We start from the raw sequence: 72089 nt of genomic DNA on the forward strand, positions 1-72089 counted from the left end.
TTATGGGATGGAAAACATTGCATTATGAGAAGTTGATCCCATCCCCCCATCATGCATTGCCAAAACTACCCAAAAGACAGTGCTCTGGATGGTGGTGAGGTGCATACTGAGATACTTACCCATGGTGCACCATACTATGCCTCAATACAAGCACTCCTGTTACAAACGTGCTGCACCAATGCAAGGAGCCAAGTATGCACCTGCACAAGTGATATACTAACTGCAGCAGCTGTAGGCCCATGTAACTTGCATTGACAAAACTTTGTAATGTAGATATGGCCTCAGTTCCAAGTTTGCTTTTAAATAAACTTTCTCTGTCTCTTTTTTGTTTGCTTAGGTAAACCATGAAATTCCAAACATTACAAGCATTCATAAAATACCATACTTAACGTACTTTTAAAGTACAGTAATACAGCATGCAATCAGGTGGTTTAACTGCTTATTTCAGGGGTGGTTCAAGCTTTTGTTCGCCTAGGGTTGCCAACTTTCAAATTTCTTAAAACTGGACACTACAGGCCCTCCCACCCATCACTTACTTGCCACCCGTCCCCCTCCCCGGTCACTCACTCCCACTCTCCCCCTTGCTTGCTCCCCTCCACGCTCCTGTCAGATGTACGTACGGGCAGTGTATACCGAGTTATAGATGGGTGCTGGAAATGTTAGTAAAATGTGTTTTGCAAGCAGTGCACAGACCCAGCCTGCCTTGACAAAGGAATGGTGTAGTGCTCATCTTCCTGTGACTCCTATGTATACTGAGCCAGGTAACATGGCAGAGGACAATGAAAAGTAAATCTACAGGAGAGGAAACAAAGCCATCCCGCTGAATGAGCTGGGGGAAGGCTGTTTATGGATCACCCTGTGGAATGGACCCTGCAGCCCAGGAAGCCTTGCAGCTTCATGAAACAGCGCCAACAAACTTTGGGAAGATATAAGCAGAGGCAATAAAACCATTTGTCATCCATCACTGAAGGAATGGTAGGGTACAGCAGCACCCTTGGAACCTCTCAAAGCTGGGTCCTCTTAGCCTGACCAGACTCTCAGCTGGTCTGGCTGAGTTGACAAGAGTTGCTGGATACTTAATTTTAGTGAGACACCAGCTTAAACAAAGAGAGAAAATTGCTGAATGCAAGTTTTAGTTCCCAAAAAACCTCGATCTGCTTTGTTTTACTTGTAACCACATCTATGCCTTGTGTTCTTACTATCACTTACATCTCTGTTCTCTGATAATAAACTCACTTATTTTACTGCAGAATAATCTCATTGCTGAATATTAAACTGAAGGGCAAAATCCTCATCTGATTGAGCAGGTATGGGCATGCTCTGTCTCTTAGAAGGTGTTGTGTTCACTGCCTCCAGTGAGGATCCAGTGCCAGGAACCGGACACTGCAGGGAGATGGGTTTCAGGAGACTCAGGACTGGAAGAGCTACTGCTGTCACCCTGCGAGGAGTAACCAGCTGGTGGCAGCCAGGGTGAGGCCACTGTGCCATGAGCAAGCTGCTGGTTGCCAGGGCTTTGAGCTAAAGCCGCACAGCACAGAATCACCCAGGGTCACAGGGCAGGGGGTGACACAAGCCCTAATGGGCCTGGGTGAACCCCCAAGCCCAGTCAGAGAACTTCACTCAGGCAGTGCAAGCCACACTGTGCCAATGGACTATTTCAATACTGAAACCGATCATTCAGATCTGCCTACAACCTCAACCCCAATTAAAGCTTCCTCCTTAGAGTTCATGCCTGTGTGGCTAACCGTTCCCCTTCCCCCTCCAACACCGACACAGCCCTGGTTGTTTAGCAGCTCTCAGTGAACAGTTCACAGCTGATAGCTGAGTTTCATTAGTTGTTTTCACAGAATGTGGAGCACATGTTCAGTGATTTCACAGGGTGGAGTTTTAGGGCTGTTTAGATGTGGTCAGTGATTCTCTCTAGTACCTCTCCTGGGTGGCTCTTACAGATGATAACTCAGATACACTCACTGAGCCACATTGTCACACCCTAGTGTAATAAAGATGTCCGGGACATCTCCCAGTTAGTTCAAACGAAACATGAACAATATGATACTAAAATGACAAGGGGTTGGAACTCTCCTGCACTCTCAGCCTGTGGGCTTCTGCGTAGTAGGCAATGTAGCTGCAGTCGAGGAACCAGGCAGTTCCAGACTGAGAGTTGATGAGGAAGGTGAAGGATCTTTGTGGTTGACAGTTAAGCTCACCATGCTTTATGCTGCCTCCCCAGAGGTCTCCAGGCAAATCAGGTGAGAAGTAGGCCTTAGGTGCAGACAGCATGGCCCACTCCAGTTGGAATGAGGCAGATTGTGGGTCACTCCCCCTTAACCCAGCAGTTTTCTTAAAAGAGCAGCTGTTGAAAACCACATCCAGGGTGCATGTGCAAACCCCAAGTATATCAGAACTTAAAGAAAAACAAGATCAGTTCTGAAGCGGTTTCTATGGCCTGGCCTGAGGGTTTAATGGCCACGCTCTAACAGCTGCCCTCCTGAAAAGGAAATGGGTCTCAGCACCCATACCCCCACAAAAAAAATGGTTGCAAAAGTTGTTAACTGAAAAACTACCCACTGCATCATGCATCCATCACTAGTCTTAAAAATATATGTGGCCATCCCATGACAGATTTCATAACTTTCCTTTGCAAACAAGAGAAGTGGAGAACCTAGTGATTCTTACAGTTAAACTGGGTAAAAGGTGACAATTTTTTTCTGAACTAGTTTTTTTCTTAACAGAAATTTACTTTAAAGCTTATCAAAATAAATTCCATCTGAAATAGAAATATCACACTGGTTCAGTATTCTCATGTACATTATTTCTCTCACATATTCCACAACTCCAATTTTTGGTGTGTGGTTTTACTTCAGAACTCCTTAGTCCAAAGAGGAAAAATGACATCAAAGAAGATTTTCAGTGTTAGCCGCCATTTCGTATAATACTAACAAAAACAATGTAACTCTGTTTTCTGATGTAATTTGGGTTATCACATTAGACTCTTATTCTTCAACTAATAATTAACTTCCTGTTTACTTTAATTTTCATTGGTACCAGTAACATTCAAAAATGATAAAATATTATCACGTTAGTTTTCTTTTAATCCCCATTTCCACATGGTGAAAGCTTCTCTAAAGTTGTGATTTACCCCACCATAGGTGCCTTCCACTTCAGTGAGTTCTAGGTTTTCTCCCATAAGTGTTGGTGGAAGGGGTTTCACATTATGTGGGAAAGTTTGCACCATGAAAATAGCACCTCTATTTTATTCTCATATTTTTAAAACCTTTCAAAGTAGTAGGAGGTAGAGAAGTGATGCAAATACATAATACACAAGAGCAAACCTAAGAAATTAAAGCATAGACTCAGGACTCAACATTCAAGTACCTTGCAATTTGTACTTGGAGCCTGATACTCCCTCATTGGTTACCATCACTTGCACAAAGTGAAAATCTTTGTTGTCAAACAAGGCACACAGACTGTGATCCAGGGGGAAGGAATGTCCCCTGAAGGCATCAACAGTTTCTCTCTTTGCATCCAAATGGAAAGGGACAATTGTTCCCAATCTAACTTTGGCATCCTTTGGGACTGTAATCAATGCCACTGAAATAGAGAATGTTGTTCTAAAAATAGTTGGACATAGTTCTTCATAGCTTCCTTCTCTGGTGTGAAAACCAACCATTGGATGCCTGCTACTTCTACCTGAATTCTTCCCAAATCTTTTACCTTTGTCAGGGTAAATTCACACTTTTCTGGAGTAGAAACCTCTACCAACCCACCCAAAATCTCAGCAGTGTTAATGAGGAATAGCTTCCCTAAACATGCCCAGTTAATTTATTTTTAATCAGGTGGTACAGGCCTCAATTAGAAACTTGATACAGACCTGGATCAGAATTTCTGTCAGTTAACATTCAATACTGATTTCATGTTATACACATTTGCAGCGATGAGAACAGATGAGTTCAGCAAAAACACTTCTATTTCCTCCTTATCTGCACAGTTCAGGGCAGCATTTCCCAAATCAGAGGATGAACTAGGAGATATTTTCAGGAGTAACCTCCTATAGGGCATGGGTCACAACTCATTGGGAACCAAATACATGTGCATTTTGCCTATTTTCAAGTTACTTACTATGGAAGTCTCTCTCCAGATCATTGAAACAATATTGACCTAAATAGTTAAATACAGTTGTGATCATATCCATTTACTTCAGTTAGTTACACAATTTGAGTTGTGCTGTGGTTCAGTTTGAAAGCTGAGATTTAAACACAACTGTTTCCTTGATAGCGTATCCAATAACTTGGACTATTCTCTCTGATTGACTGAGCTACACTTAAACTTTCTCCATGTGATCATGAAGAGATGGGGGGAAGAACAAAAAGAAAGTAAAAAACAATTTTAGCAAATGGTTATAAGTCCCCCATAATTCTGAGCTACATTCTGTCAAACAAAATTAATATCTAGTGATATGACCAAACGGCCTCCAGGAAAGAGAAAAACCCACATCACAAAGAGGAATGCAACACTTCCAGTTTTATATTAAGTGAAATTTCAGAGCAGCTTATATCTGATGACTCAGAATCAGGACCACAGATTCTCCCATCTCATTCTCCTCTGATCCGTTCAAACCTGCTTCACTCAGCACTGTCTCATTATTATTGAGTCATGTTATTTATGAAAGTTTTAGCCTCGTAATGGGGAAAAAATAGCCAATCTTCCCATCTGGAAACAATTCCAACTCAGCCCTAAAAGTGGCTTTGCTAATAAAGGAAAAGTGGGATTTAAATTCCGAATGATCACACCGAATTTCAGATCAATTTAAAGTCTCCTTTAAAGTCTGTGACACTTTCATCTCCAGCTCCAGAGAGTCTGATTTAGGATCAAAGAAATCATAGCACAGAGAGTGGAGAATATTGCATCAACTGACACTCTGCAGAATGTGAAGAAGATAAACTCCACAAGGATCAGACAGAAGGTAACACTGCTGGGGTGATGGGGAAGGAGGGAATTCCTTTGACTCACCCCATTTCCTTCTGGTGTCACAGAGCCTGAAATGACATATTTTCCATGCCCCTGCCCTGTGTTATATTTACATCTATTTTAAACGAGAAAAATGGTACTAAAAATAACAGCTGTTCAACAACCAACAGGGCAACATGAGGACAACTGAGAATGAGACAATTTTTGCCCAAAAGGGGAACTTGGTGACTTTAATAGACTGCTTTGCAGTGGGAAGAAGAGTAGAAATATGTGCTCCAGGTCTGTTTAGACTAGGAAAAATGATGGAAGTTAGGTCAGGTCATGAGGAAATGTGCTACATAATCCTGGGCACTATATATGGGGCTATATCTTTACTGCAAGAATAGTTGTGGTTTTACATCAGGACAGCTAACCCAACTGAGCTAACGCAATGGAAAATCCTAGTAGAGATGAGGCCAGGTACATTTTAACTTGATGTGGCTAGACAAGGTCACCCATCTCTCCCAGCTGGGGTTGGTGGGGATTCCTGATACAAGGTACACAACTCACTGCGGGACCACAGTGAATCAAATGGTGCCAACAGCCTTAAAATTCACTATGTGGAAATTAGGAAAATGATTAAAGAAAACATTTTTTTAGCCCTAGACAAGATTTTGATGGTGTTTATCCCTCTTGCAGATTCTCTGATGATAAATAAGGGCTGAGCGCTGATGGAAGCCTTTCCCACATTCAGAACATCTATACGGTCTCTCTTCTGTGTGGATCCTTTGATGTCTAATAAGGGCCAAGCTCACACTGAAGTTTTTCCCACACTTGCAGCATTCATAGGGTCTTTCGTTCATGTGCATTCTCTGATGTTTCATAAAGGCCGAGCCATCAATGAAGTTTTTCCCACACTCAAAGCATTTATAGGGTCTCTCTCCTGTGTGAATTCTCTGATGATTAGTAAGGGCTGAACTGTCAGCAAAGCTTTTGCCGCACTCACAGCATTTATAGGGTTTCTCTGCTGTGTGGATTCTCTGATGTCGAATGCGGTGTGAGCTCTGTGTGAAGGTTTTCCCGCACTCACAGCATTCATAGGGTCTCTCTCCCATGTGCATTCTCTGATGTGTAATAAGATCTGAGCGATTACTGAAGGTTTTCCCGCACTCACTGCATTCATGCGGTCGCTCTCCCGTATGCATTCTCTGATGTCTTATAAGGTGTGAGCTCTGACTAAAGCTTTTCCCGCACTCATCACATTCATAAAGTCTCTCCCCTGTGTGGATTCTCTCATGATTAATAAGGCCTGAGCGGTTACTGAAGTTTTCCCCACACTCAATATATGAGTTTTTTCTCTCTTCCATGAGGTTTCTCTGCTGGGCTGGGGTTTCATGGAGGTCTTTTTGAGTTTCCCAACAACTGATGGATTTACCCACTCTCTCACCTTGTTGGTTTTCCTGCTGCATCTCTGGCTTGTGCTGACGCTCACTGGCGTTTTCCTACTCATGACTCATGAACACATTCCCTTTGGATCCTTGCAATAACGTTACATGCGTTTCCACTTGCTTAACATCCTTCTGCTGAGGATTCTGGTTCTCATTCTGAATCACCATCCCAACATCTGCTGGGATAGAAAGGGAAACCTCAGAAACAGGAATGGAAAAGAGAGCTCCCAAGATCTTTGTAGGGAATCGCAGCTGTTCCTTCAGGCACTTACAGTTTTTGACTTGGATTAATGATTCCTCACCTATGCAGGCAAATTCCATGAACTGTCTTTCTTCTGGATCCTGAGATCTCTGATCCATGGCTCCGCTCCTCATTCTAGCTTTGTAGCTGGAAGATCACATCAGATTTGGAAACTCTACTTGGGGAAAGAAAACATGGGATATTGGGTGAATTCATGAGATATTTGTCACACAGAATGTTCCATTGTTTTAACCCCAGCCCATTTTAAAGCAATAAAAATGCTCAAATTGAGGATCCCCCGGATACCCAAATGTGCCACACACTGTGCTTATGAGGGATGTAACTATCCACATTTCTGCTGAAAACACACAAAGCCAGGCATTCTTTATCAAAGGGGCTCCGAAAAATAGAGTAGGTAACTGACAGAATATACAACTGTATTCATACCCTACACCCTAACAACCTTTGTACAAAGTGTGCCTTGTAAAGTATCATTTAAAAACTCAATTAATATCCTGGCAAAATGCACATAGCAGCATTGTATATGAAGTTATAAACACAAGCTGAGATCACAACTAAAAACTTTTGTATTGTTTTACCTAATCCAGTGTGTTTAAACTGAAGTGTCTGGGAAACTCCATTTAGGGTGACAAGTTGTGTGCACATTATTCTTTTAAAGAAATAATGGACCTAATATAACTTGTATTGTCCAGGAGAGGGCATACATTTCTGGAGGGAAATCTGAGACTGGCAGTGTGTTGGAGTCACCCTGCAGTATAACCAAGACTGGTGAAAGCCAGACTGTAACCCAAAGGTGGCTGGCTGGTTGCAATTACACACACTCAGGATGTGGTTTGCATGCTGGGAGGCTGTTTGTGAGCAGCCCAGAGGGAGCTACTTCTGCAGGACATTGTAAGGCACCCACAGATACAGCGCAGGGGTGACAGCTGCTCATTAGCCTAGATTGTACCCTGGTAGGTCACAGTAACTCCACCTCCCAGAAAATTAAGTCTCCAGCCCTAAGGAAAATCCCTCTGGAACTGCTTCTTACAGACAGAGAGAGGCCCAAAGACAATGAGAGAGTCCTAGGGAAGGTGGGACAGATAAGCAGGAACTCAGCATTGCAAGGAATAAGAAGGGGCAGGAATATCACTGAATGCAGTATGCCAGAGTTATTAGATGTCAGGAAAGCACGTTTTGAGGAATTAGGTTATCTAGCAAATCTGATGTAGTTGGAGGGAGTATGAAAATCCCCCGGTATGTGGAGACTGATGGGGAATAGATGCTGTAATTCAGGATCAAAAGACTAACTCCTCTGCAAAAGGAGAATGTGAAAAATATTACTTGTACCATGTGATCTTGGTAGGGGCTCACTCAAAAAATCAAAGGAGCCTTCAGTATAAGCTTGAGATTTAATAAAATGTAAAAAACTTAAGCAAACAAAACAAAAAAAAACCCCACACACAAATACCAGCGCGTAATTAAAATTTTTGTTATTTAAAAATATAAAATATAATTTAATAATTTTTAAAAAAAGCTAGTTTCACCTATATAATATAAACAAAAAACAATGCTCTTTAAAAACCATTTCTGAACTGCAGTTCAACATCCCACAGCTGAAACTCTAACCCCTCTGCACAACCATGATGTGCAAAGGCATCGCCAAAAACCCCTAAATAAATAAATCCTAACTAGCCATCAAGCAAAATGTGTCTGTATATTAAAAATAGTAAGCATAAAAAATTTGCTTCATATATATTCTGTATATATTACTAATAAATAAATATTTAAAACAGCTGTGTAAAGCTCTTTCACTAAAAAAAGATTCCACAAACCCGTAAAGCCCCCCGCACCCCAAGCAAATACTTAAATTAACCAAGTTTCTTCCTAAGCCCCAGGGGTAAAAATAGGTGCCCAAGCCTTCGAAAAAAATGCCTAAATGAATTGAGTCATGCCTTAAGCCGTCAATAGGATATAAGAGAGGTGTCCTAAATTAACCAGGTCACACCTTAAAGCCTCGGTAACATATAGGCGGGATGCCCTAAATTAAGCGGGTAACAGCAGGAAAGAGAGATTGTGGCTGCTGCATAAGGGGAAGGGAAAGCAAGACCCTACGAATCTGCAGAAATTTTGTTACTTACCTATGACATCTCTAAGATAGTACACATTTGTCCCAGGAAAGGGGTTGTCTTGTGACTAGAAAGATTGTAAGGACTCAGGAACAGCGGCTGGGGTCCACATGGATATGGAACAGGGGTGTGTGTGGTGGGAAGTGAGGTAGGCATTGGGCAGTGGCAAGAAGGGAAGAGTACAAATATTTGAGAAAAGTAAGGAAAATAGAGTGAAACTGGGCTAGAGGAAGAATGGAGTGCAGGCGCTAACTCAGTAGGGTCTGGGCAGGAATTGTGTGTGAATGGGTTGGGATCCCCCACAGCTCCACATCCCTCAAAGCTCCCAGCCCCTTCCGCCCACCCTGTCCACTTCCCAGGTATCCCGTAGTCATATTTCTCCAAACCCCTGTGACGGAGACGGAGCTGCTCTGTAATATTGATGACTGCTGTATGTTGCCCTGGTTCCTGCAATATTTACTGTCTGAATCATTTGGATTCATTTCATAGGAGATCTGTGAGGAAAACAAGCAGGAACAGAAGAAGAAGGTCTCAAGATGAGCCACCCTTGGCAAAAATAATGAATGGTTCTTAAGAGATAATGCCTGAACTTTGGATATTCTACTGGCTGGCAGTAGCCAGCTTGCAAACTGGGTTAAATGAGCAGGACTGGAGCAGTTTACAAAGGGACTCCCTACTCCAGAGGGGATAGTTGTTCACACAAAGGTATTTTCGCCCAAGGTCTAGGAATGGGAGAATTGCAGCATTTCATTCCAGGAGAGGCAAAAGCACAAGGTCTGGCTGCTGGGGTGGCAGTGGACCACTCAGACATAAAGGAAAGGGAAAGGGTTGCAGCGAGCCCTGTCTCTCATTATGACACATGTGCCTCTCCCTCACCACCTCCTTGGACCTGATGAGCACCTGCTGGAACTCACTGCAGGGGCTACCCAGAGCTCTGAGCCACTGTTTCCTCTCTACCTCAGCAAGAGTGACTAGACCAGGGGTTCTCAAACTGGGGGTCAGGACCCCTCAGGGGGTCGCGAGGTTATTACATGGGGGGAGTGGCGAGCTGTCAGCCTCCACCCCAAACCCCGCTTTGCCTCCAGCATTTATAATGGTGTTAAATATAGAAAAAAGTGGTTTTACTTTATAAGGGGGGTCGCATTCAGAGGCTTGCTGTGTGAAAGGGGTCACCAGGACAAAAGTTTGAGAACCACTGGACTAGATTGTGCCAGCTTCCTGCTACACCAGCCTGTCTTCCTCACCAGCAAACTAGCAAGTAACAACCAGTGAACTCAGAGATGTTTCTCTGCAGTGCACAGCTCTTACCATGGCTCATCCTCAGACTGCTCTGTGAAAGAGCCTTGTTAATATAACTGGGGTAAATACATCCATCCCTTCAAGCACAGCACTGAATTGGTTTATGATCAACAGAAGTTGGTCCAATAAAAGACATTACCTCACCCATCTAGTCTCTCTAAAAATAAATTTATTAACAGAAGAGCATTAATTAAGTGATCCCATGTAAAAGGGAGAAGTAGACCCATACAAAATGGGCAATAACTACCTAGGAAGGAGTACCAAGGAAAGGGATCTGGGGGTCAGAGTGGACCACAAGCTAAATATGAGTCAATAGTCTAACACTGTTGCAAAAAAAAAAAAGCAAAACATAATTTGGGATGTATTAGCAGTTCTCTAAGCAAGACACAAGAATAAATTCTTCTACTCTACTCTGCACTGATTAGGCCTCATCTGGAGTATTCTGTCCAGTTCTGGGCACCACATTTCAGGAAAGATGTGGACAAATTGGAGAAAGTCCAGAGAAGAGCAACAAAATGATTAAAGGTCTAGAAAACATGACCTATGAGGGAAGAATGAAAAAATTGTGTTTGTTTAGTCTGGAAAAGAGAAGACTGAGAGGGGACATGAGAACAGTTTTCAAGTACATACAAGAAAGAAGGAGAAAAATTGTTCTTCTTAACCTCTGAGGATAGAACAAGAAGCAATGGGCTTAAATTGCAGCAAGGGAGGTTTAGATTGGACATTAGGAAAAACTTCCTAACTGTCAGGGTGGCTAAACACTGGCATAAATTGCCAAGGGAGGTTGTGGAATCTCTATCATTGGAGATTTTTTAAGAGCAGGTTGAACAAACACCTGTCAGGGATGATCTAGATAATACTTAGTCCTGCCATGCATGCAGGGGACTGGACTAGATGACCTCTTGAGGTCCCTTCCAGGCCTATGATTCTGTGGTTACAAAAACAATGAAAACACACATCTAAAACTTAATCTAGCAAAATACCATCTTTATGCAAGATGGTTTCTTTCACCCTCCCCATCTCCTTTCCAGCTTTTTATGGGCCAGCCTGGTGAGAGATCAGAGCGCCTGCTTTCTTCATCTCGGTAAGGTCAAGGATAAAGATAGTCTCTCTCTGTTCCTTTCCCACAGGGATCTCTGCATCTCAAGTCAGCAAAGCCACCTGGAGATTCAGTCTCCTGTATCTCTCTGGGTGCAGGAGCTATGTTAGTTCTCCATCTCCTGAGTTCAGGCTCAGGAGAACCCGTTGGTCTAGCTTCAAGCTTTAAGTAAGCAGAGCAAACCCCCATTCCTTTGTCTAGGACACGCCTGTGTGTCACTGTTCCCTAGGGAGGCTGTCTTTGTGTTAAACATGTTCTGGTGACAGCATACAGAGGAAATTCAGAATGTCACATCTAAGGTTAGCACATGCATTTTACAGTGACATTAATAACCAGCATGTTGTTAGCTTCCACATGATACCTCACGGGCATATTTTATACAAACAATATTGCAGTAATTGTAGTAGGAAGAGAACGTGAGACTTAAGCCCTTGTATCAGAGGCCTGAGCTAATGTAGTAGTCAAAACTGTGCTAATATAAAGCAAAGTTAAGGTGTGAGCAAGAGGCAGGCCCTGCTCACAGAATCTGGCAAGAACAGGGTTGATATTGCAGAAACACACATTCCTAAGTAGTAACAGGCACAAGAATATACAGACAAACCCATTCCAGAAAGGTGGTACCAGAACACACCGATACCAGCACATTCACCAGACATAACAGGAACACGCTGACGCATCTTAAGGTTAAGGTCAGGATGACAGCATGATGGATAGAGAGGTTTTGATCAAACCAACAGGTACTAGGCAATGGGTGGCACCCAGATATGTCAAAGGCAACACGGAAATTGTTTGTATTGGCGTATAAAGATTTATCTCAGAGAGTGTGTCTTTGGCCAGCCGAGGGGGCAATCGAAAGTCCTGCCACTGACTGAGCTGCATCCATTTTCACCAGTATAACCGTAGGCATTGATCTGGGGAGCTAGGATCGTGCTTCATTGACAATAAACCTGACCAAGTGCCTTCACACGTGAACAGATTTTGTGGTCATTGGGTGGTTCGCTCAAGATCGGCTGTGCCAGCTGTCTGAGCAGAGCTGGGGCACCACACAGGGAGAAAACACACATGCAGCCAAATATCTGACCATATTGGTGACCCCAATCGCTAATCTGATATGTGTTAGAGAAACCCCCTAACCTCTCCTGGAAAATCCCCACAAACTTTTAGAAGGTATGGATGTGCTGGGTTGCTAGCAAAAGAGGTCCATGTGAATTTAAAAAAATATAGCGGGGAAGAAACATGCAATGGAATTTGTAAGGCTAGGGCAGAGACTGTAGCCTTGAAATGTAGAAAACTGCAAACTATAACCATGGCTGTTAAATGGTTAAGACAATATACCACAAGTAACAGAAACAAAGGAAGAATTAAAAGAAGCAGGAGAAGCCACAGAGCTCTGGAATGCTCCTGGTCTCCTAGCAGGGCTGCAAGCAGTCCAGAGATAGCAAGCACAGGAACAAATAAAACATTGGAAACAGCTGTAAATAAACCTACAAAAAAGAGATGTGCCGTGCCATGTTATAAATATTGATGACCAACAGCAGGCTTCAGGTAGCTACCCTGTGCCTGAAGAATGGGGACAGAAATGGAAAAAGGTGACCATAGTAAAATTAAAAAATGAAACAGGAATCACTGCATAATAACCACCACCTTATAGTAAAAGCCAGATTCCAGAAAAACTTAAGCAAAGACCTAGACTGGTGCCTATCGGAGTGGGAGTGCACAGGAGGGAGAAGTAGCAAACAATACTTTCACTTGATTGGTAAATCAGATGAAGGGGAAAAATGGAACAGTTCACAGAGCACTTTAGAAGACAAGAGCTGCAACTTAATTGCAGGGGAGTAAATAAAGAATTTCAAAGTGAAAAACCAAAATTGAGCCAGTGAATACCGAGAATTAACGCATTAACACATGGAGTTGCCCAAAAACAGTTAACTGCAGCAAAAAAGGGCACTCCTGCAATCCATTTGGCGTGCACACAAAAGCAACATACACTGGGGGAACAAACTTCAGGTTCTGCGGGAGCAGGTAATGACCCCCACTCTCCTCTCAGAGCCAGGATAAAAATCCGGGATGTGGGTTCCCAACTGCTTTAACCAACTGATCCACACTCCTCACTCAGAGCTAAAAATATAACCTTCTTTCTCAAATATTTTTACATACTGGTTAAGTTTTCCTTTATATCCTTGCTCAGTTTGCTAAACTCACTGCTGCTGCTACTGTACTTTAAGATACCTTGATAGAGTTAATCTCTCTTGACTCAGGTGCTTTTTCGACAATAAACCTGCCTGGGTGCCTTCGTACCTTACCAGATTTTGTGGTCACTGGGCAGTTTGCTTGAGGTCTGCTGTGCCAGCTGTCTCTGCAGAGCTGGGACGACATATGGAGGGAACACACACACACAGCCAAACATCTGACCACAGTAGTGTGCAGGTGAATACAGGGATGCTAGGATCACACCCACTCCTTGTGTTTTCTACCCCACCCCCCACTGCCCGCAACCTGTCTCGCTACCCCTTCCCCCAGATTTCCTGTTCCCCAACCACCTTCTACCCCCCACTCCCACTGTTCCTTGTTCCTGACTCCCAGCAGCTCCAGCCAAAAAGTGTCCCTTCCCTCCCTCCCATTGCTAGCACCCCCACTTTCTGGAGCACCTGCTGCCCGACACCCACCTCCCTTTACTCCCACCCCCACTACCAACCCAGCCTGACCCAGACCCTACCATTGCTCTCAGCCCTGCATAGCAAACCACCTTCCGAGAGACCCTGCTCCAGGGAATCCCTCTTCCCCCAGTCCCTAGCCCCCTCAGCTCACAGAATATTTTTGTCCCAAACCTTCCACACCACAGCCTGCCATCACCCATCCCCTCCCAGCTCTCTGACTCCCTCCCTTCCATTGCCCACATTCAGGGGTCAGCACCATCATGTTGCATGACAGACAATTGTCAAAATTACTGTACTTAGTGACAGACATTGGGGGGGTTATGTCATTCAATTTTTTAAAAATTACCACGGACCTCACAATTTTTACCACATTGCTGACCGCTGACCACATCCTGCCCATTATTTATTATTTCAATCACTGTTGCATTTAGTAACCCCAGTCATGGATTGGGATCCCAATGTGCTGCACAATCTACAAACGGAGGACAAAAAGAAAAGGAGTACTTGTGGCACCTTAGAGACTAAGAAATTTATTTGAGCATAAGCTTTCGTGAGCTACAGCTTTTTGCTGTAAAAAAAATTTCTTTTTGCAAATACAGACTAACACGACTGCTACTCTGAAACCAAGGACAAAAGCACAGTCCCTGCCCCAAAGAGCTGACACCATAAAACTAAGACAACCGACCCCTGGATACAGACAGACACAGGGAGGAGTAAAAGGAGACAATGTTGGTCACTATGATAGGCAGTGGTTTCAGCAACACCAGTGGCCTAGAGCAGTGGTTCTCAAAGCCAGTCTGCCGCTTGTTCAGGGAAAGCGCTTGGCGGGCCGGACTGGTTTGTTTACCTGCCGTGTCCGCAGGTTTAGCCTATCGTGGCTCCCATTAGCCGCGGTTTGCTGCTCCAGGCCAATGGGGGCTGCAGGAAGTGGCGTGGGCCAAGGGACACGCGGGCCAAGGGACGTGCTGGCCGCCCTTCCCGCAGCCCCCATTGGCCTGGAGCGGCAAACCACGGCCAGTGGGAGCCACGATCGGTCGAACCTACAAACGTGGCAGGTAAACAAACCGTTCCGGCCCCCCGGGGGCTTTCTCTGAACAAGCGGCAGACCGGCTTTGAGAACCACTGGCCTAGAGAGGTAGGAGGAGAACCAGGAGAGGTCAGGAGAAGACAAGATTTCAAGAAGAGGCGTATGGTCAGAAGAATCAAAGGCGGCTGACAGGCCGAGGAGGGGAAGGATGGAGGGCGGATTCTGAGCTGTGCCTAGGGACAGGACATTAGAGAGTTTGGCAAAAGCAGCCTCAGTGGAGTGCTCCAAATCTTTGCCTCCCTGAATCTGTCCCTTCCCACCCCACCAGACCCCCCCCCCGGCTCCTGAGAGTAATCACTCCCCTCCCAAACCCTTCCTTGCATCTCCCACTACCCCCAAGGTTCCCCACTTCCAGGTAACCCAGATCTCCTACCCAGTTCTCCCTGACCAACAGCACCACTGCTGGGTCCTCCATCCCCTTTTCCGCATTCCCAGTCTCCCGTCCCGCTTGCCCACCCCACTACCAGTTGCCAGGTGCTCCTGTCCCTGACTCCCTCCCTCTTCTTCCTTCCACCTAACCTTATCCTCCCTGATTCCCTTTCGTCCTAATCCTCGTGTACACACACCCCTCCTCCCACTGCTCTCAACCCTCCCTGCTTCGCAGCACTGTACGAGCACCAGCTACTAGTCATCTTCCCCCCTCCCATTGCTCCCTGTTCTCCCTTCTCCCCAGGACTCCTGGAGAGGAACCTCACACTGTCTCCTGTCAGCAGCTGGGCCCACCTGACTGTCACACCCTGTCTGAATTTAGGACTTCATTATGGTGAAGCACCAGCTCTACATAGTGACAGGTTTCAGAGTGGTAGCCATGTTAGTCTGTATCAGCAGAAAGAACAAGGAGTTTGACTGTTGACATCAAGAATTATAACATTAAAAAACCAGTTGGAGAACACTTCAACCTCCCTGGAGACTCAATTACACACCTAAAAGTCGCAATTATTCAACAAAAAAACTTCAAAAACAGACTCCAATGAAAAACAGCAGAACTGGAATTAATCTGCAAACTGGACACCATTAAATTAGGCTTGAATAAAGACTGGGAGTGGATGACTCATTACACTAACTAAAAACTATTTCCCCGTGCTAATTTCCCCCTACTGTTACTCACACCTTCTTGTCAACTGTTTGAAATGGGCCATCCTGATTATCACTACAAAAGTTGTATTTTGTTTTGTTTTCCCCCTGCTGATAATAGCCCACCTTAATTGATTGGTCTCGTTAAGAACTGGTATGACAACCTCCATTTTTTCATGTTCTCTGTGTGAGTGTGTGTGTGTGTGTATATATATATATATTTATTTTTCCTACTGTATTTTCCACTGCATGCATCTGATGAAGTGGAATAAATTTGTTAGTCTCTAAGGTGCCACAAGTACTCCTTGTTCTTTCAGCTCTACCATAGTTAAGGTTCAGCATGAATTTCTCTTTCTAGACCAAGTATTTTAATTGCTCTAAAATCCACAAACTTACTTGAGTTGTCTTGAAATTTGCTGCTCTTTATGGGGGGGTGCAGGGCAGAGTGAGTGGTCTAAATTTGGGGTTAGTTGATCAAGGGGTTCCTGAGATACAAATATACCCTCCCAAGAAAAGCAGCTTGTTACAAAAATCACTTTGCTCTTTTAACATAGTTTGCACATATCTGGGACTGATACGATGGTTCTAAATGTTCCCTGAACTGATCTCAGTCACTTGACTTTTATCTCAGCTAGCATGTTCACTGCCTGTTCGGGGAAGCACTACTGAGAAAGTTAGTAAACTGCACAGTTTGGAATTTCAGACTGGCATGAGTCAACCTGATGAGTCAAGGAGACTGAAATGCACATCTAGACTACAGCCTGGGATGCATGGAAAAGTTTTGCTAGCCCACATCTTTGCCAGTTAGGGGTGTGAAAAAATAACATCCCTAAATTACATAGCTATGCAGGATAAAGCTCTAGAGTAGACACAGTTACAATGGCAAAAAGTCCATTAAAAATCAAGGAAAAGTAATGCCCATAAACTACATTAATGAAGTGTTAAGGTTGCCTTTCCAGCATGTGGACAGTGGCTAAACTTAAACCTCTGAAAAAGGTGTTGTAATTTAACACGATTACTATTAACAACAAGGGAGGGCATGCAAGCCACAAAAGCGAAAGAACTGGCTAAAGAATATTTAGGTAAGTACGATACCTTCAAGACAGCATGGCCTGATGAAATTCATTCTAGGGCACTTAAGGAACTAGCAAAAGTGATCTTGGAACCATTAGCAATTATCTTTGAGAACTCCTGGTGAAAGGGTGAGGTCTCAGAAGGCAGAAGAACAGCAAACATAGTATCTATCTTTAAACAAAAACAATGAGGAGTCAAAAGCTTATGCCCAAATAAAATTTGTTAGTCTCAAAGGTGCCACAATGACTCCTCATTGTTTTTGCTGATACAGACTAACACAGCTACCACTCTGAAACCTACCTTTAAACAGAGGAACAAAAAGGACCTGAGGAATTATAAACCACTCAGCCTACATTTGATACCTGAAAAGATATTGAAACAAATTCTTAAACTATCAGTTGGTAAGCACCTACAGGAAAATAGGGGTAGAAGTTATAGTCAGCATGGCTTTTTCAAGAACAAATTGTGCCAAACCAACCTAACTTCCTTCTTTGACAGTCTTACTGGCCTAGTGGATGCGGGGAAGGAGTAGAAATGATAGATCTTCATTTCACTAAGATGGTTCAATGGTAGAATTTGCACCTGCCATGCAAACCTGGGTTTCATTCTTGGCCTGTGAAAATTGGAGCTTTATTACCTAAATAAATTCTGATATTAGAGTGTGTCAGAGAGGAGAGTTTCTGTTTGTGTATACTATACTTAGGAAGACAAACTCAAATGCACAAGTTTCAGAGTAGCAGCCGTGTTAGTCTGTATTCGCAAAAAGAAAAGGAGTACTTGTGGCACCTTAGAGACTAACAAATTTATTCTTTGCTCAAATAAATTTGTTAGTCTCTAAGGTGCCTCAAATGCACAAGTACACAATGGGAAATAACCGCCCATAGTTTTGCTGAAAAGGATCTGCGGTTGCAGAAGATCACAAATTGAATCTGAGTCAAATATATGATCCAGTTGTAAAGAAAGCTAATATCATCCTGGGGTGTATAACGGGAGTGTTGTATGTAAGGCATAAGAGAGAACTGTCCCATTTGATTTAGCACTGGTGAGGCCTCAGCTGGAGTACTGTGTCCAGTTCGGGATGCCACATTTAAAAAATATGTGGTCAAATTGGAGAGAGTCTGGAGGAGAGCAACAAAAGTGATAAAAGGCTCAAAAAACCTGAGCTATGAGGAAAAGTTAAAAAACTGGACATGTTCAGTCTTAAGAAAAGATGACTGATGGTGCGGGGGAGGAGGGGAACCGGATAGCAATCTTTAAATATGTGAAGGGCTGCTATAAAGAGGATGGTGATCAATTGTTCATCATGTCCACCAGGGTAGGGCAGGAATTAATTGGCTTACTCTGCAGCAAGGGAGATTTAGGTTGGATATCAGTCAAAGCTGTCTAAGGCCATACCTACGCTGCACTTTCATTGTTAAAACTTTTGTTGCTCAGAGGTGTGAAAAATACACCCCCTGACTGACAAAAGTTTTAATGACAAAGAGCACCAGTGTGGACAGTGCTTTGTCGGCGGGAGCCACTCTCCCGCCAACGCAGCTACCGCCCCTCATTGGGGGTGGTTTTATTTTGTAGTGAGGAGAGCTCTCTCCCGGCAACAAAGAGCAGCTACACTGCGTGCCTTACAACAGCACGGCTGTAGCGGCACAGCTGCACCGTTGTAAGGTGTGCAGTATAGACGTAGCCTAAATCTGGGGACATGTAGGTACTGGAAGTGTTTAAGAACAGGGTAAACAAATACCTGTCAGTGATGGCCTAGTTTTACCTGGTCCTACCTCAGCAAAGGTGCTGATGACCTCTTAAGGTCCCTTCCAGCCATATGTTTCTATGAATCCATATTGGGAAATCATTTGCTTTCTTAATTTTAGCACAGACCTGGCCACTCCCACCAGGACTAAACCCTTTGAGACATTTATTAACCCTCCCAGTAGCAAAGTCTGTGAATCAAATGCTATAAAAGAGCACAATCATAGGAGTCCCTTTGGGGGATTCCCATGGCAATGTCCCCAGGGCAGCACGCTCCCTCAGCAGTACAGGGGCAGGCAGAGGCAGGAACTGGCTTTTGCTCTCTCTGCTCCTCAGCTTGTTCCCAAGAAAGACAATCTGCCCAGAGATGCTGCATTCAGTGTGTCTGGGCAGGTCAGAGATCTGGGAATCTTTTCCGACTTAGGTCTTCCACTGCCCCATTCAATCTCTCTCCTCTTTCACCTTCCTTCTCCTTTCCCCACCCCCGCTATGGCTGGGACAGTCCCATTCCTTGATCATTCACTCGTCCATGACTGGATCAGCTCCTGCAATTGCTAACAGGAGGATACAATGAGGAGGGGCTGTCTGTGCAGAGAGTGACTTTCATGCCTGTCTGCAACACCTGAGGTCTCTCTCAATTACCTGGAGTGTCTGGCTCAGGAGTTGATGTTGGCTGAACCAAGGGCTGCCTTACAGAGCTAGTTCCAACTGGAGAAATTCCCCACCTCAGCTGGGCTCAGAGGAAGCTTTAATTAAGGTCAATCCCCAGCACAGACTCTGTTAGAGGAGCAGCAGCTGCTCAACCCCCCCAGGCTCCCAGATCACAATGGAGGCAGCAGCTTCTGACCCAGGAAGCTCAACCCCAATATCCTGGTGACAGCTGCTAATGAACCCACTTCCCCATAGGGACAGCTGCTGATCTCATTCACCCCCATGTTAATCTAGAATCACTCCTTGTTCCTCCTTTCAGTGACTCTGGATCAACACTGGTCTCAATGAAACCAGAAACACGGGTCAGGAGGGATGAGGCCAGAGTCCTTTTAAACAAATCAGACCCCTTCCCGCCTCACTCCCTGTATCCACAATAAGGACTCTGGGGAACATTTTTCCATCCACAACCTCAAGTTGCTGCAGTTTGGAAGGGGGGTGAGAAGCACCATCTGGGGTCAGCACATAGCAGTATTTGATTAAAGGATAGAACATTACCGCCACCCCCCGTCGGTTGACATAGGCTGGGGGAGCCCTGGGCGACGCTTCTTTTCTAAATTGCAGCAAGGGAGGTTTAGGCTGGACATTAGGAAAAACTTCCTGTCAGGGTGGTTAAGCACTGGAATAAATTGCGTAGGGAAGTTGTAGAATCTCCATCATTGGGGATTTTTAAGAGCAGGTTGGACTAACACCTGTCAGGGATGGTCTAGATAATACTTAGTCCTGCCTTGAGTGCAGGGGACTGGACTAGATGACCTCTCAAGGTCCTTTCCAGTTCTATGACTCTTTAACAAGACAATGGAGGACATGAAGGAGCCCAAATATCAAGGAATTTTAATGCCTTGTCATCGGCTAATAATGACCATCAAGGACCACCCCAGAGATGGCTACATCTCAGAGCTGGGGAAAGCAACTCTTCTGGAGACTGTGACACCCCAAAGCAACACACTAACACCCCCATATTCACCACTGTCATATAATTATATGTTGTGTACAAAGTATGCCTTATGAGGTATCAGTCTAAAAGTCTTGATCTGTTTAACATTAATATCCTGTTAGAGTGTATGTGCTGTCATTGTATGTGATGTTATGAAGTTTTGCTGCATGTGTGTTACTGAAAGATGTTATGAAGTTGGAAACAACCACAATTGTTTGTACCTTTCAGGTACAATAATTAAGAAGCTAGACAATGCTAATAGCCCCATTAAAGGGAATTCACACACCCTGGGACTATCTCAAGAATTGATTACAATGGAGGCTTCCGAGAGGGAGCACGTAGGCAATGAGGGAGGGGCAGACTAGGTAATAAACTTATACCGGTCAGGCTTTTGACCGGGGTAAACTATACTGCTCTGGGGTCCTAGGCCAGGGGTTCACAACAAATTTTTTGGTGGCCTCAGAGTGCAGCCACCAACTCTCACTGGTGGCCACGCTGACACTTTTTCCTAAAATACTTGATTAACTTTAGGGAAAACAATTAAATAGGCAAAGATTCACATCCAAGTCACTGTAATTTATAATTGTAGGGTTTTTGGCAGACTCAATAATAAAAATAATCATAGAATTATAAACTTTAAGGTCAGAAAGGACCATTATGATTGTCTAGTCTGACCTCCTGCACAACGCAGGCTACAGAATCTCACCCACCCACTCCTGTAACAAACCCCTAACGTATGTCTGAGCTATTGAAGTCCTCAAATCATGGTTTAAAGACTTCAAGGTGCAGAGAATCCTCCAGCAAGTGACCCAGGCCGCACGCTGCAGAGGAAGACGAAAAACCCCGAGGGCCTCTGCCAATCTGCCCTGGAGGAAAATTCCTTCCCAACCCCAAATATGGCGATCAGCTAAACCCTGAGCATGTGGGCAAGACTCACTAGCCAGACACCCAGGAAAGAATTCTCTGTAGTAACTCAGATCCCACCCATCTAACATCCCATCACAGGCCACTGGGCATATTTACCACTAATAGTCAAAGATCAATTAATTGCCAAAATTAGGTTATCCCATCATACCATCCCCTCCATAAACTTATCAAGCTTAGTCTTGAAGCCAGATATGCCTTTTGCCCCCACTGCTCCCCTTGGAACGCTGTTCCAGAACTTCACTCCTCTAATGGTTAGAAACCTTCATCTAATTTCAAGTCTAAACTTCCTGGTGGCCAGTTTATATCCATATGTTCTTGTGTCCACATTGGTACTGAGCTTAAACAATTCCTCTCCCTCCCTGATATATTTATAGAGAGCAATTGTATCTCCACTCAGCCCTCTTTTGGTTAGGCTAAATAAGCCAAGCTCCTTGAGTCTCCTTTCATAAGACAGGTTTCAGAGTAGCAGCCGTGTTAGTCTGTATCCGCAAAAAGAAAAGGAGGACTTGTGGCACCTTAGAGACTAAAATTTATTTGAGCATAAGTTTTCGTGAGCTACAGCTCACTTGCTGCCTCCCCCTTCAGCACCCCCATCCAGGACTTAATGGGTGCTTGGGCTTGCTGTGAAAAGTGATATTTGTTAATCTCACAGCACACTTTAGCTACCTGGGAGGCTATGAAAAGGGATAAGTGATATTAACAAACATACAAGTATCACTTTTCACAGATAGGTAGTAAGTCTGCTGTTAAACATGATATTTGCATGTTTGTTAATATCATTTTTCTCAGGCAGCCCCAGAATGCATTAAGCCCTGGATGGGGAAGGGGGGGGGGGTGAAGAAGAGACAGCAGGGGCCAGAGGTGATGGTGGGATGGATGTGAGGCCAGGAAAGCAGCACGGTCTGGGGCAGGGCGGGGTGGGGGGCACGCAGTAGATACAGGGCCCTGGGAGGCAGTGGCAGCCACAGGCGATGGGGGTGGGTGATGAGCCCCACTATTGCATGGCCAAAGCCAGGGCCTGGTGTCTGCTGCCATGTGGCCAGGACCAGGGGTCGGTGCCAGCAGCCAGAACCTGGAGCCAGGGACAGAAACAGCATGGCTGGAGCCAGCGATTGGAGCCTGCAGCCGGAGTTGTGGGTCAGAGCCTGGGGCTAGTGCCTGCAACCGCACGGCCAGATCCCGGAGCTGGGTACCGGAGGCCAGGGGTGCGAGGCTGGAGCCTCGCTGCTGCGCAGCCAGGGCCAGGGGTCAGCACCCAAGACCAGCTCCCACCACCGCATGGCTGGAGCCTGGGAACTGAGCTGTGAGTTGGTACTTGCTGCCAGGCAGCTGGGGCAGGAGATCAGCGCCAGGGGGTGGGGCCACGTGGCCAGAGACCAGGGTCAGCACCTGCCACCGCACAGCCGAAACTGGGGGGCCACAGGCCAACTGAAGCTCCATGGCCAGAGCCAGGGGTTGGCGCCCAAAGCCCTGTGGTTGGAGCCCATGGCTATGCACTGTGGCCAGGGGCCATCGACGCCTGTGACCAGCACTTGCCACTGCGCAGCCAGAGCCTGGGACTGGAGGTGGGAGCCAGCACCTGCTGCTGCACAGCTGGAACCAGGGGCCAGAGGCTGAAGCCCCACAGCAGGATGGCCAGAGCCGCGTGGCCAGAGTCAGGGGGCGGTCAGTACCCGCTGCCCTGCGGTCAGGGCCTGGGGCCGCCCGGCCAGGTTCTTGAGGTTGTCATGGCCGCAGGAAAAGCCCTAGGTGGCTGCATTTGAGAAACATTGTCCTAGGCTCGGGAGCTGGGGAGAGCTGGCTGGAGCCTCTCTATTGTTCGCAAAAAGAAAAGGAATACCGGTGGCACCTTAGAGACTAACAAATTTATTAGAGCATAAGCTTTCGTGAGCTACAGCTCACTTCATCGGATGCATGCATCCGATGAAGTGAGCTGTAGCTCACGAAAGCTTATGCTCTAATAAATTTGTTAGTCTCTAAGGTGCCACCGGTACTCCTTTTCTTTTTGCGAATACAGACTAACACGGCTGCTACTCTGAAATCTCTATTGTTCGTTCATGAGTGGCTGAGGAGAAGTCTTCATGTAACTGCAGCTGGGTGTGTCCCTGCCTGTGTAAAGGTCTGGGAGAGCACAGGACCGGGAGCAGTCTGCAGATTGTCACAGCCTCACAGTGTGAGAAGGGGCCCGGATGGGTATGTTAGAGGGCTCAGCAGTATCCCAGTTCCAAGTAGTTACACCCTGGGGAAGACCGTCACAGAGACCATTCATCATGGGGTTTGGGATACTTCTGTTCATAGTCACAGAGTTTAAAGCCAGAAGGTGCCCCCAGATCATCTGGTCTGACTTCCTCCATCTCACAGGCACCCGCACACTAAACCCAACCACTGAGCATGCGAACAAGTACCTAAGAGGGAGAGTGCTCACTGACCCACTCCATCCCCTGTCCCATCTCCAGCCATGGAGATGCTTCAGGGGAAAAAGAGAAAAAAAATGCAGAACACAGGGATGGTGTCCCTAGCCTCTGTTTGCCAGAAGCTGCGAATAGGCAACAGGGGATGGATCGCTTCCTGATTACCTGTTCTGTTCATTCCCTCTGGAGCACCAGGAATTGGTCACTGTCAGAGGACAGGATACTGGGCTGGATGGACCTTTGGTCTGACCCAGTGTGGCCATTCTTATGTTCTTATTGGGGAGGGAGGAAAATCCTTTCTTGACCCAACACATGGCTGGCTGAGGTAGCTGATAAGAGCCCCCTGGGCGGGGAGACCCAGCTCTGTGGTTGGCAGACCCCTCTGGGAACAGGGACCGCAGGGGAGAGCACACAGCCCCTAATGCCACTCTCCCTGCACCCTGAGCTACCCCCTCCCCCTGCACACAGCCTCAGCTACCCACCTCCTTGCACCCTGAGCTACCCCGCTGCCTGCACACAGCCCCTAACGACCCTGCTCCCTGCACCCTAAACTGTTTTCAAATTTTTTGAGCTAAGCTCCCCACCTTTGAGTTATCATTTTTAGTTGCATCCCCCCCCCCCCGGGAAGGCTGCCAGGAAGGGGGCAGCAGCAGGAAATGGGCAGGTGACTGGCAGCTTGTGGGTCTTGCACTGGGCAGATTGGAAGACAAGAGCTGGGACTGGTTACTCCACTGGTGACACTTGCTCCTGCCTTCCACTGCTCTGCCCCTTCCAGGCCCTGTTGCTGGCAGAGAACGGCCACCCCATCCGCATCCCAGAGACGGCAGTGTCTCAAAGCTCTCCCACGGTGCACCCATTGACCAGATCCCCATCTGGGGAATGACTCAGGGCAACAATTGCCCACCTACACAAGGACAAACTGCTGTAGATAAAATGGGTGGGAAAACACCCCAAAACTGAGGAGATTTTAAATTGATATTTGAGAATGGAACAGAAGACAGGATAAAATCTCAGGAGGAGAGAAAGGTGGGCAAAACAACATGGATTTTAGACCCCATTTGGTCATTAGAGATAAAAACAAAGATTTTTATCAATATTTGAGAGCAAAGCAGCAAAATCAGACAGCAGGTCCTTGCTCCCCTCCCCCCTGCCCCTGCCCCTGCCCCTGCAATCTCCTACCTGCCCGGGGACAGTTCAATTGCCCCCAGTTCACACGATCTGTCCCCTCCCTCCATCTCTGGCTCATTTTTCATCCCTCCCTTCTTGACCTCTCCACCCCCAGATACATGCAGGGGAACCCCACTAGGGCCCGGTCTCTTGCCCCATCTGACAAACCCCGCCCCCCCGTGCCGCGGTGCAGGCCCTGGCTGGAGCCGGGGGCGGGGAGGGAGGGAGGGGCAGCGGGGTCACTGGTGTGAACGCAGCTCGGGGCCTGCCCCAGGTGCGGGAACAACCCGGGGGCCGGTTCCCAGGGGCGGCGGGGGATCTGGGCCCCCTTGTACAGAGGCGCTTCCGTGCCTGTCCCTGCGCCCAGAACCCCCCCCAGCCCCCCTTACCTGCAGGCTCCGGCCCGGGGCTGCTCCCAATTGGGAATCGTCCCCCACGGCCAGGCAGGGAGGGGTTAATGACGCCCCCCCAGCACAGACCCCCTGCGGGGAGCAGCGCCTTGTATTGCACAGCCCGGAGCTGCTGGAGGATTTTCTTGCCTCCGCCCCCAGCTGCTCCAGCCCCTTCCTGGGTCTCCTACAAACACCAGCCCGGACTGCAGCGCTGGCTGGGCTCGCACTGAGCATGCGCAGTATCAGCTGCTAAAGGCACTGCCCTAGACCCTGCCCTTCCTTAGCAGCAGAGTCTGGGGCCAGATTTCAGAGCAGCAGCCGTGTTAGTCTGTATCCGCAAAAAGAAAAGGAGGACTTGTGGCACCTTAGAGACTAACAAATTTATTTGAGCATAAGCTTTCGTGAGCTACAGCTCACTTCATCGAACAGTTTTTTACAGGGGTTAAAAAGGGGCCAAATCAGAGCAGGAGGCGGAAATTGACTGGTCAGGAGGGTCAAGTAGCTAGAGGCAGGGTTAGGAGAGGGGCTGAGGGGCAAAATCAGGGATGGGGGTGGAGGAGCTGGGGTTAAGCCCAGTGGTGAGGCAGTACCAGAGGGTAAAACCCTGGCCCAGGCAGGAGCAGAGGGGGTAACTGTTACCCCAGTGGCCTGAGACACTTGTGTTTGTAAAAATAGGGCAAGGGGATTTTTTTATTTCCCCTCCCGCAGCATTGGCTTCCCAGGGCTGGGTTCTTAAAGGCCCAGACATCCCAATGCCTAGTCACTGCAGGTCCTCTGTCTGATATAACCTACTGAGGTGCTGCAGGAGACTTAATTCAGAGAAACAGAGACTTCCCTACACCTCTCCACCCCTGAATTTCTCCAACAACCCCCCCCCCCCCAAAGTGGTCAACTAGTTACATGCAGTGTTGCCAATTTAGTGATTGGTTGGAAATTTGAATTGAAATTGAAAGATTAATACACACTTTAAAAGCATATACAGTGTATGATAAAATACTTGTACCTGAAAACATATAACAGGTTTGAAAAGTATGAACGAAGACTAGTTTCCTCACACAGCTGTTGTTTTTTCTGACAATGTTGGTGCATTGGTTTCTGCAATGTTGACCAACCTTATAACTTAAAATTATGATTTGTAAGCAAGATCTGAATGAACTCTCCCCTGAGAGCTAGTGATGAGGGGGAAGGCTTCAGTACCAGACTGTATTTACATGAACTCATCTACTCTGCCTAGGTATCCAGCGGACAGAGCTGTGTTGCCAAGTGATCAATTTTGGCTGGTGTTGGGAGTTTCTGTACTAAACATTTTTATTTCAGAGTAGCAGCCGTGTTAGTCTGTATTCGCAAAAAGAAAAGGAGTACTTGTGGCACCTTAGAGACTAACAAATTTATTAGAGCATAAGCTTTCGTGAGCTACAGCTCACTTCATCGGATGCACTCCTTTTCTTTTTGGAAACATTTTTATTATAATCAATTTTTACATAAGAATGGCCATATTGGTGTTACCAGAAGAAACTAGGGAAGGATATTTTAATAAGGACCCCCGCTTCTAAAATAAGCCTGAGTCCCTAAATTAGGATCTATCACCTATTGGTCGCAATGGGGAAATTAAAGAAAAACACTCTTAAAGGGATGAACTAAGAGGAATATATTAAGTGGGCAGGATAAAGGATAGACAGGGTGGTAAATGTAAAACAGAATGAAACAGCTCGGTGGTTTACAGAGTACAAGCAGGCTTAACGCCTAGACCCAACTAAGACAAAATGGACTTAAACGAATAAACTTGCAACGTTACTCAGTTTGTTGCTGTAAATGGCTATAGATTGGATGGAGTCAGCTCATGTTTCCCCTCTCTCTCGTTCAAGGGAATCAGGATCAGGACCTCGAGGACCACATCAACAGGGATCAGGACTAAATGGACACAAATCAGATGTCAAGAATTATAACATTCAAAAACCAGTCGGAGAACACTTCAATCTCTCCGGTCACTCCATTACAGACCTAAGAGTGGCTATACTTCAACAAAAAAAACTTCAAAAACAGACTCCAGCGAGAGACTGCTGAATTGGAATTAATTTGCAAACTGGATACAATTAACTTAGGCTTGAATAGAGACTGGGAGTGGATGAGTCATTACACAAAGTAAAACTATTTCCCCATGTTATTTCTCCTCCCACCCCACCCCCAACTGTTCCTCAGACATTCTTGTTAACTGCTGGAAATGGCCCACCTTGCTTTTCACCATGAAAGGTTTTCCTCCTCCCCACCCCCTTGCTGGTGATGGCTCATCTTAAGTGATCACTCTCCTTACAGTGTGTATGATAAAACCCATTGTTTCATGTTCTCTGTGTGTGTATATAAATCTCCCCACTGTATTTTCCACCAAATGCATCCGATGAAGTGAGCTGTAGCTCACGAAAGCTTATGCTCGAATAAATTTGTTAGTCTCTAAAGTACTCCTTTTCTTTTTGCGAATACAAACTAACACGGCTGCTACTCTGAAGCAAGCCTAACATATTGTAACATGATTATTTAACCAATTATATCCCACCACCTTAATTAGTTTACACCCAGCAAAATTAATTATACAGCAAACAGAAACAATTGCAGAACCGGACAGAGATTATACAGACAAACAATAGGGAAATGGGGACTACAATGATAGAACAACACAGAAATGAGGATTTCACATCCCAGCTATTGATAAGTGAGTTCTTGCCGGACAGGATGCTATCAAACTAAGTTTCCCTTTACATCTTCTAGGCACTTCCCTTTCTCTGGAGGTGAGAGGCACTATCAGGACAGGATTATATCCTAACAGCCCCATAGCACCTTCTTTCAATGTGACTAGTTTGGAATGTAAAGATGTGACCTGTTGCTTCCCAGCTTATGGCTGCCTCTGCTGCTTAGCCAGAGGCCGTAGCCTAAGAACAGGGCCTCAGACTGTCACACTGAGAAAAGACCTTATACAGTCAGACAGCGATTTTGATTCTCTCTTTATACCTTTATAAATAGCTAAATGATAAACATATACCTAAATTCTTAAAGCATAGGCCTTTGCAGACAGGCCTGAATATCTATATCCTAACAGATGGCATGGCATGGAGCAGCCCTAGGGGTGCACCGCGGCCCCCAGCCTCCCTGCCCCAGGGAACAGCAGGCTGGGGGTGGAACCTTGGCGGGGGGTCTTCGTCAGGCTGTTTGGGAAGGCAGACAGAAGAGGTGTTTTCTCTGTTTCTTTCCTCTCCATTTTCTGTCCCTTCCTTTCCTTCCAGGGTCCCCCCTGGCATTGCAGGTTGTGCAGTGATCCCCTCCCTCTACCCAGGACTCTGGAGCCTTTTCAGCAAAAGAATCCCATGAGATCAGCAGTGAACAAGGGACTTTCCCACCACACAGGAGACCCCAGCCTGAGACTAAAGGCAGCTCTGGGCTTTGCCTCTCTCCCTTCCTGGGAATCAAGGTCACGTTTTTACAAAGAGCTAAAGAAGCCTCAGCCCTGCCCTCCCCCGGTCTGAATTAATGTCCCATTTCCAACTATGTGCTCAACATAAACAAATGTTTCTAAATCATGCAAGTGGAGTTAATTCAGTTCTCAGCCAAAGTCCTTCACTCTCATGCCTTAGGGCATTGCGCCATCATGTGGGTGTTTCATTTCCCACAGATCTATGAACAGCATCCGATGAAGTGAGCTGTAGCTCACGAAAGCTTATGCTCAAATAAATTTGTTAGTCTCTAAGGTGCCACAAGTACTGCTTTTCTTTTTGCGAAAACAGACTTGCACGGCTGCTACTCTAAAACCTTCCTGTGTCTTTTGTCTGAGCCAGGGCATTCAGTTCCATTGAAACCTTCCATCCTGCAATGGCAGTGGTCAAACAGAGGGCATGTAGCCACCTGCATCCTTGACAACGAGACCTTCGCTCTCTTCTTTCTTCATGCTGCTGCTGTTATTTTGTGATATGTCAAGGATGGAACAAAAGGCTGAGTTCACTCCAGGGTGGAGAAAGGAAGGAGCCTCCAACCTCTTGAAAAAGCTCAGTGCCCCTGAGAAAACCTGACCCCTGCCCTTGGAATCAGTGATGTGCTGACAATATGATGGGGAAAGGGACTGTCTAAATTGTCAAGGTAGGGAATGAACAACAATCTACAGTAATATCATTAACCACAGACACACTCTCATCATACTCCAGCCAGAAGGGAAACTGGCAGGAATTCCTGCTGGTCAGCCCTGGACCCACTTACACACCCGCCCAGCAGTGAGGGTGCTGGGGAAGCTGGTCTGAGCAAACAATTGGAAATGATCATTCAGTGAGAACAGAGCCATAGCGTAGTGAGACAAACAAGGAAGTCAAGTAGTTGTGGCCAAGTGGGTAAGGTGATAGCCTAGAAATCCATTGGGGGTCTCCCAACACAGGTTTGAATCCTGTCACCCAGGGAAGAGCTAAAGTTGTGGTTACTGCGGTTCTACTGCCGGTGCATCCTTGGTGCCAACTGAAGCTCGGGCTGGTGTCAGGCTAAGGCGATGTCTACATTAGCACTTATGTCAGCAAAACACTTGTCACTCAGGGAATTTGCCAGCATAAGTGCTCATGTGCACAGTGTTGTGTCGATGGGAGGTGATTTCCTGCCGACCTAGCTACCACCACTCATTGAGTTGGTTTTATTTTGTTGATGGGAGAGCTGGCTGCTGGCATAATGCGGCTCCACGTGTGCAGACAGCAGCACAGTGTCGGTACAGCTGTGCCACTTGTAAGTGTAGCAAGGGCCTAAGTCTACACATAAAACATTACAGTATTTCCACACTTCACAGTAGCCACTCATTGCAGTAATGAGAGGGGTGATCCTGTCATTGTAGCTAATCCACCTCCCCATGAAGTGGTAGTGAGGTTAACAGAGGAATTCTTCCATCCACCTAGCGCTGTCTACACCAGAGCTTAAGTCAGTTTAATTACGTTGCTCAGGAGTGTGGATTTTTCCACCCCGAGAGACAAAGCTTTGCCAGTGTAAGTTCTCAGTAGAGACCAGCCCTTAGATCTGTCTATTTCAGTGTGTGCATGGAACTGTGAGAGTAAAACATCGATTCACAAATACAGAGCCTGAATTCCCCAAATTTAATCTCTGTGTACTTTCCAGAAAGCCACAAAATTCAGTTCATTATTGCAAGAGAGGAAAATAAAAGCGACGCTATTGTTATGATTGATTAAATAAAGTTTAGATATTATAAAATATTAGATATTTAGATAGATATATAGATAATTCGATATTTTATATATATAAAAATTGATTACTGATTCCTCTAAACACAATACAATGAAATAAAAACAGAGACAAACCTTGTCACTAAAGGTGAATTTCCCATATGATCTGCAAAATATTATTAATTTCCAATGCACCACCATAGGAAATCGGGACATCTCCAGTTTAACCGCTCTGCATCCACCTTCCCATTATAAATGCTCTTCTTGGATATTCCCAGACTTGGAAAACTGAAATTCAGACTATGAGCAGCAAACCTGGCTCCCTGCACCAGGAAGGATTTGGGAATTTTGTTCCTTTCACTTAGTCCCTTCCAATAACACAGAGACAGTTTTATAAAAAGCCAAACCCTCCCTTCCTCAGCCAGCCAATGAGCTGGGGGAAACGTTACGGGTTGCGGAGACCACGGAAACAATTAAATAACAGCAAACCCATCAGCAAGGTGCCTGAGTAGTTAAAGCAACGGGCTGCGCTGCTAATGTGGTGCAATCCTTGCTGGCCTCTTTTATCCTCCTCCCATCTCTCCTCAACAACCATTTTCTCCTTCAGTTCAGTAACAGCCCCACACACATTACCTCCATCTCACAAAGTGCAGGTCCGCACATAAGCACTGCACCAGTGCAGCTGCACCATCCTAGTGCTTCAGTGGAGACTATCTACGTTGATGTGAGGGCTTCTCCCCTCCACCATCTCAAGCTATGTTGACGTTAGAAGTCCTCCTGTTGACAGTGCTGTCTACCCCAGGGGTTAGATTGATATAACTGCATTGATCAAGGGGATGGATTTCTTACACCCCTGTATAATGTAATTATACCGACCTAATTTTGTAGCATAGACCTGGCCCCAAGTGAAGCTTGTTGGGCCCAAGTAGGGGCTGGGAGGGAGTTAGGTGTGGGAGGGCTTAAATTATACTGCCAGGCACTAATAATAAAGGTGCTGAAAGTGTGGGAGTTGTACGTGGATAGGCTAGTGTTCCAGTCCCTTACCAGACAACCCCATCACTCTGGGACAGGGGCACATCTCAGCTCTCAAACGGCATATTGTGGCTGCAAGAATCTGTGAGCAGCTCTTTCATTTACACTGAGGTTTGAATCCTGTTTTGTGAACCATGTTTGAGAATGAAAATCATAAACCACCTTTTGAATGAATGCAGCAGAACATGTTATTGTCCCTGCCCCAAAGCAGACAGACCAATGGAGAAATGCCGTAAGGTTTAGGGTAATACTTCACTGCGCTTTTACCATTTACACCTGCTAAACTCCCTCCCCACCTTGTGGGGTCCTGGAGCCCAGTATCAATCCTGAGACAAGATGCCTACACTGCAACTTTATAGCCCGACTGCCAAAGCCAGGCGTGGGTGTTTAATTGCAGTGTGAATATACCCTCACATTATGTCTACACTGCAATGAGAACACCCGGTGCACCTGTCTCAGGCTTGTGGGGCTGGGGCTGCAGCTGCAGGGCTATAAAATGACAGTGGAGACGTAGGGGCTTGAGCCCAGCCTCCCAGCCCCCACGAGGGGTGAGGGTCTCCAGCCTGAGCCCAAATGACCACACTGCAGCTTTTAGCCCCACAACCGGAGCCCAAGTCAAAGCAATTGAAAGGGTGCGATGAGATGGCCTAACTCCCCCGGCGCGGCGCTGCCCCCGCGCCGCGGCGCCATCGCTGCCCAGGCCCCGCCCGGGAGCAGGTCCCCCGGGGCCGCCACCTCCCTGCAGTTCCCGCAGCCTTGGCGCAGGGTCTTTGTCCTGCCCGCCTCGCGCTGACCCTCATCTCTCCACCAATCAGGGAGCGGGGGGGTGCCCACGCACCCTCCGCCAATAGAAAGCCGAGCGTGAGGGCGCGCCAGAGAACTACGCTTCCCAGTGCGCACCGGGATAGGCCACTTCCGCTTCCTGCAGAATGGGTGGCTGTTGCCAGGGCAACCAAACCTCACTTCCGCTCCGAGGAGAATCCGGAACTCCGGATCTCAGCCTGTCCCGCGGTACTTCCGCCCTCTCGAGCCCAGGTAAGGCAGGGCCCCGGGGTCAGCCTGACCCTCCCCCCCATCGAGACACCTCCCCCCCCCACCGCCACCTTGGCCCTGCGCCCCTCCCACAGCCGGCGCCTCTCAGACCTGCCCGGAGCCCCCCGGCGCCTTCCCGCTTCTAACGCGAACTCTCGTGTCCCGGGGGCGGGGCCGCTGCGCTGCGTGGGGAACCTCAGCCCCGGGGTCTCCGGGCCCCGCCCTGCTGCTCCCCGAGGTCCCGGGAGCGCCCCTAGGAACGCGCTTCCCCCCCGCTCGACCGGCCCCGCGTCCCATGCCAGGGGCTCCAGAGGGAGCAACTGGCCCCGCCCGGCTCCTGGCAGTCGGGGGCCAGGTATCGTGCTGTCGGCGGGGTCTCCTGCCTGAGGGGGCGAGGTAGGGGGCTGTGGCTCACTTTCCAGGTGACTGCTCCCTTTCAGGAGTCGGATGTGTCTCCTGTACCCCAAGTGTCAGATACAGAAATACCAACGTGTCGCAGCCCACTGGCTGATTTGCTCATTTGTACCATATAATTATAGAATAAATCCACTGGAATGTAAATATTGTACTTACGTTTCAGTGTGTGGTATATAGGGCGGCATACACACGTTGGATTGTGCAAAATTTAGTTTGGACTGACTTCACTAGTGCTTTTTATGTAGCCTGTTATAAAACTAGGGAAATATCTAGATGAGTTGACATACCCTCTGGAAGACCTCTGTGTACCCCCAGGGGTACCTGTACCCCTGGTTGAGAACCACTGATGTTGGGGGAACCCAGTCCCACCCACCGTACCGACTTCCAAACCAGTACCCTAGGAGGCTGGTTCGGCTTTGCTTACCTTGTGTCAGTCTCAAGTCAGCTTCTGTGGGTCACCACTTCCTACCATGTGCCCCATGGACAGGAGTCAGAGAAAGGAAGTCTCCTTTCAGGTGTAAAGGCAGCAAGCAATTACTGACACTTTCTCTAGTCTCCTTTTCAGATTTTGCCCCATTTTCTCTCTAATTTTTTGGACCCCGCTCCCCGGCAGGAGTTTGAGGGCCAGATTACGAGATTAACATGTGGGCAAATGAGATCAGGATGCCTCCCTGTGGGGTGGGTATTTCAGTTATCACTAAAGGTGGGGAAACCACTCACTCTCTCTCTCTCTCTCTCTCTCTCTCTCTGCTCAGGATACTGGAGTTGAGCTTCCTTGGTCAGATGCTGCTGCCTCCGTTCCAATCTGGGAATCAAGACTGAGCAGCTCCTGTTCCCCTGGCGTAATCAAGGCTAGGGAGTGACCTTAAGTAAAGTCTCCTCTGTGCCCAGACAAGGTGAGGACTTTCTCCAGCTGTAATTAGCCAATAAGGCAGCCCTAGACTTTGCTAACACCAACAGCTGAGCCAGAAACTCCAGGTGATTAATAGATAACTTCAGGGAAAATGCTTGTGCACAAACAGCCCTCCCCTTCATCCCACAGATTTCTTCCCCTTAGCAATTGTAGGAGCTGATCCAGCCATAGGAGACTGAACATCTAGGAATGGCTGCCCCTCAACCAGAGGGGGAGGGACAGGGGAAGGAAGACATAAGGGGAAAAAAGAGAGAGACTGAAAGGGGTAGGGGGAGAAATAACTGAGGAGAGATTCCCAGATGTCTGACCTGCCCACTCACACTTATTGCAGCATCCTTGGGCAGATTCACTTTCCTGTGAGAAGGTGAGGTGCAGGGAGAAGAAAAAAAAACAATTCCTATACCACTAGCTGAGGGAGTGTGCTGCCCTGGGGACAATGTTGGGGCGGGGGGGAATCCCCCAAAGTCACTCCTTTTGTTCTACTCTTGTCTCACAGTTGCTTCTCAGACTTCGTTACTGGGACAGTTTTAAAATGTCCTGGTGGTTTAGTGCTGATGGAAGGGGCTGAATCAGTGCTGTAATAAAGTGACCAAACATTTCCTCAGAATAGAATTATGGAAATGTAGGGCTGGAATGAATCTTGAGAGCTCATCTAGTCCAGCCCCCTACACTGAGGCATTTGTCCAACCTGTCCTTATAAACCTCCAGTGATGGCGATTCCACAACCTTCCTTGGTAACTACTCCAGTACTTAACTAGCCTTTTTCACAACTTTGTCACATGGCTGACTCAGATTCAATTTGTGATCCACTATAACCTCCAGACTCTCTTCAGTAGTACTAGCCAGTTAGTTCCCATTTTGTAGTTGTGCATTGGATTTTCCTTGCTTAAAATGTAGTACTTTGCAGTTTTCTTTATTGAATTTCATCTTGTTCTTTTAGATCAATTCTCTAATTTATAAAGGTCATTTTAAATTCTAGTTTTGTTCTTCTACGTGCTTTCAACTCTTCCCAGTTTGGTGTTATCTACAAATTTTATAAGCATACCCTCCACTCCATTATCCATGCCGTTCATAAAAATATTAAATAGTACCAGATCCAGGACTGGCTCCTGTGGGACCCCATTAGGTAAATGCTCCCAGTTTAACAGCAAACCATTAATACATATGCTCTAAGTGCAGCCTTTCAAGAAATTGTGCACTCATAGTACTTTCATGTACATTACATTTCCCTAGTTTGCTTATGAGAATGCCATGGTGGCCTGGGTCAAAAGCCTTACTAAAATAAAGATATATCATGTCTACAGTGTCCCCCGCATCCGTAAAGGCATTACCCCTGTGAAAGCAGGAAATCAGATTGGTTTGGCATGATTTGTATTTGATAATCCATGCTGCCTATTACTTTTTACTTTACTGTTCTCTAGGTACTTATAAATTGATTGTTTTAATAAAATTTTCTTTCCAGTTATCTAAGTAAGGCTTGACTGGCCTTTATTCCCAGGTCTTCATTGTTCCCCTTTTTAAAGACCGGTTTTATGTTTGCCCTTCTCCTGTCCTGTGGGACCTCACCATCTTCCAGGAGTTGTCAAAGATAATTGTTAACTGTTCCAAGATTGCTTCAGCTAATTCCTCAATTACCCTGGGATGAGCTTCATTAGGCCCTGCTGACTTTAATACATCTAACTTATCTAAATATATTTTAGCCTGTTAGTTCCCCATTGTGGTTTCTGTTCCTCCCACTCTCGATTAAGAATAATTGTTTTAGTATCTGGTCACAATTACACTTTTTTAGTGAATATAAAAAGGCATTAAACACCTTAAGTCATCTTGATGTCATCTGTTACGAACTCTTCGTCCCTGGTAAGTAGAGCACCTACATATTCCTTCACCTGTTTCTTGCTCCCAATATATTTATAGAACCCTTATCTTGGTGCCATTTATATAACTTGCTAGGCCTAACTCATTTTGTGAGTTAATCTTTCTGTTTTTTCCCCACACATGCTTGTGCTATTCTTTTGTACTCATTCATAGCAATTCATAGAATCATAGAATCATAGAATATCAGGGTTGGAAGGGACCCCAGAAGGTCATCTAGTCCAACCCCCTGCTCAAAGCAGGACCAAGTCCCAGTTAAATCATCCCAGCCAGGGCTTTGTCAAGCCTGACCTTAAAAACCTCTAAGGAAGGAGATTCTACCACCTCCCTAGGTAACGCATTCCAGTGTTTCACCACCCTCTTAGTGAAAAAGTTTTTCCTAATATCCAATCTAAACCTCCCCCATTGCAACTTGAGACCATTACTCCTCGTTCTGTCATCTGCTACCATTGAGAACAGTCTAGAGCCATCCTCTTTGAAACCCCCTTTCAGGTAGTTGAAAGCAGCTATCAAATCCCCCCTCATTCTTCTCTTCTGCAGACTAAACAATCCCAGCTCCCTCAGCCTCTCCTCATAAGTCATGTGCTCTAGACCCCTAATCATTTTGTTGCCCTTCGTTGTACTCTTTCCAATTTATCCACATCCTTCCTGTAGTGTGGGGCCCAAAACTGGACACAGTACTCCAGATGAGGCCTCACCAGTGTCGAATAGAGGGGAACGATCACGTCCCTCGATCTGCTCGCTATGCCCCTACTTATACATCCCAAAATGCCATTGGCCTTCTTGGCAACAAGGGCACACTGCTGACTCATATCCAGCTTCTCGTCCACTGTCACCCCTAGGTCCTTTTCCGCAGAACTGCTGCCGAGCCATTCGGTCCCTAGTCTGTAGCGGTGCATTGGATTCTTCCATCCTAAGTGCAGGACCCTGCACTTATCCTTATTGAACCTCATTAGATTTCTTTTGGCCCAATCCTCCAATTTGTCTAGGTCCTTCTGTATCCTATCCCTCCCCTCCAGCGTATCTACCACTCCTCCCAGTTTAGTATCATCCGCAAATTTGCTGAGAGTGCAATCCACACCATCCTCCAGATCATTTATGAAGATATTGAACAAAACGGGCCCCAGGACCGACCCCTGGGGCACTCCACTTGACACCGGCTGCCAACTAGACATGGAGCCATTGATCACTACCCGTTGAGCCCGACAATCTAGCCAGCTTTCTACCCACCTTATAGTGCATTCATCCAGCCCATACTTCCTTAACTTGCTGACAAGAATGCTGTGGGAGACCGTGTCAAAAGCTTTGCTAAAGTCAAGAAACAATACATCCACTGCTTTCCCTTCATCCACAGAACCAGTAATCTCATCATAAAAGGCGATTAGATTAGTCAGGCATGACCTTCCCTTGGTGAATCCATGCTGACTGTTCCTGATCACTTTCCTCTCCTCTAAGTGCTTCAGGATTGATTCTTTGAGGACCTGCTCCATGATTTTTCCAGGGACTGAGGTGAGGCTGACTGGCCTGTAGTTCCCAGGATCCTCCTTCTTCCCTTTTTTAAAGATGGGCACTACATTAGCCTTTTTCCAGTCATCCGGGACTTCCCCTGTTCGCCACGAGTTTTCAAAGATAATGGCCAAGGGCTCTGCAATCACAGCCGCCAATTCCCTCAGCACTCTCGGATGCAATTCGTCCGGCCCCATGGACTTGTGCACGTCCAGCTTTTCTAAATAGTCCCTAACCACCTCTATCTCTACAGAGGGCTGGCCATCTCTTCCCCATTTTGTGATGCCCAGCACAGCAGTCTGGGAGCTGACCTTGTTAGTGAAAACAGAGGCAAAAAAAGCATTGAGTACATTAGCTTTTTCCACATCCTCTGTCACTAGCTTGCCTCCCTCATTCAGTAAGGGGCCCACACTTTCCTTGGCTTTCTTCTTGTTGCCAACATACCTGAAGAAACCCTTCTTGTTACTCTTGACATCTCTTGCTAGCTGCAGCTCCAGGTGCGATTTGGCCCTCCTGATATCTTTCCTACATGCCGAGCAATATTTTTATACTCTTCCCTGGTCATATGTCCAACCTTCCACTTCTTGTAAGCTTCTTTTTTATGTTTAAGATCCGCTAGGATTTCACCATTAAGCCAAGCTGGTCGCCTGCCATATTTACTATTCTTTCGACTCATCGGGATGGTTTGTCCCTGTAACCTCAACAGGGATTCCTTGAAATACAGCCAGCTCTCCTGGACTCCCTTCCCTTTCATGTTAGTCCCCCAGGGGATCCTGGCCATCTGTTCCCTGAGGGAGTCAAAGTCTGCTTTCCTGAAGTCCAGGGTCCGTATCCTGCTGCTTACCTTTCTTCCCTGCGTCAGGATCCTGAACTCAACCAACTCATGGTCACTGCCTCCCAGATTCCCATCCACTTTTGCTTCCCCCACTAATTCTACCCGGTTTGTGAGCAGCAGGTCAAGAAAAGCGCTCCCCCTAGTTGGCTCCCCTAGCACTTGCACCAGGAAATTGTCCCCTACGCTTTCCAAAAACTTCCTGGATTGTCTATGCAATTGGTCCATGATACCACTTTTTGTAGGATTCCTTTTTATTTTCTGATCATTAAAGAACTCCTAATAGGGCTATTTTGCCCACTTACAATTCTTTCTATCTTTCCTTCACATTATGATAGTTTGCTGTTGCTCCTTTAATATTGTCTCTGAGAAATCACCATCTCTCCTGAACTCTTATTTTCAGCTCAGATTTCATTCCATGGGACCTCATCTACCAGATCTCCGGGTTTGTTGAAGTCTGCCTTTTTGAAGTCCATTGTCCTTATTTTGACAAGTTTCAGAGTAGCAGCCGTGTTAGTCTGTATTCGCAAAAAGAAAAGGAGTACTTGTGGCACCTTAGAGACTAACAAATTTATTTATCAAATAAATTTGTTAGTCTCTAAGGTGCCACAAGTACTCCTTTTCTTTTTGTCCTTATTTTGTTACTCTTATGCCTGCCTTCTCATAGAATCTTTAAATCATCATTTCATGATCACTTTTACCCATATTGCTTTCCACCTTCAGTTTCCTAACTAATTCCTTCTTGTTAGCCAGAATCAAGTCTAAAAGGCTCTCCTCCGGTTACTACTACTTCAGTCCTCTGAAACAAACAGGTGTCCCTAGTACATTCCAAGAACTTACAGGTTTTTTTCAATTCCTTTTCTAACAGAGGTCTGGGTAAGTAAAGTCCCCCCATTACTAATTGTATTTTGAATTTCTCTGTTATTTGCACAACAGTGTGCAGGGAAAGAGCCTGGGGGGTAATTTTGATGTGAAATTATTTGCTGTTCTGACATATCCCCAATTTCCCTTTTTGCCTTAACAGGCTACAGCGTAACATCCCTGTTTTGCTCCAGATCATTCCATCCTTTCAGGGAAGGGAAATGGCTGCAGTGGAGCCAGTTGAGGTAGGATTTATCAGGGAGTTGCTGGTGGGTTCCTGTTGGAGAGAGAAGGGCAGTAAATACATAGGAGGTGGGCACTTGGGGGGGCGGGAGTTGGTCTGAAGGTGGGAGGGGTCAGGAATTACACAGGGTGGAGAAAGGGAAGGGGGCAAGGTGTGGAAAAACGTTCTGGGATTTGTTTACAGTGAGGCCTAGATGGTAGGAACAGACCCCTGGGGTTTGTGGGTGGGAATTTCCTAATTTGTGGAACAGGAAACTACCCCCCTGGAGTGGGCTGGGAAAACTTACCAAAGTCCAATACTAGAGCCTGAACCTTCTAGGCAGAGGCTATTGTGAGATATAAAGGGGAACCCACCAGCACTGTTCCTCTAATTTTTTATGTGCATGTGTGGAATGAATTTTATGTGCCCCAATATGGAGGTGATGTGTGACTATGTGGGCTCTGGGGTGGGGCTGGGGATGAGGGGTTTGGGGATACAGGCTGCCCCAGGGCTGCGGTGGGGAGAGAGGACCCCCACCAGCCCTCTCTCAACACAGTAGCTTGGGGCAGGGGGAGAGGCGCCTCAGGGAGGGGCTCCTCTCCTACAGCAGCGGCAAGTCCGGGGCAGGTCTGTGCTTGGGCCGGGGGAGGGACGCCTTTCCCCCAACCGTGGTAAGTCTGGAGCAGGTCCACACCGGGGCAGATGGGGAGGGGTGTCTTTCCCTGCCGCAGCCCTGAGTCCCTGCGCGGGGCTTAATAGGCAGCTGTGCGGCCGCACACCTTAGAGGGAACTTAGCACTTCAGGGAGGCCGAGGGAAGACGCCCCCATCCCCTCCCATCTAGTTGCTATCAATGGGGAGGATGTTGCAATTCCCACCATGGTGTTCCTTCTGGACTCTCCTGGAAGCCTCATCTCCTGTATGAGCCTATGACTAGTACACGAGTGATGAATGTGAAGACCCCTGCCCCCTCTCTCTGCTCGGAAGGGTGAAGGGCTCTCTTTTTCTCCCCTCACCTTAATGCTTCCTGTCTGTTCCGATGGGATAGGTGTGGGATTATGCTGTCTGCCTGCCTCCCAGAGTTTCCATGGGATTGACACTCCTCTCCTGTGAATTGTGGGGTTGTCAGTAGGCAGCAGGTACTGAGTGGGGGCTCTTTTTCTTTCAGGGGCCAGTGACCTTCGAGGAGGTGGTTGTGTATTTCACCAAGGAAGAGTGGGCTTTGCTGGACCCCACTCAGAGAGCTCTGTACAGAGATGTCATGCAGGAGAACTATGAGAATGTGAACTCACTGGGTAAGGATTCCTGTCCCCTTGGTTATTAGAAGGGGAAGTGAAGAGTTTAGTTTCACAATACCCCACATTGCAACCTCATCTCTGCCCTGTTTCAGCAACACCCCAACAGCAAAATGACACACACTAGCACTCTACCCTCCCCGCTCTGGAGCAGTTTGGGAACAGAGCACAGGAGAAGTACAGCACAAAGTCTAACTCCTTCTCTTTGCTAAGGCAAAACTTGGAATTAGGTTTCATGTAGGGAACAGAAGGTACCTACGCCTGGCCTGCACTTAGATATTGAGCCTACTACACACAATCCATCTCAGACTTTCATAATGTTACCACCTCTTTACCCTTGCACCAAGGATTCCTTCTGAGTAATTGCCTTCACTTACCCTCTCTGAGCATTAGAGATGACTAGCATGTATGCCACCAGACTTCTGACAAACCTTGTGACAAGAACATGCTCTTAAATACATCTGTGGTGGGCTTCTTTGGTATTTTACCCCTCACAGGCATATTACATTTAATTACATTATGGTCTATGTTACAAAGTGATTAAGCTGTATTCACCTCTTGAACCAGATCCTGTGTGCCATTTAGGGGTAAATCTAGACTTGCCTCTCCCCTTGAGGATTCCAGAACTAGCTGCTCCAATAAGATGTCATTAACGGTGAATAAAAGCTTTATCTCTGCATCCCACCCTGAGGTGACACGTACCCAGTAAACATTGGGGGATTTCCACTGACCATATATTACTGACTTTTCCATTTTTATAGTCTCTCTAATCTTCCTGAGCATTCCATAATCACTAAGATCATCCTGGTAAGGTGTTCAGTAGTATATTCCTGTTGCTATACTGTTATTATTCAAGCATGGAATTTTTATCAGTAGAGATTCTGTGGAATAGTTTGATTCATTTAATTTTTTTTTTTTTTTTTACTATATTTCACTCTATGCTGTCTTTCACATCATGCATTTGAGTCAGAGCCCTAACACTGTGTGTTGTAAATTTTTCATACGATCATAAGAATGGATCTACTGGGTCAGACCAAAGGTCCATCTAGCCCAGTATCTTGTCTTCCGACAGTGGCTAGTACCAGGTGCCCCAGAGGGAATGAACAGAACAAGTAATCATCAAGTGATCCATCCCCTGTCACTCATTCCAGGCTTCTGGCAAACAGAGGCTAGGGACACCATTTCTGTTCATCCTGGCTAAGTACATCAGAATCAGGAACCCTGTCATACAATCAGTGGGACGACTGGGTGCTTGGGGTGCTAAATGAGCACTCAGCTGCTCTGCAATGCCCTTGATTCCCTAACTGAATCCTTTGCATCAGTCTTCACTGCAGAGGATGTGAGGGACTTTCCTACACCTGAGCCATTCTTAGTAGCTGGCAAATCTGAAGAAAAGTCCCAGATTAAGGTGGTGTTAGAGGACATTTTGGAACAAATGGATAATTTAAACATTAATAAGTCACAAGGGCAAGATGGTATTAACCCCCTCTTTAGACCACTAATCCTGCCCTGCACCCACATGATGAGCACTATATTTCAGGACAATATGAGTAAGCATGTAAACTGCAGAGAAACTAGAATAGTTGGCTTTTAAACAGAAAGTAATGCTGAATCCTAAATACAGGGGAGCTGGTGGTCTTCTAGGGTAACTTTCCAAATGCATGGAGGATGTGGCAATCGGGTGCACCCATCTGTGGACATGAGACAGTTTGAGGGTCTCATTCAGGCTTTAAGATAAGGGATAGCAGGAGGAAGGGAGATGATGGGGAACTGGTGTTTGTGGGGTGCCACAAGGCAGGGAGGCCTGAGATCAGAGGGGACAAAGGGGAGCGGTGTGTGGAGGACTAGGATTAGAGGGAATCAGGGATGATTGGGTACAGTAGAAGGAGGAGGCTGGAGGGAGTCAGCGAGAGTTGCTCCTGGGAACTGGTAATGGTGTGAGCTGGGAGAGTGGGGACTAGGAATGGGGAAAAGGGGGTGGAGCAATGGTGGTGCTGTTGAGGGAGAGTTGAGTAGGTGATGAGTAGCTGGGTATGGGGAACACTTGGAGCTGAGGGACCTGGAGAGTAAAGGGTTTGGAGAGTGGTTGCTCTAGGAAGCAGGAAGGGCCTGGGGGGGGGGGGAAGGGGCCATTTCAGAGAATGAGAGATTTTGAGCAGGGCACTGGGACTGTTTTTGCAAAAGTTTCTATTGGCCTCTCCCTAGGCAACGCTCAGAACCACTACTTCATTCTGATCTTCCTTGACCTGTCAGCTGCCTTTTAAACTATCGATCATGCTCCTCTTCTTGAAATCTGATTTTCCCTTATCCTCTCCTACTTCTTTGAGCTCTCCTTCGGTGTTTCCTTGGACAAGCCTCATCCCCACTCCAGCTTTCTGCGGGGCTTACACAAGCTCTGTTCACTTCTTCTTCCTCTGTACCTTATATTGGTTCATTTCATTCACAAACACAAATTCTGCTTTCAGAGTAGTAGCCGTGTTAGTCTGTATCAGCAAAAACAACGAGGAGTCCTTGTGGCACCTTAGAGACTAACAAATTTATTTGGGCATAAGCTTTCATGGGCTAGAGCCCACTTCATCAGATGCATGGAGTGGAAAATATAGGAGCAGGTATAAATACATGAAAAGATGGGAGTTGCCTTACCAAGTGTGAGGTCAGTCTAACGAGATAATTTAATTAACAGTAGGATACCAAGGGAGGAAAAATAACTTCTGTAGAGGTAATGAGAGTGGCCCATTTCAAACAGTTGACGAGAAGGTGTGAGGAACAGTAGGGAGAAATTAGTATGGAGGAAATTAGATTTAGGTTTTGTAATGACCCAACCACTCCCAGTCTTTATTCAGGCCTAATGGGATGGTGTCCAGTTTGCATATTAATTCCAGTTCTGCAGTTTCACATTGGAGTTTGTTTTTGAAGGTTTTTTTGTTGAAGAATTGCCACTTTTAGGTCTGTTGTTCAGCTACCGTCTCTCTGCTGATAACTCACAGATCTAATTCTCTGCACCAGACCTGTCTCTTTCTCTCCAAACTGAAATCTCAGCCTGTCTGATATTTCTTCATAGATGTCTAGTCATCAGCTCAAGCTCAAAAGCTTAAATGGCTAAAACACAGCTCTTAATATTTCCCCTGAGCCATCCCCCAACCTCTTTTCTGTACCACTGCAGAGACCACCACCATCCTTTTCTGCACTCTGTCTCTCACGTCTGTACGCTTCACATACACTGCAACACAGGCCTCTATCTAGGTCCTCACATGCATCTTATTTCTACATCTTGCATTTTCTTTCTGCATAATGTCCCTAAGATACAGCCTTTCCTACCCATCCACACAGCTAAAACTTTTGTCCAAGCTCTCATATTCTCCTGTCTCAATTTATTGCAACATTCTTCTCTCCTCCTTAATGTATGCAATCATGCGCTGCTCATATCAATTCAGAAGTAAACATCCACAAAGCTGGCTCACTATCCTCAAATGTGACCTCTGAGGAAAGTTTGAAAGAATTGGTTTTGTTTAGTCTTGAGAAAAGAAGATTGGGAGGGACCTGATAAGCGTCTTCAGATATGTTAAAGGCTGCTTTGCAGAGGATGGTGATCAATTGTTCTCCATGTACACTGGGGTAGGAGAAGTAGTAATTGGCTTGATCTACAGCAAGGGATGTTTAGGTTGGCTATTAGAAGAAACTTTCCAACTGTGAGGATAAATAAATCCTGGAATAGGTTACCAAGAGAGGTTGTGGAATCCCAGTCACTGGAAGTTTTTGCAAACAGGTTGCTGACAGATATTTGTCTAATATTCTATATATACTTGGTCCTGCATTAGGGCTGGAGGATAGATTAGCTGACATTTTGAGTCCTTTTACCCCTGTGTTTCTATGATTTTATGATTCATTATCCTAGTCTTTTTTTTTTTTTTTTTTTTTTTTTTTTTTTTTTTTTTGACAGTGTCTCTCTCTGGAGAATGGGGGATTTATTCAGTAGTTTCTTTTAATGAAAAATATACATGGGTCTGCTTCCCTCTCAATTTGTTTTGCTAGCCACTGGGTGTGAAGAAGTTAATTCCTTTTCTGGGATGTGGATGTAATTGCTATTGAAGTAACACTTTCAAGAACTGTTGATATATGAATGAGGCACACTGCTCAGTGGAAGTCTCAAAGATTGGATATGAAGGTGTAATGACTGGGTCTAAGGGAAACAGAACATGAGAACACAACTGCAGTATATTTTAGGATGTAGGAACTAGGGTTCAAACCAACTGGGCTTTAGCTTTGCTGCTATCCAGGACAGAGATAGATAGATAGATAGATGTATGAAATGGAGGAGGCTTTGAAAAAACTGGGCAGATGACTCTGCCAAAATGAATGTAGAGTTCAGTATTGCTTTACCGGACTAACCAAGGGATCTGTGTTGCAGTTATGAAAAGGCTGTCTTGTGTTGCTGCAAATACCTACTGGCTGCAGCACCCCAGAAGAAATGATGTTTATGAGGGGTCTGAAATCATTTGAACTCACTGAAGTGCCATCATGACACAAAGGGTGCTGCCTCCAGAAGTGCCTATCTTCGAGGAGTGGAGGCCTGGGGGTCACCCGTGCAGAAAGCAAAGGCTAGGAAGTAACATGTTATGTATATGTCTATACTGTCTCTGGGAGAGATCCTCCTAGCCTAGGTCCACAGACTCACTCTGGAGGGCTATATATAACGGTGTAGGTGTTGGAGGTTGGGCTAGAGCAGGGGTCTCGAGCTCAAATAACCACGAGGGCCACATGAGGACGAATGCATTGGTCCAAGGGCCGCATCACTGACACCCCCAGCCTCGCTGCCCCCGGCCCTGCCCCCACTCCACCCCTTCCATGAGGCACCGCCCTGCCCCACCTCTTCCCGCCCCCTTCCTGCCCCCCAGGGGGTGCAGGAGAGGTGCAGCAGGGGACTCAGGGCAGGGAGTTGGGGTGCGGGCTCTGGGGTGGCAGCAGCGTGTACTGGGACCAGGCTGCTTGGCGGGCCACAGGAAATAGCCCTATGGGCCGCGTGTTTGAGACCCCTGGGCTAGAGCTAGGTCTCTCAACCCAGGGATGGATTTGGGAGCCTGAGCTCCACTTGAGCTGCAATGTCTACACAGCTGTTTTTAATGTGCTAGCTTGAGCATCAGTCTTGCAAGTGCGGGGACCTAGGCTGAAAGGCTCGCTCCCTGGTGTAGTGCAGACAGCCTAAAGGGAGCAGACCCAGGAGGCCCTGTATAAAGGCTGGAGTCATCCAAGATCCTTGAAAACCATTTCACAGTCATCTCTTTAATCCCTCACTATCTCCACCATTCCCATCATATCAAACATAAGCCACTTATCTTCAGTGTCAAGACCCTTTCTGGCTTATTCCTACCTTACATATGATCTCTCATTCAGTATTGAGGTGCAATCTCACACTTCTGATCAGCTTGTGATGCCAGCCTCTATCATCCGCTTGTTAAATTTTCAGACAAGCCCCTTCATGGAGAGGAAAATTACAATAAGGTCAAAGGAACAACCAGAGGGAAAGCTGCTCAACATCTTGGATATCTATACACAAATGTAAGGAGTATGTGGAAGAAGGAGGAAGAACTGGAAGTATTAGTACATAAGCTAAATTATGACTTAATTAGCATCCCAGAGACTTGGTGGGACAAGTCTTATGACTGGAATATTGTTGCAGACGAATCTAGCTTCTTCAGGAAGGACAAGCAGGGTAGAAAGGGAGGTCACCCGTGGTGTTGCATTATATACTCCTGGGGGAATTCTGCGCCACTGTGCAATGCAGAATTTGCACAGAAATGCTGTGCATGCAGAATTTTCTTTTTTGCCCCACCAAAGTGGGCTGTACAGTTGCTGACCCCCGCTAGGGGCCACTTGGCCTGGCAGAGCCGAGCTCGCAAATAGAAGACCCTGCCAGGGGCTTGGGGAGGGAGCTGGAGAGTTCCTGGCAGCTGCAGGTCTCAGAACGCTCTGAAGGAAGAAAGCAGCATACAGGAAACTCCATACAAGCCTGGGACCCAACATCAGGCTCCCTCTAGATCCCTGGAGTTGGGGGTGTTTGTGTGTGGGCTGAGGGGGGTGCAGGTGTCTGGACTGGGGGGCACCCTGCAGCTGGGCTCGGGGGGGGGGGGAAGAGGGTGGCGGCAGAGAAACAGAAGGAGCGTTGTCGTAGAGGTTTCTTTAACTCTCTACTCCTGGGGGAATTTTTGTGTATGTCTGGATTGCTACACACATACTTGCTGACATATTTTGAAATAAATTACCAAAATAATTGAAACTAGCATGATGGTGTAGAGTTATTTTGACAAATAAAATATGCAGAGTTTTAAAATATTGTGTGCAGAATTTTTAATTTTTTGGCACAGAATGCCCCCAGGAGTAAAAAAAAATGTATATACTTCTCAGATCCAGGAGAAGGCGGTAGGCAGAATAGCTGAGGTTCTCTATGTGAAGATAACAGGAGTAAAAAAAAAAATAGGGGTGATGTTGTGGTTGGGGTCTTCTGTAGGTAAAGATATCAGGAAGAGAAGGTGAATGAGGAATTTTTAGAGCAAATAACAGAAATATCTGAAACACAAGACGTAGTAGATATGGGGGCTTTAACTATCCAGATATCTGTTGGAAAAGTAGCACAGCAAAGCAGAAAATGTTCATTAAATTCTTGCAGCGTTTTGCAGACAATCTTTTTATTCCAGAGTGTGGCAGAAGTGACCAGAGAGTTAGTAATTTCAGACTTGTTTATGACCAAGATGGAGGAATTGGCAGTGAATCTGAAGCTGGAAGGCAATTTGGGTGAAATTAATCATGAAATGATAGAATTTGTGATTCTAAGGATAGAAAGGGGTGAGAGTATCAGAATAAGGAGTTCTAAAAGCACACTTCAAAAAATTAAGAGAAGTGGTAGGTGCAGTCTTAAGGGAAGAAAATCTAAGGGAAAAATTAATTTGGGAGAGCTGGCAGTTTGTCAAGGAGACAATATAACTGTAAACTAACCTGAATTGAAGGAAGGATAGTAAGAGGCCAAGATAGCACCACAGCAGCTGTTGTATGACTATCAAAATCAAATTCCACAAGAAGTGGAAACATTGACAATTTGTGGCGGAGGAGTATAAAAGGTAAATGGTGAATAGAAACTTAACACAATATTAACAATAAAGGGGAAGGAAGACAAGCCAAAAGAGGGAAAGAACAAGTTAAAGAATATTTAGATGAGTTGAATGTATTCAAGTCATCAGGGCCTGATGAAATTCATCTTAGGATACTTAAGAAACCAGCTGAAGCAATCTCAGAACCATTAGCAATTATCTTTAAGTACTCCTCAAGGAGGGATGAGGTTCTAGAAAACGGCAGAAGGGCAAACTTAGTACCTAGCTTTAAAAACGGGAACAAAAAGGACTTTAATAAAGACCGATCAACCCTTAGTTTAGTATCTTTCCAGATATTGAAACAAGTTATTACTCAATTTGCAAGCACCTAGAGAATAATACTCATAAATTATAGACAGAACATAAGAACAGCCATACTGGGTCAGACCAAAAGTCTATCTAGCCAGTGTCCTGTCTTCTGACAGAGGCCAGTGCCAGGTGCCCTAGAGGGAATGAATAGAACAGGTAATCATCAAGTGATCCATCCCCTCTAGCTCATTCCCAGCTTCTGGCAAACAGAGGCTAGGGACACCATCCCTGCCCATCCTGGCTAATAGCCATTGATGGACCTATCCTCCATGAATTTACCTAGTTCTTTTTTTGAACCTTGTTATAGTCTTGGCCTTCACAACACCCTCGGGCAAGGAGTCTTTTGTTTATTTTAACCCTGGTGCCTATTAAGCCAAGCTGACAGGAGTTGCAAGCACTTTGGTGGACAGGATTACAATTCAAAATGACCACTACATAATCGAGAATTGGTCTGAATGAACAAGATTAAATTCAATAAAGGCAAGTGCAAAGTATTTTACTTCAGAAGGAAAAATCAAATGCACACTACGAAATGGAGAATAACTAGCTAAGCAGTAGTGCTGCTGAAAAGGATCTGGGGGTTATAGTGGATCACAAACTGAATATGAATCAACATTGTGATGCAACTGCAGAAGAGAATATTATCATTCTGGCATCTATTAACAGAAATTTGATTTGTAAGACACTGGAGGTAATTGTCCTGCTCTAGTCAGCACTGCGTGAGGCCTCAGCTGGAGTACTGTGTCCATTTCTCAGTGTCATACTTTAGGAAATATGTGGAGAAATTCAAGGTATTGCTCAGGTGTGCAATAAAAATCATGAAAGGATTAGAGAATCTAACCCAAAAGGAAAGGTTGAAAAAAGCTGGCATGTTTAGTCTTGAGAAAAGAAGACTTAAGGGGCACCTGAAAACAGTCTTCATATATGTTAAGGGCAGTTCTTAAGAGGACAGTGATTGTTCTTTGTGTCCACTGAAGGTAGGAGAACATGTAATCATAAAAATGTAGGACTAGAAGACACCGCAAAGGTCATCTAGTTCAAGAACTAAGTATTATGTAAGCAATCCCCAACCTGTTCTTAAAAACCTCCAATAACGGAGATCCCACAACCATCCTAAGTAATTTGTTCCAGTGCTTACCTACCCTTACTGTTAGGAAGTTACTATTAATGTCTAACCTAAATCTCCCTTGCTGCAATTCAAGCTCATTACTGTTGAGGATTTGAATTTTAGACAGTATGGTTTGTTGTTTGATTGGAGAGAGACAGGCAACCATGCCGTCTGGGGTTCGAGTCCTCAACTATACCAAGAAGTAATATCCTGTCCTCAGTGGATAAGGAGAACAATTAAGCATCCTCCTCTTTATAACAAGCTTTTATGTACTTGCAGACTGTCCTCATGACTCACTTTAGTATTCCCTTTTCCAGACTAAACAAACCAAATTTTCTTAGTCTTTCCTTATAGGTCATTTTTCCAGACCTGTAATCATTTTTTATTTTGCTCTCCTCTGCACTTTCTCCAATATGTGCATATCTTTTCTGAAGTGTATTATGTCCAGAACTGGAAACAGTATTCTAGATGAGGCCTTATCAGTGCTGAGCATAGTGGTAGAATGACTTCTTGTGTCTTGCTTACAGCATGCCTGCTTATACATGGGAGAATGCCGTTCATGTTTTTTGCAACAATATTAAATTGTTGAGTCCTATTTAGTTTGTAATCCACTATCACCCCCAGATCCTTTTCCACAGTACTCTTAGGCAGTCCTTTCCCATTTTATATTTGTGCAGTTGATTATTTCCTCTTAAGTGTTGTACTTTGCATTTATCCTTATTGCATTTCATTCCATTCATTTCCCATCATTTTTCCAGTTTGCCAGGATCATTTTGAATTCTAATGTTGTCCTCCAAAGTGTTTGCAGCCCCTCCCAGTTTGGTGTTCTTTGCAAACTTTGAGTGTGCTGTCTATGCCTTAATTGAAACTCATGACCAGGGTCCCAGGGCTACCATGCTGAGATTGCTCACTTAGGGCAAGCTGCGAAGAATGGGGCAGACGAGCCCTAAAGCTGGTGGTTATTCTGATATTTAGATGTACCATGCCAGCAACAAAACAGCTTCTACAATACCTTACTAGATACCCAGAAGCAAAAAACACAGTTCCCTTAAAACAACCCAGCCTTGGGCTTCCTCCCAGACAGTCAAGTCAAATATGATGAGGATTACTGAAAATCTTGTTCATCATACAAGAAAGTTCTACTGATCCCAAAGGTTTTTAAGAACAGGTTGGGGATAGGGGATAGCTTACATAATACTTAGTCCTTGGACTAGATTTTAAGACATCGTCACAAATTGTCACTAATGACTCAGAGATATCTTCCACCAGGTCCTTAATGAGCTTACTTTGCAGTTTCTGTTAGATATTAGGAAAAACTTTCTAACTGCAAGGATATTTATGCTCTGGAATAGGCTTCCAAGGGATGTTGTGGATTCCCCATCATTGGAAGTTTTAAAAAAACAGGTTGGAGAAACATCTATGAGGGATGGTCTAGGTTTGCTTGATCCCGTCATAGCACAGAGAGCTGGGCTTGAAAAATTCTTAAGCTCCCTTCCAGCTCTTCCCTTCTATTGTTCTAAGCTTTCTTCCATTATGCTTCTTCCTCTTCGGAGGAACTCCCCATAAACATTCCAAGACCTACCTGGTTAGCCCCCTTCCCATCCCTCCATACAACTCCCCAGTTCCATGAAGCTTTCAAACACATGACAGTGTTTAGGTGGGTTGTGTGCTAAGACCACTATCTATCTGGATGACAAATGTTGTCTTATTGTTTCCTTGTGCTTTCCCTGCCACTGTTCATGGCCAGTGCACCTGTATTCCCCCTCTGGTCCAGCAAGGGCTCCCACTCTCAGGCTGCCCAGACGTCACTTCTCTTGGGTAGAAACCCACATCTCTCTCTCTCCTGACTGGGGTATCTCCAGGCTGCACAGCTCCCTGCTACCATGTGAATTCCCCAGCAAGGCAGATCCTCTCAGCAGACCTGCTTTGCCTTCCTTCCTCAGAGGCTATGAACAGTGTAACTGGCTCCAGTTAAGTTATCAGACCGCCCTTTCCCAGCAAACAGTGATTCTCAAGGTAAAAGCATTACAGAAAGAACATACTAAAAACAATAAAAGAACCTATACACATGCTAATAAGCTTACCTGAGAACACCCCAACCCCAACAAGGGCTCAGGCAGGTGAACAGACCTTCAGACCCCACCAAGAGTTTTTTCTGTGGTTGTTAGCTCAGAACAAGCATGCCTATGCATGTGTACCTCACCTTTTTATCTAGTTTGGGCCTCTGAACTTTACTCCTGGGGGAATTCTGCATCATTGTATGTGCGCAGAATTAATATGCCTCACAGAATTTTTTTCTCTGTAGAAAATACGTTTTGCCAGAGGTGTGCTGCAGTTATACCTTTCACGCACTAGGGGCTGATGTGGTGCCAGTAAAGAGAGCAGTTGCTCTTGGGCACAAGCGGCTCCAGCTGCAGATAGGGAAGAGGAGAGTCTAGGGTCCTCACAGTACCGTACCTATGGAGCCAGGTCAGGAGGCACAGAATATGGGGGATGGACAGTGTGGGGCACATGAGACTGCTGGGGAATCACAGACTGGGGTTCAAGAACTAGTGGAGGAATAGCCTAAGGTAGGGGCTGGGGGTGTAGGGACACATGGGGAGGGGAGTGGCTTAGTGGGGGTGCAGGACCACATGGGGAGCGGGGCAGGGACACCTGAGTGAGGGGATTGTTGAGTAGGGGTGTGGCGCCACATGGGGGCAGTGGGGAGAGGGTGTAGGGACACATGGGGCCATGTGTAGATGTGTCTGACAGAATGAGAGAGACTAGGGGTCAGCCAGGCTTTGCATGGGGGAGGCTCCCTAACAATCCCTCTCGCCCCCTTGCCACCCAAAAGTCTGTTCCATACTTCTCCCACCACATCAAACAACCCTTGAGGTTCGCACGCAGGCCCCTTCCCAGCACTTACTTTCCTCTTCGTCATCTCCATTACCCCTGACTCCCACAAGCTTTTGCACTGCTTCTGAGGGATGCAGGAAATACATTTCTGTATGTAGTTTAAATGAATTATTTCTCTAAGTTCTGTATTAATATTCCTTGTAATTAATTTATTTGTCAAAAAACATTCCCTGAATCTGTTTTGTTGTCTGTATTGTTACAGACATATTTGCTGACAGGTATTTTGAAATAAATTACCCAAATAATTGAAAATGGCATGATTATATTGCGTTATTTTGACAACTAAAATATATAGAATTTTACATAATTTTAAAATATGGGCAGAAATTTTAATTTTTGGTGCAGAATTACCCCAGGAGTAGAACTTGTGTTCACAGCTTCCATAGATTTTGGGTGGAGGTGAGAAGTTGCCTTCCCCTTCTTCCAAGCATTTCCTGGGAATCCCATTTACCTTTGTCTAGCATGTTGTTTCAAAGAGTCTTTGGAAGCTCATAAGATTTCCTAGGGTTTATGTTAGCCAGGTCTCTTCCCCAAAGACGTTAAAGACCATCCCATGGTAATAAGTACACACTCATATTTTTAATAAAATAAACGCCAAAGATACTGAGAACTTAATTCAGTAAGGTTTGACTTCATTCAATAAGGATGGTCCAGGATATCACAGGAAACTGCCATTTCTGTCACATCCATGTTTGTCTATAAACATATTTCTCTTCTCTTATTCATAGATTGTCAGATCTTTAGTGCAGAGACCATTTTTTTGTTTATAGAGTGTCCAGCAGAATGGGATCCTAGTCCATGAATAGCATTACTAGGTGCTACAGTAATAGGAATAGTAAATAATAATGGGGAGGTTCTGGACAATGGGAGGGAGGATGTTAGAGAGCAGGGAGAGGAAGCTTTGGGGCAAAGATCTCCTATGAGTTGGTAGGGCTGGGGGCAGTGGTAAGGGGTGGGGATGCCATGGAACAGCTGCTGTAGGGAGTTAGGATGCTGTGGAGGGCTGGAAGCAATAGAAACCAAGAATCTAGAAGGATTGGTGCTGGTTAGAGTAAAGGGAGCATGGGTGCTGGGTAGAGGGTGCTCATGAAATATCGGTGCTAGCAATGAGAGGGAGCAAAGGGACACATTTCTGGCAGGAGCTCTTGGGAATCAGGACCAAGGAACAACTGAGATAATGGGATGAGGGTTGGGGAGCAGATAATTTGGGAGAACTGGTAGTGAGGAGGGATTTGGGCCATGGGAGGAGAGGAGAAAACCCAAGGAGAGATGGTGAGAGCAGTTAGAGGAAGGAGCATGGGGTGGTCATAGTGATTGGCAGGGCTAGCTGCCTCTCTATGCCCTTCCTTGTCTCTCTGAGTGTCCCCCCTCAGGTCTCAGGCCTTTCTCTCTCCTGCAGTGTCTGTGGCCCTCTCTCTCTCTGTCAGTATGAAGCAGTTCTAGGGGGACTTCCCCTCTGGCTGGAGTCTTCCCTTTCTGTGACATGGAGTTATCTTCTCTGGGTTTTAAGAGCCCTTTTGATCATGAGTGTCTGGCTGTGTATGTTCCTAGTAGACATGGGCACAGTTAATTACCTCAGAAGAAGAGTGCCCTGAACCTTTGAGCACCTGGGGAGCTGGCCTCAGGATTTTACTGCTTTAAAATGGGCTGGGGTTAAAATAACAGAATTTGTGTGTGTGTATGTGACTAAAGCCCCACGAATTCATCTGATCTCACTTGTCTTCTTTCCTCTTAGCAGGATTTCCAGTTTCTAAACTTGATGTCATCTCCCAGCTGGAAAAGGGGGAAGAGTTGTTTTCCACAGGTCTCCAGGACTCAGAGGAAAGAAAACTCCTGAGAGGCAGGTATACAGGTTAGTGATCATTAAACCAACTCAGTGTCTGAAGAAAATAGCTGGAGTTCCCAGCAAAGACTTTGTGAGCTCTCTGTGTTCACGATTATTCCGAGCAGGTGTCATAGCCTCAGGGCAGATATTGCTCACATCCTGACTAACTCCTGGCAGTACCTCCTTCTCCAAACTTCCTTCTCCTAGAATGTTTGGATGGGAACTGCATGCAGAGTTGATCCCCTCCTCTCTCCCCTTTAAGAAAGAGTTTGGGAAAATTCAGGTCCCTGATTTTTTCCATTTCCAGCTGTTCTTTTGGTCCTTTCCATTCCTGTTTCTGAGATTTTTCTTTCTCTGTCCTAGCAGGTGATGGGATGGTGATAGAGACCATGGAGCAGAATCCTCAGCAGGAAGATGATGAAATGGAACCACAAGGATCTTTATTGCAAAGATGCAAAGGGAGTGTGCCTAGGACTTGTGAGCAGGGAAAAGCCTGTGAGAGTCAGCACAGGCCAGAGAAGTGGCAGGGAAACCAGCCAGTGCAGAAAGCTGGAAAATCTGTTAATTATCAGGGAACTCACAAAGGTCACAAGGAAACCACGGCCCAGCAGAGAATCCCAATGAGAGAGAGAAATAACACATGTGTTGAGTGTGGGAAAAACTTCAGTAGGCGCTCATGCCTTGTTAAACATGAGAGAATCCATAAAGGAGAGAAACCCTATGAATGCTGTGAGTGTGGGAAAACCTTCACTGAGCACTCAAGCCTTATTAAACATCAGAGGATCCACACAGGGGAGAAACCCTATGAATGCTCTGAGTGTGGGAAAACTTTCTCTCGGAGCTCAGCCCTTATTGACCATCAGAGGATCCATACCGGGGAGAAACCCTATGAATGCTGTGAGTGTGGGAAAACCTTCTCTCAGAGATCAACCCTTACTAACCATCAAAGGATCCACACAGGGGAGAAACCCTATGAATGCTGTGAGTGTGGGAAAACCTTCGCTCGGAGCTCAGCCTTTATTAACCATCAGAGGATCCATACAGGGGAGAAACCCTATGAATGCTGTGAGTGTGGGAAAACCTTCACTTGGAGCTCAGCCCTCATTAACCATCAGAGGATCCACACAGGGGAGAAACCCTATGAATGCAGAGAGTGTGGGAAAAATTTCACTGAGCGCTCAACCCTTATTAACCATCAGAGGATCCATACAGGGGAAAGGCCCTATGAATGCAGAGAGTGCGGGAAAACTTTCCCTCAGAGCTCAGCTCTTATTAGCCATCAGAGGATCCACACTGGGAACAAACCATATGAATGCTGTGAGTGCAGGAAAACATTCCTTCGGCACTCACACCTTATTAGACATCAGATGATCCACACAGGTGAGAAACCCTATGAATGCTGTGAATGCGGGCAAACCTTCACTCAGAACTCAAATCTTATTACACATCAGAGGATCCACACAGGGGAGAAACCTTATGAATGCTGTGAGTGTGGGAAAATATTCACTTGGAGCTCACACCTTATTAGACATCAGAGGACCCACACAGGTGAGAAACCCTATGAATGCTGTGAGTGTGGGAAAACCTTCCCTCAGCACTCACACCTTGTTAGACATCAGAGGATCCACACAGGTGAGAAACCCTATGAATGCTGTGAGTGTGGGAAAAACTTCCCTCAGCTCTCACACCTTATTCGACATCAGAGGATCCACACAGGTGAGAAACCCTATGAATGCTGTGAGTGTGGGAAAACCTTTGCTCGGAACTCACACCTTATTAGACATCAGAGGATCCATGCAGGAGGGAGATCCTATGAATGCTCCAAGTGAGGGAAATACTTCCATCAGAGCTCAGCCTTTATTTATCATCAGAGAAGCTGCAAGGGAGATAAACACCATCAAAACCTTGTCTAGAGCTGAGGGAATATTTTGTTTTCCTTTTGCTAGTTCCCACATAGTGAGCTTAAAGGAAGCTTTGTGTCCCCATGGTCTTTCAGTTCCCCCAGCTGAGTTATCTGCTTTTCCCTTTTGTAGTTCACCCTCCCTTGTGGGGGGGGGGGGGAGAATCCCACAGCCTTTATCAGCAACTCCTTTGTCCTATGTCACAGAGGTGTGTGTCCCTCCAACTGGAATCTCAATCAATCCCAGGTGGGGGAACCAGGAGTGACCTCAACTAAGTACATGGAGGTTAAATCTACGTGGGCCTTTACTCAACTAGGATTTTCCATGGAGTTAGCTAACTTCAATTAGTTATCCTAATGTAGGTTTCAGAGTAGCAGCCGTGTTAGTCTGTATTCGCAAAAAGAAAAGGAGTACTTGTGGCACCTTAGAGACTAACAAATTTATTAGAGCATAAGCTTTCGTGAGCTACAGCTCACTTGTAGCTCACGAAAGCTTATGCTCTAATTTGTTAGTCTCTAAGGTGCCACAAGTACTCCTTTTCTTTTATCCTAATGTAAAAACACAAGTATTTTTTCAATTAAAAAATACCCCATATATGGTGGCCAGGATAATTTATCAAATTTCCTCAACACTTGGCATAACCTCCATCACTTTTCCTAGTCTAAACAGGTTTGGAGCATCACATTTAAACTTTTCTTCCCACGGCAAAGCAATTGTTAGTCACCAGGTTCCCACACTGGGGACAGATTTCAGAGTAGCAGCCGTGTTAGTCTGTATTCGCAAAAAGAAAAGCAGTACTTGTGGCACCTTAGAGACTAACAAATTTATTAGAGCATAAGCTTTCGTGAGCTACACTTCATCGGATGCAACAATAAATTTGTTAGTCTCTAAGGTGCCACAAGTACTGCTTTTCTTTTAGGGACAGATTGTTTCATTCCCAGTTGTTCTCACATTACACTGGGTTCTGCTGAACATTTTTCTACCAGTTAAATAGAACAAAGAGAAGGAGCAGGATTAGGGATGGGGGGGGGGGGAATTTCAACCTCTGTGACACCTGAAGAAGTGAGTTGGAGGGACTCCCACCTTCCGAATTATCCTAGCAATGTTTGAGCCAAATAGAATTTATCTTCTCCACTGTCTACACCTCCACCCGTCATTGTGTCTTATGATTCAGTGTTCTCAGTCCTCTGCTTGGGAATCGCATTTTGTTTTCTTTGATAATAAAATAGTATTTTTGAAACTGAGATGACAGTGTCACAGACCTGCAAGGGGAATTTGAATGGATCTCAAACACAGCATGATCACTGGGAGTTCAAATCCCAGTTTCCAACTGTTGGGAAAGCCTCTTCTAGGATTTTTCCTACTGAGATGAGATTGTTTGCAGATGGAAAAGTTAAATTTGTTTTGTTTAATTTTTCATTATGATGATGCTAGAACTTTTGAAAATAATAAAACTCAAGCAGTCAAGTGATTGAAAAAATCACAATATTTAAAAAAATAATAGCAATTAATTGTGCAATTAGTTGCACTGTTAAAGAATAATAGAATGCCATTTATTTAAATATTTTTGGATGTTTTTTACATTTTCAAATATATTGATTTAAATTATCATACAGAATACAAAGTGTACAGTGCTCACTTTATTATAATTTTTATTACAAATATTTGCGCAGTAAAATACAATTTATTTTGTATTTTTCAATTCACCTAATACAAATAATGTAGTGCAATCTCTGTCATGAGAGTTGAACTTAAAAATGTAAAATTATATACAAAAACAAAAATAAAACAGTATTCAAAACAACTCTCAAAAATAAAACAGTATAAAATTTAAGAACCAAGTCCTACTTCTCAGTCCTACTTCTTGTTCAGTCAATCGCTCAGACAAACAAATTTGTTTACATTTGCAAGAGATAATGCTACCTGCTTCTTGTTTACAATGTCATCTTAAAGGGTGGGAGTAAATTTATATTTTTAGTATATAAATTTGTATATACTCTGATGTGTGCATGGCACTGTTGTAGCTGGCGTTGCAAGATATTTACGTGCTAGATGTGCTAAAGATTCATATGTCCCTTCATACTTCAACCACCCTTCCAGAGGACATGCGTCCATGCTTATAACGGGTACTGCTTGATAACAATCCAAAGCAGTGCGGACCAACGCATATTCATTTTCATAATCTGAAACAGATGCCACCAGCAGAAGGTTGATTTTCTCTTTTGGTGGTCAAGTTCTGTAGTTTCTGCATTGAAGTGTTGCTTTTCTAACACTTCTGAAAGTATGCTGCACACCTCATCCCTCTCAGATTTTGAAAGGCACTTCAGATTCTTAAACCTTAGAATCATAGAATATCAGGGTTGGAAGGGACCTCAGGAGGTCATCTAGTCCAACCCCCTGCTCAAAAACAGGACTAATCCCCAACTAAATCATCCCAGCCAGGGCTTTCTCAAGCCTGACCTTAAAAACCTCTAAGGAAGGAGATTCCACTACCTCCCTAGGTAACCCATTCCAGTGCTTCATCACGCTTCTAGTGAAAAAGTTTTTCCTTATATCCAACCTAAACCTCCCCCACTGCAACTTGAGACCATTACTCCTCGTTCCGTCATCTGCTATCACTGAGAACAGTCTAGATCCATTCTCTTTGGAACCCCCTTTCAGGTAGTTGAAAGCAGCTATCAAATCCCCCCTTATTCTTGTCTTCCACAGACTAAACAATCCCAGTTCCCTTAGTCTCTCCTCATAAGTTATGTGTTCCAGTCCCCTAATCATTTTTGCTGCCCTCCGCTGGACTCTTTCCAATTTTTTCACATCCTTCTTGTAGTGTGGGGCCCAAAACTGGACACAGTACTCCAGATGACGTGTCACCAATGTCGAATAGAGGGGAACGATCACGTCACTCAATCTGCTGGCAATGCCCCTACTTATACAGCCCAAAATGCCATTGGCCTTCTTGGCAACAAGAGTACACTGTTGACTCATATCCAGCTTCTTGTCCACTGAAACCCCTAGGTCCTTTTCTACAGAACTGATGCCAAGCCATTCGGTCCCTAGTCTGTAGCGGTGCATGGGATTCTTCCGTCCTAAGTGCAGGACTCTGCACTTGTCCTTGTTGAATCTTATCAGATTTCTTTTGGCCCAGTCCTCTAATTTGTCTAGGTCCCTCTGTATCCTATCCCTACCCTCCAGTGTATCTACCTCTCCTCCCAGGTTAGTGTCATCTGCAAACTTGCTGAGGATGCAATCCACGCCATCCTCCAGATCATTAATGAAGATATTGAACGAAATTGGCCCCAGGACCGACCCTTGGGGCACTCTGCTAGATACCGGCTGCCAAGTAGATATGGAGCCATTGATCACTACCAGTTGAGCCCGACAATCTAGCCAGCTTTCTATCCACCTTATAGTCCATTCATCCAGCCCATACTTCTTTAACTTACGGGCAAGAATACTGTGGAAAACCGTGTCAAAAGCTTTGCTAAAGTCAAGGAATAGCATGTCCACTGCTTTCCCCTCATCAACAGAGCCAGTTATCTCATCAGAGAAGGCAATTAGGTTAGTCAGGCATGACTTGCCCTTGGTGAATCCTAGCTGATTGTTCCTGATCACTTCCTCTCCTCTAAGTGCTTCAGAATTGATTCCTTGAGGACCTGCTCCATGATTTTTCCAGGGACTGAGGTGAGGCTAACTGTTCTGTAGTTCCCCGGATCCTCCTTCTTCCCTTTTTTAAAGATGGGCACTACATTAGCCTTTTTCCAGTCATCTGGGACCTCCCCCGATCGCCATGAGTTTTCAAAGATAATGTCCAATGGCTCTGCAATCACATCCGCCAACTCCTTTAGCACTCTCGGCTGCTGCGCATCAGGCCCCATGGAGTTGTGCTTGTCCAGCTTTTCTAAATAGTCCTGAACCACTTCTTTCTCCATAGAGGGCTGGTCACCTCCTCCCCATACTGTGCTGGCCAGTGCAGTAGTCTGGGAGCTGGCCTTCTCGTGAACACAGAGGCAAAAAAAAAAAGCACTGAGTACATTAGCTTTTTCCTCATCCTCTGTCACTTGGTTACCTGCCTCATTCAGTAAGTGGCCCACACTTTCGTTGACTTTCTTCTTGTTGCTAACATACCTGAAGAAACCCTTCTTGTTACTCTTAACATCTCTTGCTTGCTGCAACTCCAAGTGTGATTTGGCCTTCCTGATTTTACTCCTGCATGCCTGAGCTATATTTTTATACTCCTTCCTGGTCATTTGTCCAATCTTCCACTTGTAAGCTTTTTTTGTGTGTTTAAGATCAGCAAGGATTTTACGGTTAAGCCAAGCTGGTTGCCTGCCATATTTACTATTCTTTCTACACATTGGGATGGTTTGTCCCTGTAACCTCAATAAGGATTCTTTAAAATACAGCCAGCTCTCCTGGACTCCTTTCCCCCTCATGTTATTCTCCCAGGGGATCCTGCCCAACAATTCCCTGAGGGAGTCAAAGTCTGGTTTTCTGAAGTCCAGGGTCCGTATTCTGCTGTTCTGCTTTCTTCCTTGTGTTAGGATCCTGAACTCAGTCATCTCATGGTCACTGCCTCCCAGGTTCCCATCCACTTTTGCTTCCCCTACTCATTCTTCCTGGTTTGTGAGCAGCAGGTCAAGAAGAGCTCTGCCCCTAGTTGGTTCCTCCAGCACTTGCACCAGAAAATTGTCACCTACACTTTCCAAAAACTTCCTGGATTGTCTGTGCACCACTATATTGCTCTCCCAGCAGATATCAGGGTGATTGAAGTCTCCCATGAGAACCAGGGCCTGCGATCTAGTAACTTCCATTAGTTGCCGGAAGAAAGCCTTGTTCACCTCATCCCCGTTGTCTGGTGGTCCATAGCAGACTCCTACCACGACATCATCCTTGTTGCTCACACTTCTAAACTTAATCCAGAGACTCTCAGGTTTTTCTGCAGTTTCATACTGGAGCTCTGAGCAGTTATACTGCTCCCTTACATACAATGTAACTCCCCCACCTTTTCTGCCCTGCCTGTCCTTCCTGAACAGTTTATATCCATCCATGACAGTACTCCAGTCATGTGACTTATTCCACCAAGTCTCTGTTATTCCAATCACATCATAATTCCTTGACTATGCCAGGACTTCCAGTTCTCCCTGTTTGTTTCCCAGACTTCTTGCATTTGTGTATAGGCACTTGAGATAACTCGCTGATCATCCCTCTTTCTCAGTATGAGGCAGCAGCCCTCCCCTCTCGTGCTCTCCTGTTCGTGCTTCCTCCCAGTATCCCACTTCCCCACTTACCTCGGGGCTTCGGTCCCCTTCCCACGGTGAACTTAGTTTAAAGCCCTCCTCACTAGGTTAGCCAGCCTGCTTGTGAAGATGCTCTTCCCTCTCTTCATTAGATGGAGCCCGTCTCTGCCTAGCACTCCTCCTTCTTGGAACACCATCCCATTGTCAAAGAATCCAAAGCCTTCTCTCCGACACCACCTGCATAGCCATTCATTGACTTCCACGATTCGATGGTCTCTACCCAGGCCTTTTCCTTCCATGGGGAGGATGGACGAGAACACCACTTGTGCCTCAAACTCCTTTATCCTTCTTCCCAGAGCCAAGTAGTCTGCAGTGATCCGCTCAAGGTCATTCTTGGCAGTATCATTGGTGCCCATGTGGAGAAGCAGGAAGGGGTAGCCATCCGAGGGCTTGATGAGTCTCGACAGTCTCTCCATCGCATCATGAATCCTAGCTCCTGGCAAGCAGCAGAATTCTTGGTTTTCCCGGTCGGGGCAGCAGATAGATGACTCAGTCCCCCTGAGAAGAGAGTCCCCGACCACCACCACCCATCTCCTTCTCTTGGGAGCAGTGGTCATGGAACCTCCATCGCTAGGACAGTGTATCTCATGCTTTCCAATTGGTGGAGTCTCCTTCTGTTCCCTTCCCTAAGATATATCATCTGGTCCACTCTTCACATTAGTACCTGTGGCGAGAACATGAAAAAAGTTGCTTACCTGTATCTTCATTGCTGGTACATGGATGCTCCCCTTTCTTCTTCTGGAGGTTACATGCTGCCAAATTTTTTCACCATCCTTCTGTCCCTGCTGTGCAGCCTGCTCTGAATCTTCAGAATGTTGTGTCCGTAGAAGCATATCCTGATGTCTGTCCAGGAAATCTTCAGTTTCTCTTATGCAATGCAGGGTCGATACTTATTTCTCCAGACCTTGAACCTTCTCTTCCAATATGGAGACCAGCTTGCACTTTGTACAGACAAAGTCACTTCTGTCCTGTGGAAGAAAGACAAAGATGACACATCCTGTGCAGGTCACAACAGCTGAACGCCCACCATCCATATTACCTTCCTTCTACGAGCTTCCTCAGGAGTTGTAGTAACTACTCAGAGAAGCCTGCAAGATGTAAGCCTCAGTGGGCTCTCCCCAGGTGAACTCCCTCTGTTAGCCTCTCTGCTGTTTGCCACTCAGGTGGTTCACAGCTGACTAGCTTTTTATAACAGTCAACAGGCCCACTCAAGGCTCACCTGGAACAAAGCACTCCCAATTCACACTTTTCAAACAATCAAGCACACTGTCAAACTGTCCCCGCAACAGACACTCAGATACTCATCAACACAGCCCCACAGTGCAGCACTTAGTGTACCTCCTCTCAGCACTTAGCATACCTTGGGTCAAGTGCTGAAGCTATCTTTAGAAATTTGAAATGAAAGTGTTCTTAAAATGAACATATGCTGGGTGATCATCCGATACTGCTATAACATGAAATATATGGACGAATGCAGGTAAAACAGAGCAGGAGAGATACAATTCTCCCCCAAAGAATTCAGTCACAAATTTAATTCAAGCTTTTTTTAATGAGTGTCATCAACATGGAAGTATGACATCTGGAATGGTGGCTGAAGCATGAAGGGGCATACGAATGTTTAGCATATCTGGCATATAAATACCTTGCAATGCTGACTACAAAAGTACCATGCAAACACTTGTTCTCACTTTCATTTGTAAGTTGCACTTTCATGATAAAGAGGTTGCACTTCAGTACCTGTATGAGATGAATTGAAAAATACTGTTTCTCTGTTTATCATTTTTACAGTGCAAATATTTGTAATAAAAATAATATAAAGTGAGCACTGTACACTTTGTATTCTGTGTTGTAATTGAAATCAATATATTTGAAAATGTAGAAAAGCATCCAAAATATTTAATAAATTTCAATTGGTATTCTGTTGTTTAACAGTGAGATTAATCACAATTAATTTTTTTGAGTTAATTGCGTGAGTTAACTGTGATTAATTGAGAGCCCTATACAAAACTCAATAGTAATGAGTGAAGCCGGTTTGAATGGATCAGAGGAGAATGCAATGGGAGAATCTCTTGTCTTGATTCTGAGTCATCACATTTAACTGGCTGTGGAATTTCTAGTTATATGAAATTAGAAACTAATTTCAAGTTATGTGAATTTTACACCTCTCTGTGATGTGTTTCTTTTTCTTTTTTGAGGGTCCTTTGGTCATATAACCAGATATTAGTTTGATTTGCCAAATTATATCTATAAGAAGGGATAGATCCCCCCAAAACACCCCTTCCTCCTCCTGCCCATTGCATTCTCTGCATCTGAGATGACAAAATGGCACCACCATGGAGCTTTGATGGAGGGGTCCTGACCTAAAATTTGGTCAGTAAGACTTCTGAAGCATCTGCTGAGAAAAATTTGCTTTGAAACTAAGATAGTAAGCATTTTATCTTTATTTTTCTTGAAACCATTTATGACTTTTATGCCTCATTTCTTGTACTCTCATAAAATCTCTCTTTGTAGTTATTAAATTTCTTTTCTGTTTTATATAAGACAGTGTATTTACACTGAAGTGTTTGAGTAGCTATTTGAAATAATAAACTGGCATATTATTCTCTTAAAGGTTTATTGTGTGCTGTCCAGGAGACATCTGGGCAGTACGGGACATATATTTCTGGGGGAAATCTGGGACTGGGAGTGTGTTGGGGGGTCACCGTGCAGTATAACCAAGGCTGGGGAGAAGCAGAGTGTAATCCAAGTGTGGCTGGCAGGCTGCAATTACACACAGACACTCGGGATGAGTCTTGCATGCTGGAAGGCTATTTGTGAGTGGCCCAGGTTGGATCTACTGCATAAAGGCATTGTAAGGCACCCAGGGTTTGAGGGCAGGGGTGACACAGCTGCTCATTAGTCTGGCTTGTACCCTGGTACGTCACAACTCTACAGGAGGTTACTTCTGAAGTCATCTCCTACCTAATCCAATAATTTGGGAAAAGCTGTCCCTTTGAGATGTGGAGAAAACAGAACTGTGGATTTTTTTGTTGAACTCACCCCTTAGTAAGATCTGCAAATGTGTGTAAAATACAATCAGTGTTGAAGGTGAGATAGGTGCAGGAAAATAAATAACTATTTTTGCTTAGAAACTCCACCTCAGATAGTTAACGGAGATTGTGATCCCGGCTTGTGTCTAGTTCTTAACTGACACCTGTGCCACCAGTTTAAAGAAATAAACTGCCATGTTTGAATAAGTTATTCCTCACTAGGACTGCTGAGATTTTTGGTGGATTGCTAAAGGATTACATGCTCTGTAACAGCAAAGTAGCAAGGCAGCTCTTTATTAGTTGCTGTTATTTTTATTCCCTTAGCCCTAGAAGTCCCAGTCACAGACCAGGACCCTGTTGTGCTAGGTGATGTACAAACACAGAAAAGGAAGACAGCCCTGGCCATGAGGAGCTGATAGTCTAAGCAGAGCAGGCAGAGACAGGATGGGGAAGGGGTAGAACACACCAGCAGAGTAAACAATATGAGGGCAGCCAATGGCATGTGAGTGCCACAGAGTGTTCTTGTTGTTGGGTTTAATCAGGAGGGGCCCAGGTGAAGATAAGGGAAAAGGCCACTGATGGGTAGAAGAGAGGGGGTGGGGTGGTGAGAAGAGGGTAAAAAAAGTGACGCTCAGGGGAAGAGATTGGGAGGTAGAAGGGAGGATGGCTCAGTCAGTCAGTACATGGCAGAGCAAGTCAAATCAAACTGTAGAAAAGTCTCCATCTCTGGAGAACCAGAGGTCCCTGCTTTGGCTGCTTCTGCTCCTCCTGGCTGTAGGGGCACCATTTAGGGGGGGAAAGCGGCTCTAGCCTTCCCTGAATTTTATACCTGATGTCAGCTCACAGCATGTGTCCTAGCCTCAGACGGAGCTCTTAACTGCAATACAGCTTGAGTGTGATATGTCATGAGTTCAGTGCTGCTCCCAGCTTCCACTTTTGGGGTGGGGAGTTTGTTTATAAACATAAAAATGGCCATACTGGGTCACACCAAAGGTTCATCTAGACCAGGATCCTGTCTTTCAACAGTGGTCAGTGCCAGTTCATTCCAAAGGGAATGAACAGAACAGGTAATCATCAAGTGATCCATCCTCTATCGCCCACTTCCAGCTTCTGGCAAACAGAGGCTAAGGACACCATCCCCTGTCCAGCCTGGCTAATAGCCTGTCATAACCATACAGCTAAGGGTAGCCTAGAATTCCTCCTTACCTGTAAAGGGTTAAGAACCTCAAATAACCTGGTTGGCACCTGACCAAAAAGACCAATGGGGAAAGAAGATACTTTCAAATTGGGGGGTGTGGGGGAGGCTTTGTTTTGTTTTGTGTGTTCCCTGGGGAAACAGAGAAGCATCAGATCAGAAAACTCCTTCTCCTAAAATCATCCTAAAATGAGTCTCAATATTGCAAAAAGAGTAAATAAATAAGGCAAGGCGCGTTAGATTATTTTTTATTTTTAGCTTGTGAATTTTCCCTGCTTTAAGAGGGAGGTTTATCCCTGGGGTTTTTTTAATAACTTTAAAGTTTTGCGTAGAGGGGAATCCTCTGTGTTTTGAATCTGATTACCCTGTAAAATTACCTTCCATCCTGATTTTACAGAGGTGCTTCTTTTACTTTTTTTTCTTTATAATAAAGTTCTGTTTTTAAGAATCTGGTTTACCTATTTGGTTGGTAAATTATTCTCAAGCCTCCACAGGAAAGGGGGTGAACGGGCTTGGGGGGATATTTTAGGGAAACAGGAACTCCAAGTGGTTCTTTTCCTGAATCTTTGTCTAACTCACTTGGTGGTCGGAGCAGTACCCATCCAAGGACAAGGAAGGATTTGTGCCTTAGGGAATTTTTTAACCTAAACTGGTAGAAATAAGCTTAGGGGGGTCTTTCATGTGGGTCCCCACATCTGTACTCTAGAGTTCAGAGTGGGGAGGGAACCCTGACATAGCCATTGCTGGACCTATCCTCCATTAATTTATCTAGTTATTTTTGAACCCTGTTATAGTCTTGACTTCACAACATCCTCTAGCAAGGAGTTCCACAGGTTGACTGTGTGTTGTGTGAAAAAATACTTCATTTTGTTTGTTTTAAATCTGCTGCCTATTAACAGCTAGCATGGGAGCCAGTCCTCATACATCCAGCTCCAAACGATGCTTCAGAAATGGGACTGTGAGCCATCCTGTCTCAGGAAATAGACAGGGAAGAACATCCCATTTTGTATCTGAGCCATAAGTTGTTTCCCAGAGAAACCCATCATTCAATGATTGAGAAAGAGGCTTTGGCCGTGAAGTGGGCTGTCAATGCCCTACATTATTATTTACTTCACAGCACCTTCACATTCATTACTCCTCATGCACCCCTCAGATGGTTACACAGCATGAAGGAGACATTTCATTAATTTCATTCCCTAGTTGTTCTGTTATGACAGGGAGTAAATAACACTTCCTTATTTACTTTCTCCACACTAGGCATAATGTCTATAAACTTTTATCATATCCCCCCCAGTCATCTCTTTTCCAAGATGAAAAGTCCCAGTCTATTAATCTCTCCTCATATGGCAGCCGTTCCATACCCCTAATATTTTTGTTGCCCTTTTCTGAACCTTTTCCAATTCCAATATATCTTTTTTTGTGATGGGGCGACCACATCTGCAAGCAGTATTCAACATGTGGGCCTACCATGGATTTATATAGAGGCAATATGATACCATAGAGGTACACGTGCTGGGGGTCATGGGTGGCAGGTGGAGCCCTCCTTTGGGAAGGCTAACCTCTGGCTCCATCCTGTATGCCCACGCCCCCCCAATGGCCCTGAGCTCCCCCAGCTGAGTTCCCCCCAGCTGAGTTCCTCCCTTCTCTGCAGGTGAAGGGCCAACTAACTCCTTGGGACCATCTGTGGATACACGCCCTGGCATGGACTTCCCTGTGGAAGACGCCTGGACTGAGTTGGAGTGTGACAGGGACTTCATCCAAAAATAGAGAGAAGACCTGACCTTGAGCTAAGCCTGGGAACAGGTGGTGGTCTTAGACCAAGGAGGGGACACCCCGCCATGACCTTCCTAGGGGCCACAGTTTGAGGTCCAGGGAGACTGCCTCTATCGAGTGGTGCAGGACCCCCAAACACAGGAAGCTAGCCAACAGTTCTTGGTGTCCCAGAGATTATGCCAGAGCCTCCTACATTTGGCCCATGAGATACCTTGGGCAGGACAGCTAGGCAGAGAGAAGACCCTCCAGATGATAGCCCGCCACTTCTTCTGGCCTTGCATAAACTAAGAGGTAAAGGACTATTGTGCCTCCTGCCCCAAATGCCAGTGTGCCAGACCAAAGGGGGTACCCAGAGCCCCCGCCCCCTTATATCCCTGTGGTGATCATACCCTTTGAATATGTCAGAATGAATTTTGTTGGGCCACTAGAAAAGAGCAAGACTAGAGCAAAGAGAGCAGTTACAGCAGCTCCTGCAGGACTTCCTGGACGTCTTGTTGGGTCGCCCCGGATGGATCATCATAAGCCGCCACATCGCGATACCCCCGGGACAGAGAGTGAAGGATGACCATCAGCCTCTTCCCCGGAAAATGTGGACCACTGTCTGCTAGGAACTGGAGGAGATGCTCGAGTTGGGAGTGGTTGAAGAATATGAAGTCACAGGTGGAGCCCACTCATCTTGGTCCCCAAACCAGATAGGAACATCTGATTTTGAATTGGTTTCCAAAAGGTCAGTGCCATCTTCTGGTGCAGTGGATACCTGATGCCACACATCGAAGAACTCCTAAAGCAGGTAGGGAGAGCGAAATACCTGTCACCCTGGCTAACAAAAGGGTATTGGCAGATACCCCTGATGCCAAACTCCTGGGCGAATACTGCCCTTCCAGCACCATATGGCCCCTTCCAGCACCATATGGCCTCTTCCAGTTCATCATAATGCCATTCAGGCTACATGGGGCAGCCGCTGCTTTCCAGTGGCTGATGAATAAAGTGTTACAACCTCATGACTGGTACATGGTAGCAACATTGTGGTCTACAGTGGCAACTGGGAATACCATCTCCAGCACCTCGCCAGTATATTCCAAGCCCTCAAGGATGCCAGTCTCACTGCCAATCCCATGAAATGCCATCTCGGACAGGAAGAAGTGACTTATGTGGGTACATAGTGGGAGGTGGTAAGCTATGACTGCTTGTCAACAAGGTTCAGGCCCTATCTGAAACACTAATGCCAAAGAAACAGGTACGCCAATTCTTGGGATTGGCTGGCTACTGTTGACACTTTGTGCCCAGCTTCATGACAATTGCCCCTCTCCACCGCCCCGCCCCCGACTAAGAGCTCCCAGCCCCAGCAAGTGCAATGGACTGACCAATGTGAAGAGCCTTTCAGATTCTAAAGAAACAGCTAGCATGGGAGCCAGTCCTCATACATCCAGCTCCAAATGATGCCTCAGAAATGGGACTGTGGGCCATCCTGTCTCAGGAAGTAGACGGGGAAGAACATCCCATTTTGTACCTGAACCATAACTTATTTCCCATAGAAACCCATCATTCAATGATTGAGAAAGAGGCTTTGGCCGTGAAGTGGGCTGTTGATGCCCTACATTATTATTTACTTCACAGCACCTTCACATTCATTACTCCCCATGCACCCCTCAGATGGTTACACAGCATGAAGGAGACAAATCCCTGGCTAATGCAGTGATATCTTTCCCTCCAGCCATATGACTTCTGCGTATGTCATCGACCGGGTAAGGCCCACGCCAATGCAGACTTCTTCTCTAGGTTGGGAGGGGAGGCGAGGGAGGCGGACTGCCTTTTGGGGTCTTGTGTGATGGGACATACATACCACACCCTGGGCCAGAAGGGGTTAACCCCACACTATAGGTGGAAAAGTTCCCACCCTCAGACCATACTAGGCATGCTCCAAGTGCTATTCTAGTATAAAAGGGAGCAGCCCAGTTCAGTCTGGGTTGACTGCCAGAGAGGAAGGATCTTTTGGGGGAGGTGCCAGCTGAGGAGCCATCTCAGCGCTTGCCAGCCAGAGATCAGGCCTGAGATCTGTTGCCATCAGGTTCCCAGGGAGTTACCTGCACTGAGGAGCCTGGAGACCTCAATGCCTCATAGCAGCTTCAGGAAATTCGGTATCTCCCACTCATGTGAGGTCAGCGTGATTCCCTGCTGACCGAGTGCTGGACCACTCCATCACTGTTAAGGCCCTGGGTTAGGGCCTGGTGGAGTCAAGTGGGCCCAGGCCCCCCTCACCTGGGCTGTCACACCCACTCTGGTGTTGGCTACTAGGCCACTGCCCTGTATATGAGGGCTGCTATATGGACTCTGGCCTCGAAGCCGCACTGCCCTGTATCTGGGGGCTGCTATATGGACTTTGGCCACTAGGCCATGCTGCCCTGTGCCTGAGGGCTGCTGCTTTGACCCTGACCCACGAATCTCATCATGGCTAGACTCAATACAGTCTGGTAGGCTGTAACTGTAGTATCAGCACCCTCCCCCACTCCCGGAGCTGGAGATCCTGTCCAACAAGGGACAGGGCATACATATATATACCATGACCAGGACAAGCTACCCTTCCCAGTAAAAATTATTCATACTTGCTAATACAGGAGGGGCATAATGTAAAGGGAGGGGAAAGGAGTGCCCCATGTCACCTCTGGGAGGAACATTCCAGCAGGGGGCAAGACGGAGCCACTTCTCACACCAGCTGAGGGTGGCTGCTCCTGATGGCTGCCTTTGTGCAGTGCAGCAGCTGCTTGGGAGAGAGTCCCCCTTGGGAGGCATTGGCTGCCACCACTCCCTGCCCAAGTCTGGCTGCTAGGGACAGAGGCTGAGCGAACCAGAGGATGCCCCCGCATACACACAAATTTCTGGCTCGCTCAAGCCCTGTCACCTCCATTTAGAACCCTTTGAATGAGACCCTCAATTTCAGCTGGGCCTGACATGACAACCCCAGGGCAAACCAGATGGGCATGGCACCTAGGCCTGGCAATGGCAATGACAGTGACAGCAAAGAAATCCACCACCACCCATGCCCTATACCCCTCCTTCCACCAATCCCCCCATCAGGCAGACACATGGCCCCTGGCCTATGCATACCCCCACTACTCCTGAAAGCCTGTGAAGGGGAGGTCATTTTGCCTTACAATGCACTGAGCCCCCCAGGTTGCAATGAGAGATTAAATGGGTGCCCCCCAGCTGTTCCCATATGAGACCCAATGGGTTAATATAGAGGGAGCTGATAAGGCTCCAGTTTGGACTGGTTGATCTCCACCCACATTCTCTATGGTTCTGACCCACGTAGCTTACTTAAAAACATGACTCAATATCCCTTTTACACATTTCATTAAAATGAACAAACAAATAAAATGGAGAACACACCTCCTAAACCTAAAGTATTATTAACGCCATTCAGCTAGCTCTGGGGCATACAATACAGTGATCACTTTCAATCAAATCAGGAAATTCATCAGTTAACAAGGATACTGCTTTGGAATTAAGTCATCTGTTTAGCCAAATCATCAGAATAATACAACAGAAAATCAACCCTTATAAATCCTAAAACAGGAACACAAGGAGGCAAGTGTCAATTTAGTTATTTATCCCAATTAGAGAACTTCACTCAGGCAGTATGATCAACACTGAGCCAGTTCAATATTTCGATACTAACACCAGTTTATTGTTAAAGCCACAACTTCAGGGCTTCTGCCTTAGATTTCACCAGTAAACGGCTAACCTTCTCCCAGCAGCTTCCACAGCTAAAAAAATTAATACACAGACCTTAATACTAAGGTATTTAACAGTATATATCCTACAGCTTAGGTTCTTAGAACAAGGAGCACATATTCAATCATTTTGTAGGGTGCATTTTAGGCTTATTTAGATTAGGGAATTATTATTCAGACAGCTGCAGCGGCACAGGAGCTAGCAAACAGATCTATAAACAGGGGAGTTTGAGTGGGAGTTTGAAAGAGAAGTTTGTATTGTGGTGCTTGTTTGGGGTTTGCTTTTGCTGGGGTGGGGTGGTCTTTTTGGTGTGGCTTGTGTTTCCCAGATTAACAGGACTTAGGTGGGAAGGCGATGACAGATACGGAGGCAACTGTGGGAGTGACTCCTGTAGTGGAAGACACATTGAGGATGACTGGATGTGGAAGCTGTGGTATGTACATGATCCTGGAGGGGGGACCTGGTAAGAGTTTTTTCTGCATGAAATGCCGTCTGATAGAGCTGATGGAGGAAAAGATCCGAGGTTTGGAGATGCAGGTGGAAAATCTCATTGAGTTTAGGAAGGGGTTTGAGCAGATGATGGAGCAAAGATATGAGGTATCTGAAGGGAAAAGCTCAGACTTACAGATGGAAGCAGGGCTGGGGAATTTTGAGGGGAGACTGGGTGAGGAAAGTGGTCAGTGGAAGCATGTGACTAAAAGAACCAGGCAGAGGAAAAGACGGGCTAGTGAAGGAGAAATAGAGCTTAGGAACAGGTTTGCAGAGTTGGAAAATGAAGAAGGAGCCCAGCAGGTACTTGTTAAGGTGGAAGGGTAAGGAAGAAGAGAAGAGAGGCTAGTCCTATAGGAAAAGCAGAAGAGTCAAGGGAGACTACACCAAATATGAGCTCCAGGAGGATACAGGATGGGTTGAAGAGGATTATAAGGGAAAATAGGAATGGAAAGAACTTGCAGCCAGAGGAAACATGGGAGAGACTGGAGAACAGCACTGGTACCAGGAAAAGGCAGGTCTATGTGATAGGGGACTCTTTATTGAGAAGAATAGACAGGCCTGTAACTAGAGCTGATCCTGAGAATAGAAGGCTGTGCTGTCTTCCGGGTGCTAAGATACGGGATGTAGACCTGAGGTTGAAAAGGATCCTAAAGGGAGCGGGAAAGAATCCCCTAATTATCCTTCATGTGGGAACAAATGATACAGCTAGATTCTTGCTGGAAAGTATTAAGGGAGACTATGCTAGGCTGGGGAAGACGCTTAAGGAAATTGAGGCTCAGATGATCTTTAGTGGGATCCTTCCTGTTCCTAGAGAAGGGCAACAAAGGTGTGACAAGATTATGACTGTCAACAGATGGCTTAGGCAGTGGTGTTAT

The 72089-nt window shown here is 45.8% G+C and overlaps 1 protein-coding gene and 1 pseudogene across 3 annotated transcripts; one reads left to right on the plus strand and one right to left on the minus strand.

The window, feature by feature from the left end:
- Positions 1–2717: 2717 nt before the first annotated feature.
- Positions 2718–25635, minus strand: LOC119849418 (zinc finger protein 3-like). Of its 3 annotated transcripts, none has more exons than XM_038386516.2 (3): positions 25338–25635; positions 6698–6811; positions 2718–6571 (listed from the first exon to the last, which is right to left on the minus strand). In XM_038386516.2, the coding sequence occupies exon 3, from the start codon at positions 6414–6416 to the stop codon at positions 5610–5612; it is 807 nt and encodes a 268-aa protein (XP_038242444.1). In that variant the 5' UTR covers positions 6417–6571; positions 6698–6811; positions 25338–25635; the 3' UTR covers positions 2718–5609. The 3 variants fall into 3 exon arrangements, with proteins under 3 accessions (XP_038242444.1, XP_038242446.1, XP_038242445.1); XM_038386518.2 differs by having other exon boundaries at positions 2718–6574; positions 25338–25616; XM_038386517.2 differs by having other exon boundaries at positions 6698–6814; positions 25338–25616.
- A 6867-nt stretch (positions 25636–32502) lies between these two features.
- LOC119849386 lies at positions 32503–55762 on the plus strand (annotated as a pseudogene).
- The last annotated feature ends 16327 nt before the right edge of the window (positions 55763–72089 follow it).

This window comes from Dermochelys coriacea, chromosome 28, assembly GCF_009764565.3.
Source record: "Dermochelys coriacea isolate rDerCor1 chromosome 28, rDerCor1.pri.v4, whole genome shotgun sequence".
Lineage (NCBI taxonomy): Eukaryota > Metazoa > Chordata > Testudines > Dermochelyidae > Dermochelys > Dermochelys coriacea.

Bases quoted from the DNA above. Each gene is read 5' to 3' on its own strand.
- LOC119849418 (XM_038386516.2), bottom strand. From the start codon at position 6,416: ATGCAGCAGGAAAACCAACAAGGTGAGAGAGTGGGTAAATCCATCAGT.